The following is a 72,089-nucleotide window of genomic DNA, read 5'->3' as shown; positions in this document are numbered from 1 at the left end:
CTGCATCAAATTACCACAATGGATACCAATCTGTCAAATTGAGATAGGGCGATCAGTTACACTGATTGAGGCTAGGCCTACTACAAGGACCGATTTAGTCCACGTCAAATTTTTATACTTTCTACTTCTAACCTACTTGGTTGGAGGCGTGAAGCCTACAGGCAAGCACTGTACCGCAAGAGACAACCAGCGAAGTGAGTCGTATGGGAAGGTCTGACAGTTAAAAAATTTGTTCAGCGCAAACCGCAAATAAACCTATGCTTCTGTCATGTATAATAGTTAAGTGGCACAAGCGTGCCCTGCCCTGTATTTAACCAAAGACAAATAAAAGTATGTAGCCTACTGCTTTGAGGTAAAAGTGCACATCCGCATTTTGTGAGGTAATGCAATAACTATAGGGGTGTTGTAGGCTATTGCCTTACAATAACTGCATAGTCAAACCAGTATTTTTTGGAGGACTTACCCGCAGGAAATGCAATATTTTGGACAAAAACTAAATTGCACTAGTAGTGCAAAAGGCCTACATTGTACATGGAAAAACGTATTGTATTGCACTGCACTTCAGAAAAGCTGCAGGTTTTTGTTACATGAACTATAGTTCTTTTTTGTAACACCCCAGCATGATTCTCGCACTGGCACGGTCTCTGCTGGTGCCTTTAGGGTGAGTTAGCTTGTTCAGGCCTTACTAGGTCAATCCTCTGCAGACTGGCCTCTAGTGGCTGGAAGCTTCAACTCAGGCCGGCCTAACTACATACCATTTTACAAACCAATAAAAATGAAGGCAATTTAACACAATGACATAGTGTTTACTTGACATTTTTTTCATACAGCATAGTTTATAATGACTTAAAATAACAGAATGCTTTGAATTAGAATGGAGTGTTTGTAGAGTTTCCCTTTGTAGAGTTTAACAATAACAAGAACAAGTTTCAATAAGCATTTTGTGCAATTGAAAGAGGAATGTGAGTAATGTCAATTCTACAGCAAAAACCTTTTTCACACTAGAGGAGTATAATTCATCCAGAATAGTTGTCTTATGAATTACAGTCTTGGGATTGTAGTGTAGTTTCCAACATTTTAAACTTTTAGTTAACATTATATTCCTGAGGAAATAAAAATGGTCAAAAGATAATCATAATTATTAAATCTTGATAATATATCTGAAAAGCAGAGACACTTCAGGTTAGGTGAACTCAAAGATAGAAAAACAAATGATTTTGGTTTCTTTTTCTGTCTGTTTGACCAGATTAACAAGATACAGTGGAGGCAGTAATGATCAATATTGCCACTGAATATTTGTAAAATTGGACACTAGAAGGCCCAGGAGTAAATGTAACAAAGTAAAAATTATCATTCCTGCCTTGAAGAATGATTACACCAATAAAACAACTGCAAAATACAACAATATTGCAGAGGTAGATAAGGGCCTTTCAGAGAAAATCCCTTGCCTGTCTACTTTAAGATTACTTCAACAGTTTCTTGTGGCCCAGAAGCAGACAGTTCCATAAGGCCTGACGTTCCTTGCTCAGTACATACAAACATATAATCAAAAGAAGTCAGGGAAGTTAAACAGGGTGTGTGGCTGTGATACAGAGCAATATAGCAACATTGATTAGATCCAGAAGAAACACCATTCACAGTCAGTTACTTCCTGACAGACATCCATTAAAACTGGATCAGTCAAACATACCTATCTCAAAAATGCCCTCTTGCATTATAAAATACAATTTTTAATTGATGGACAATCAAGTACTGGACCACTAATTACAAAAAAAGTAAAAACTAACAACCAGCCATTAGGTTTCGCAGACAACATATTTTTGAAATGCATGTGAGAGGTTAACCAAATCTTCTTCACTACAGTCTGCAAACACCTGTCAGTCAACTGGCAGCTGTAGGACAAGGAGATCCTTATGCCAGGGCTGTATGTTTCTCTGAAGAATAAGGACTCTTCTGTCTGTCTGGGTTTCTCATGGCTGAAGGGTGTTGTCTCTCCCACCTCACCTAAAAAAATACTAAGACAATATTGTTAAATAGTATCTTTCACAATCACAATGACTAAGTGTTCCTCCTCCACTTTGCCTGAAATCCTGATGGCATTTTTCAGGTATTGCTGAGCAAAGTCACATGGTGGGAAAGCATACAACATGCCCCCACCCTCTCCTTCTTTGGACCCTCCCAACGGCAGGCTGATGACGCCTGCTGCCTGTTTGTTTCTGAGGTATGTCACCAGGTTTCTTAGCAGGCGCTTCTGTAGGCCAGGTTCAGTAGGGGGGAGCTCTCTCTCCATCGGGGCTTGCAGGGCCAGCAGAACAGTATAGCCCTCTGGTCCACCCAGATGAATGCGACGCATTACCTCATCCAGCTTGGGCTGGTCCAACCGCAGACGCTGCGCGATCTTCAATTGGCCAGTACTGGTGGGCTTGCTAGCTGCAGGGTCCCGCAGCAAGGTTAGCGCAAAAATAGAGCTACCCTCCAGCAGGTGCATGTAAGTGGGAAAGCAGCTGTTTTTCAACACCAGTGATCCATGCCAAACCTGACTAAGAGACTGTGCAAGTTCAAACAGTGTGCCTGTAGGTTTCTGGTTCTTTTCTGTCTGCGAATCAGCATCAGTCTCACCATCACACAGCTTCCGTTCAAGCAGTGTGGGGTGTTTTTTGTGTGTGGCTGAAGGCTCATAGCTGTCTTTGCGAATTTGCTGGTTTGGAGAATGGAGTCCCCGTTCAGGTGATTCTTCCTTAGGCTCAGAAGTGGAGTCTGGAAGTCGCGTGCATGTTCGTTCTGGGCTGTCCTCTGGTGACACCTGGCTGCCACTGCCAGATGCTCTGGTTTTAGAACGCTCCCGGTCATCAAAGAGCCTCTCACTGGATTGACTACGGCGTTTACGTCTCTCTTCCCAGCTCTTTCCTCCTCCTCGCTCCATATCCCGGTCCTTTACCCAGCGTTCCCTGCTACGGCTTCTGCTGCGTGCACGGGTGCGACCAAACACCTCCAGTGCTGCCGTCCGCCGTTCCAAGCTTTTGGGGGGACTCCAGTCTGTCTCACCCACCAGGGGACGTTCTCGTTCAGAAAATAGTGGATGAGTGGGAGAGTGCCCTCGTACCCTCAGCTCCCGCTCTAGGCTTCGGTGGTGGCTGTAGCCATCTGCGAGGTGCTCGTAATGGGCTGGGAGGCCTGGCTGGTATTGCTGAGGGTATCCACGGGGAGAATCCTCAGCTTTGGCAAAGTCCACACGAAGCCGTCGGCTGGGCCCACCCAGAGGGAAACCTCTCATTTGTGTACAGGCAGCCTGTGCAGCATCTAGGCTCTCATACTGAACATAGGCAAAGTTATCACCTTTCACATAGTCAATGGTGCGGATGCTGCCAAAGCGGTCAAACTCGCGTGCCAATGCAGCAAGAGAAATGTTAGGTCCAAGACCCCCAACCCACAGACGTGTTGTAGGGTTTGCCTTACCATAGCCAATCTTCACAGCATTACCTCCAATGACGCGTCCCTGCATTGCCACTTTAGCTCGATGTGCCATGTCTAGGTTCTGGAACTTGAGGAAGGCATAGGCTCCTCCCTGGCCACGCGCGGGTCGCTTTATCACCACTTCCTCTATTATGCCATATTTATCAAAACCTTGTCTCAACTCAACCTCTGATACACTGTGTTCCAAATTACCAATGAAGAGGTTTCTGGTAGCCCGCTGGTCATCTTCTGGCTTTAAGTCCTCATCTGGTACTTGATAGGTGTAAGGACGGCCTCGTTCATCCAACACACTGTAGTAATCCAAGACCCGGTCACGCTCCCTACTAAGGCCCAATCCATCAACTGGGTAATGTCGGGGTCTTGTATCTCTAACACCAGCCCCTGGGGAAAGGGACCTTTGTCTGTACTGGTAGACACTATGTAGGGGCACATACCCGACATCAGGCGGCGTGCAGCTGCGTCGCCTCATATACATGGGCTCCACTTTGAGTGGGCGATCATACAGTACTAACCTGGCTTTCATATGCCGTGCCTCTCGTGCGTTCTCTGTGTGTCTGAAGTTCACATAAGCGACACGACCAAGCTCCGGAGTATGCGACAGTTTCACACTGACATCTCCAAACTTTTTAAACTCGTGAAATAAGCCGTCTTCCACATGTTCGTCAGACAACTGAGATCCAAGATTGCTAATCAGTAATGTTTTGTATTCTAGCCCAGCTGCCGTTCGGCCACCTAACAATTCGGCGGATGATTTACCCATCACGGATGCAGTTCGTAGAGGTGGGCGACCGAGTAAACCAATTTCATGATGAGCACGATGCAGCAAATCCCCGACGGCACTCCTCTCCTCACGCAGCCTTGGCTTCTCTCGCTCCCTGCTCCTGCTCCGCGCCTGATGCTTGTGATAACATCTGGTATCCGCAAGCGACACAGCAAGCGACGTGGGTCCATCATCTCTACGGCTCTCTTCTCGATCCCTCTCCCTTATTCTCTTTGGTATTCCTCTGGCAGGACTTGAGTCACGCTCGGCTTGTCTTTTCATTTTTAGGCGATGCTCAACTTTCCCGTGCGAATGTAAAACAATGTTTGCAAGCAATCCCTCCAATGTGACGAGAAGTTCACATCAATTTGGTCTTGTGTGCAAATCGGAAAAAAATGTAGCGGGAGTGCCACCATGAAATGGCCAGTAAGGCGATGTAATCGACACAAACACATTGACAACGTATTAGCATCCTCTAGCTCTTACTCAATCCGCCATCTTGAACAATAGCTAATGTGTGCGCGCGCTCTTTGGTTGAGGAAGGAGATGTGAGCAGACGTCGTCGGAGGGATATGACATCACTTCCTCAGAGGGTAAAATCAGAGCCCGTCTACGGAGAGCCTCCCCACTCTCTATTAATCCCATACAAACCGAATTTGGCTGCAGTTCACCAGAGTTCACCTAGATGGCGATCGCGGGCGAGCCCAAAATACATGGGGTCCTATGGAGCTACATGGCTACATTTATTGTTTTCACCTATTTAACAACTGAAACCCTCAGATTTTATTTTATTTTTCGTAAAATGGATATGGATTATCAATCAAAAGTGAAATAATCCGGGAGTCATGTACTTTCGTTTTCTTACAGAATGGGTCGTTGTTGCCCATAACACGCTAGCATTGATGCTATGCTATGCTATGATCATGCTAATGAATGACATCATTGACACGTTTGAAAGGCTTTTTAGAACAATTAAGTGACTTTAAAAAATATAATACTGAACCAAGTGTATGGTCTTTGCCTCCCCTTTCGAATACAGTATTCAAATTACTTGAAAAAAAATTATATCCAGAGAAAAGTGGATTTTGAGGGGTACAGCTCCATAGACCTCCATTCATTCTGGACTCGCCCGCGAGCGCCCCTAGATGCAGTACCACACCGAAAGCGTTCCGAGAGTGAAGGTTCTCCCCTTATTAGACATTCTCTGGTAAAATACAGATTTTCAATCAAACCCATCACTTTTCCCCTCACATTGTTTCTCCCTTCAAGATCCGAAATTTGAACAATACAGAGTTTATAAATAACCTACGATCTATTTGGAACTTTGTCCCGCAGTATATATTCTCAAAAGTAGGTGGTTTTAAATTTTATTTTAATGTTTAGCCTGGTTACAACAAGATCCCATGTTAACCAATGTCCATAAACAAGTAGCCTAGCTTCTAAGTATACGTTTTTCCCACGTACTTAATGTGGTATAACAAAGGCATTCTGTACAAAAACAAATATCAAAATTGGGTGAACCACAATATTCTGCTGATTTCTCAATTAAAGAATCTGAATGGCTTTCTCCTTATAAATGCAACCTATCTAAATTTAGATGACATTCCCTGGAAAATGATTTGGACTTAGGCTATTTAATATCTTTAAATACATGAAGTAGCCCATAAGCCTAACTTATACAGTGTTTCCTCTACGTTGATTTTGAATTTCCCCTTGGGGATCAATAAAGTATCTATCTATCTATCTATCTTGATTTAGCATGGCGGCCCGCCACGGCAAAATGAATGCCGCCATCTTTCCCCGCTGGCTGCTGCTCACATTGCAATTTTTGACAATAAGTAAAACTAGTCAGAGGTAATTATGGCCCATCCTGTTTCACTTCACATATTACCTATTGTATTGATGTAGCCTAAAAAAGTCTAATTAGTCAAAGAGCCATTGTGTTGTGTGTAAATAGTAAATAGTCAGTGGTGATGAAATGTTTTGAGAGACTGGTAAAAGATTTTATATGTTCCTCAACACCTGGCTCATTAGACCCCCTTCAGTTTGCCTATTGACCGAATAGGAGTACTGATGATGCCATATCCCATGTTCTCCACACCACTCTCTCCCACCTGGACAAAGGGAAGGGGAATTACGCACGCCTGCTGTTCATTGACTATAGCTCAGCCTTCAACACCATTGTGCCAAACATTTTAGTCACCAAGTTCAAACATCTAGGACTTAATACATCTCTCTGCTCCTGGGTTCTCAGCTTTTTGATGGACAGGCCACAGGCGGTGAAGATTGGGAGCTGTATGTCAAATACAGTCACCCTCAACATTGGTGCCCCCCAAGGATGTGTTTTAAGTCCCCTGCTTTATTCCCTATACACCCATGATTGTACAGCCATTTACAACTCCAACTCCATTGTCAAATTTGCGGATGACACAGTAGTGATTGGACTCATCTCCAACAATGATGAGACAGCCTACCTTAATGAAATGAAGATGCTGACATCATGGTGCAATGACAACAGCCTTGTACTAAACATTGCCAAAACCAAGGAATTGGTGGTTGACTTCAAAAGGGACAAGCAGAGGCTACATCACACACCACTGAACATCCATGGTGCCTTGGTGGAGACAGTGAGCCACTTTAAATATCTTGGAGTAGTCATCTTTGAGGACCTTTCATGGACATCACACATCTCCAACCAAGTGAAAAAAGCGTTTATACCATCTTAAAAAGCTGAACAAATTCAAAATATCCAAAGAGCTGCAGAAAACATTCTATTCAGCAACTATAGAGTCTGTTATTTCTGGTAATATCACAACCTGGTACGGAAATAGCAACTCTCAGGATAAGAAGGCCTTGCAACGAGTTATCAGGTGTGCAGACATAATCACCAACACTGCACTTCCTGGACTTCAGGACATTTACACTAGTTGCTGCCTGTCATCAACCTGGCCATAACATCTTTCAATGGTTGCCCTCTGGAAAGAGGCTTCGATCTCAAAAGGCCAGAACAGAAAGACTAAGAAGTTTTCCCCCCCAAACCATACGGACAATGAATGGATAATTCCCCCCTCTTCATAAACTTTTTACATTTTATTTTATTTATTCCCCACCCCCCTTCTGTTTTCTATCTTCTTACTTTTCTATTATTATTGAACTTTGCACAGCTGGGGGTTGCAGTCGCAATCCCCATTTCACTGCTTTTTGTTCCACAAATTATGCATGTGACAAATAAATTTTTGAATCTTGAAAATAGAGGTTAAGAAAGATATTATATTCTAATGAATTCGAAGATATTTAATAGATTAGAAGATATTATATTGTAATGAATTCTTTTTTTTGGGGGGGGGGGGGGTGCAGATGGCCTGCCCCAGTTGCACAGTTTTGAAAACAAATGTTTAGGGTTGTTTTAAGGACATGTTTGTGCATGCCCATAGCCAGCCACTCTGAAGCAGTGAAAGGCGATTCAAAATGAGTCAGAAAGTCGAGACATCCCATGTCGAGACCACCCATCGTCTCGACATCGGACGACCCATCATCAAAATTTCCGTGTCCACCACTCTAGTTCATCCAAAACAAACCAGAAAAGGGACTCAAAGTTCTAAATACCGGAATTATCCTTTAATGACAACCAGTGTTGGTCAAGTTACTTGGAAAAAGTAATTAGTTACTGATTACTGATTATTTATCCAAGAAAGTAATTAGTTACTTTACTATTTACTTTACTTAGTTACTTTACAAAAACACACTAGCTATACACAACCTGAATACGCTTTTTTAAAACTTGGTTTTATTAGTTTCAATCTTAACTTTTTGGTGTGTATACTCCTTCATTCGAATAGATGTAAATAAATGGTGATGGTGCCCAAAGCAGAACTGTTAGTTTAAAATATTTCTCAAGAAATACTACTAATTTGATGCAGTTTAAAGGAACACGCCACCCAAAATCAGTAGTAATATATGTTCTTACCTTAACTTTCACGAGTTGAGTCGTACCTCTCCCGCGTCGGTGCACTCAAACGCTCTGGCGTGCGGCGCGAATGTGTTAGCATGTTGCTATGCTAGCGGGCTCTGCCGTGGCCGTAGAGAGAGTAAGATGGCATTATTCAAACACATCCACATTTTCCCTATTTAAATACAGTTGCACAAGTAGTTGATTAAAAATGTTAGGGCACACAACATGAAACGTGACGATTTTCCAAGCGAATAAACAGGAGAACTATGTCTGGCGCAATAGCACTTGGGAGTACTTCGACCTAGGTAGTAATATTAATTAACACCTAATTGTAGATCCTATCCACCACAGAGTTTAGAATCCATGCTTGATCGACCCCTCAGCCTTCCCCTCCCCTCTGAGCGAGAGAGACGCACTAGAGATGCGCTGATGGGCTATATTATAACATTGCTGTGTTTATAATGTATATGGGATGTTTTTAATGTAGCCTATGGGATGCGGCGCTGCTGACGTGAGGCTAGAAAGCTCTTGCCTGTTCTTTCTAGAAAGACTGATCCAATGCAGCAAATATATTAAAAGGCTAAAGTCCTACATTGGCTATGTTGTAGTCTATATCCCCAGAATATCAGCAGCAAACTCAGTCTCAGTCTTGATTTTGTGAAATAAATGTCTAAATATCACCTGTTTGCTGCAGCTTCGGTCTGCACGTCCTTTTAAAACAGCATCTTTTTCTCTCTCAGGCATTTAATCTGCTGCCGGCTTGTCTCTCCACGTCGTCCAAAATGCTTGATTGCATTGCATTCTCCACATTTTTAGCTAAATTTTCATGTACCACATCAGCGTTTTTGTTCAGTGAATCTTTTGTAAATTGCTTTAGAATTACCGTCGGGCCTAGGCCTATTGCCAGGCTTGCCTCAGCTTCGGTCACGTCTTTTTACAATTTTGTCATTGTAATAAAAAACGCAATTTGGCACATACTTTCAACATGCTGCTGGCCTACTAATTAATGCCTATTGTACTTTATTTTTTGCAAAAAGAAAGAAATCCTTGATAAAATAAGTCATTCACATTACTTTACGCACTGGCATCAGGGTGACACTATGAGAAGCCTGTTCTGAAGACTCCCATTCATTTTGACTGCATGGGAAGAGAGCGCGTCTTTTTCAGACAGACAGCGCAATAGCTTGTAGAAGTCATACGAGTCATATCACTCTCTGTCTCTCTTTTAAATGCCTATTCCCTGAAGGCTACAATTACTATGTGTTTGATATCGAAACAAAATAACCCAGGCAGTCTCATCTAGGATTTACACAGCAATGTTATAATATAGCCCATCAGCGCATCTGTGTGTGCCTCTCTCTCGCTCAGAGGGGAGGGGGAGGCTGAGGGGTCGATCAAGCATGGATTCTAAACTCTGTGGTGGATAGGATCTACAATTAGGTGTTAATTAATATTACTACCTAGGTCGAAGTACTCCCAAGTGCTATTGCGCCAGACATTGTAGTTCTCCTGTTTATTCGCTTGGAAAATCGTCACGTTTCATGTTGTGTGCCCTAACATTTTTAATCAACTACTTGTGCAACTGTATTTAAATAGGGAAAATGTGGATGTGTTTGATTAATGCCATCTTACTCTCTCTACGGCCACGGCAGAGCCCGCTACCATAGCAACATGCTAACACATTCCCGCCGCGAGCCAGAGCGTTTGAGTGCACATACCGACGCGGGAGAGGTACGACTCAACTCGTGAAAGTCAAGGTAAGAACATATATTACTACTGATTTTGGGTGGCGTGTTCCTTTAACTCATTTATAAATGGTGCGCTGTCACTTTAAGAGCATCTATACAACTCTCATAATGATCAGCTCCATTCAAATATAAGCCTATGGCTAGTCCACAAACTCCACATTTGGCACTATATTAGCAATAGTCATGATATTAAGTTGCTAGCTAGACATTTTCTGTTTGCAATTAAAAGTGATAGCCTATATGAGCCTGGTAGCACCTATCTGAGTGGAATGTGTTTCAATAGGCATAGGCTACTGTGCTTCATGTAAATGCTTAGTTTAAGGCAGTGGTTCTCAAACTTTTTCTTTCATTCCCTACTTTGATCAGGGGGGCCTTTTCGAGCCCCACCTGTCCTTCATTGCTCTAAGAAAGTAGGTCAAGCTTAAAATTGTCAAATGTATTGAAATAATGACAAGTTCTAAATATATCCTCTTCAGCAGAGTAAAAATCAGCTGGTGCTGCAGATATAATAATAAATAAATACATAATGTGCCATTGTAAATTAAACACACATATTTCTGTTTTCCAGCAACATATTAGGAAGCATAAGCCAATATTTTACAGCATTGTACAATATATTCAATGAAATACCAACATGCTGCATTAAATGGATCCATAATCCAGTCATACTGAGCACTGCTGGTTGGGAAATATTTTTGAAATAAACTTTGCAGGGATGTGATGTAGGCCTACTGTTTAATACATGGGATCACAAGAGTGGCTCCCGAAGCAGACGTTTCAGCGATTTCACTCAGATTCTCAAAGGCATAGACCTACTGTTGCGATCGAGGCGCCTGTCCCATACCTCAAGTCTTTTGGTGAATGCAGTAGGCTAATCTTATCTGCTAGGTGAGGTAGGTGCTTGTCTTTGCCTTGTAACTGGATATTTAACTCATTGAGCTTTCCAAATATATCGCAAAGATAGGCCAGCTTTAAGAAATGTTCATTAGTGAACGTGCTTGCAGATTCAAACATGCGCTCACGCTGCCTTGACACGAGCGCTTCCCTATGAATAACACAGTGCGTCCATTGCGCATCGGGTGCTACCTGGGCCTAGGCTACAGATAAAAAAAAAAATAAAAAAAAACTCCTGTTTTTCGCGCCCCACCTGGCATGTCTCCGCGAACCAGTAGAGAAACGCTGGTTTAAGGGAAACGAATTATTGAAGACTTCAACACTCACCAGCCCCATTAAGGCAAAGACCACATTATATTTTTTCCCATTTTCCAAATCACAGTGAATGCAGCCAGAATATTATAATGCCCTGGCTTCTGTTATAACGGGCCAGTAGGCTACAGGGAACCCACAACGTCCTCTATTTTCACCTGTTGCTGCAGCCGTCATGTCGGGATCTGGGGGTGTCTCAATTAGTTTCACATTTCTGTGCCGGCTGCTTGCTCAGATTTGAGATGGAATTTTTCGCTGTAGACAACTTGTTTCTTCCCATGAAGAGTGTACAGGGTTAATGTTTTTTTCGTAATGAACACGTCTGAACTGCAATTAATTAAATGCTCCATGTTCGCGCTCTCTCCCGCACTCCATGTCTTGCACACGTGTGTTTGTTTACATCTCGCGCAGCTATAGCCTACATCATTGTCAGGAGTTAGTCTCACAAAATCCATATGGCAAAATCCCAAATTATTTTACTGCCTATGACAAAATCACGGTTTAGCAACGCAGTGACGCAGGCTGCTTGCAGGAAAGTAAAGTAATCTAATTACTATTTTTGCAATTGTAATCCCTTACTTTATACTCATTACTTGAAAAAAGTAATTGGATTACAGTAACTCGTTACTTCTAACGCGTTACTGCCCATCACTGATGACAACTGACAGTTGGAATGGCTGAATAGTTTAATAGTTGGATAGTTTAAATAGTTAAATGATTTAATAGTGAATTACAGTAGTGAGGACTTTTATTTTGAAACAGTTGTGGGCAGAGGAAACAGTTGAAAAGGATCTGTAGTCTTAAGAGAGCCAGATTGCATGCTTAAAGCCTGAGACAGAGTAGTTTAAAAGTTTAATGTAGATAGTGTAATGGATGATAGGCAGATTATAAGTATAAGTATATATATATCCCGTGAGGGAAATTTGGTCTCTGCATTTATCCCAATCCGTGAATTAGTGAAACACACACACACACAGTGAGGTGAAGCACACACTAACCCGGAGCAGTGGGCTGCCTGCTACAGCGGCAGGGAGCAGTGAGGGATTAGGTGCCTTGCTCAAGGGCACTTCAGCCGTGGATGTGGGCATGGGAGAGCAGTTACCAGCCCGAAGTTTCTACTATAAACGGTTGAAACTAAATTGGAAACAGAAATGTTGGTTAGAAGAATAACTAGAAAATCTAATTCCGCGAACCAGTGCATGAAAATGTCCATAGTTACTTAAATGAAAATAAGTCATAGTTGATGACAACTTACAGTTTGAATGGTTGACCAGTTAAACAGTTGGATAGTTTAAATGCTAAATTATTTAATAGGGAATTATTGTAGTGAGGACTTTTATTTTGAAACAATTGTGGGCAGAGGAAACAGTTGGCGGGAGTCATAGTTGATGACAACCAGTGGCGCCGCCAGCCGTAATCCTGTACGCACTGTGCGTACAATTTTTCAACGTTTCATGAAATCATTCAATATCACAACAATAAAAATAGCTTGTGTACTGTCTTAATTGAAACATGCTTCGCGCACAAATGATAGCCTGAATGTTTAGGGCAAAGAGAATGGACATCTCAACATAAGGATACATTAGAAGATGATGATTGGTGTAAACTTTGTCACGACATTCTGGCGCTTAAAAACGCAACGATTCAGTCATAAATCATTCAAGCGTAGTGCTCGTCATGAAAAGAAAACAGCAGCTTAATATTTTGCAGGTGTTTAACAGTAATGGGCGCACTGTTCTTAGCAGTTATGCCGAAGGCAGTGAGATTAGGCATTGCATCCTACAGGTCACTCTGTTTGGAACATCGCAGTTCAGGTTTCAGTTAATGCGTAGAGTAGCCTATGGATCGTCTCAAAGTTTGGGACAACCAAACAGCAGTGTAAGCAAATCCTTATTGTTAGGTTACCATAGCTGTCTTTTCTATAGGCCTAGGCCTATCGCAAATCGCGACATAAGCTCATTGGTTTCTTTTTTCTTTTCTTTCCCTTGTTCGCGTGATGGGTAGTGAAGCGATAATGCATTTAAAGCAATGTTCACGTCATGTGAGACAGAGCCGATATGGCCAGAGCTGCTTGCTCTGTAAAAGTATTTCGCCCTGGACTATGGTGCGTAGCCTATGGAATACAACCCTAGCGGCGCCCCTGATGACAACTGACAGTTGGGATGGCTGAACAGTTCAATAGTTGAGTAGTTTAAATAGATAAATTATTTAATAGTGAATTAATAGATAGGTAAGTAGTTTAATGGATGTTGATAGATAGTTTAATGGATGAAGTGAAGAAAAACAAGTGAAAGAAAGTGGGGAAGAGAAAAGTGAGCTATCCAGTTCAATGGAGAGAGACAAAGAGAAGAGGTTCCATTGAAGTTGCTGCAGTCAGCGAGAGAGCACAGGTGCAGTTTATTGCATTCAAAGTCGTTAATAGCCCTTGGAATGTGCCTTATATCATTGTAGAATATAGAGACACAGAGAGACTTGGCCTAGTTGAGCAGAAAGCAGTTGCCGTAAAAGTCCTTGCAGGAAGCGATTACATCAACGTTTTTTGGTATATCCAGTTTTTAATATTTTTTTTTCAACTTATTAGTTAACACTAAGTGTTTACAACTTAGTGTTAACTAATAATTGTTGCAAACTGGACTACGAACAAAATATTAGTGCATTCCTGGATCTACATCCTCCTTATGCATGCTTCCTGCCAGGACTTTTACGGGCTTTTCCCAAATCACGGAAAAAACATCGACGCAGCGGTATAGTAGCAGATAATCAGGGAAGTCTTATTTAAATAAACTCCTGGTGCACTTACAAACTTTCTAATGCCTCGTTATTGGACTAAAGGTCATAGTTGTACTACTGCAGAAGTTTTGTACCATTCAGGGCGTTATTAGTGGGGTAATTTACGAGATAAAAGTTGGTTCCATCACGACTGCAGAACGTCATTAGTTTCTGACAGCGCTACTCGACCAGGGTTCGACCAAGGGAAAAAAGGTTCTGGGAGGGTGTTTTGCTCGGGGTCATGGTGCAAAGGATCCTAGGGTGAAATTACTCCGAACCACCGCTTTAAGTGTCCTTACCAAGACCTACATTACAACGTTTGAATGTAGATTTTACGTGAAACGGTTGAAGCTGAATTGGATGCAGAAATTTTGGTTAGAAGAATAATTAGAAATTCATGAAAATATTTATAAAATAAAATATTTATAAAATAAAAAATATTTAGTGTATAATACTGTAGTAATTTAGTGTATAATAGTAAAATAATAGTGTTGCTAGGGTACATGTGATGGTTGTTATGCCAAATGAAGTGCTTGCTATGCAGGTTGCTAGGGTAATCATGTTGGTTGCTATGGTGGTTGCTAGGTTGACATTGTGGTGGTTGCTAGGGTACTTTTAGTGGTTGCTATGCAAAAAGCTATTGCTATGGTGGTTGCTAGGTTGACCTTATATTGGTGGTTGCTAGGCTGTTGCTAGGGTAATTAACTCATTGAATGCCAAGCTGTTTTTGGGAGCTTTGTCCTAGAGTGCCAGCAATCTAGACCATTGTTGATGATTTGTGTACAGCCACAGCATATTCTGTGTTATAGCAATGAACACATACAATGGCTCGATTAAAAGGTAAGACTTTAAGCTCTCGGTGGGTGCAAACCGTGTATTTCTACACGCCCCTGTTCCTGAGAAATCCCAAGCTAAACAGTGGCTAGTTTTCATCAAAATCGCTGTTTTTTCTATAAATGGAGATATAACGTCTTTCATGAAATATGAAGTGTTGCCTGTTACTTACTTGTGTAAACTTTCCGGGAAGTGATCAGCGAGACCTGGCGAGACTGCCACCTAGTGATAGACCCACGAAAATGGCCTTGTTTTGACCTGACGTGCATGCGTCACTGATTCGACCCAAAGCGGCAACCGAGTTATGATAAAATGTCCAGATAAAATGTCCAGATTGTGCGTTTTCATGAGTTTTCGATCGTCATATATTTCATTTCCATTCATCACAGAGTTCCCAAAATCACATAAGGTGTGTTAGAGTGTCTAGTTTCGTAATTTAAAAAAAAAGCTAAAAACATAATATTACGTTTTTGGCACTCAACGCATTTGGCACTCAATGAGTTAAGATGGTTGCTAGGGTAGTTGTGGTGGTTGCTTCGCTTGTTTGTTGCTAGGTTAATCATGTTGGTTGCTAGGTTGTCATCATGGAAGTGGTTGTTCGGTTGTTGCTAGGGTACCTGAGGTGGTTGCTAGGCTGTTGCTAGGTTAGTTGTGGTGGTTGCAATGCTGGTTGCTAGGTTAATGTCATTGGTTGCCATATTGGTTGCTAGGTTGTAACTGTGGAAGTGGTTGCTAGGCTGTTGCTAAAAGGTTGGGGTTCCCAACCTTTTTCATTACACAGACAGGGACGTTGATAGTATTTCTGGCGAAATTCTGGCTGTTAAATACACCCATTTAACGCAGTTTGGAAGGGGCATAAAACTTTAACAGAGCAAGCAGGGCCCGTTTTCTGTCTTACTCAGGTGAGGTTAACATTGGCTATAGCCTACTGCATGATAAGGTTATCACTTCACTGCTGCTTGACACTACCCTGCATGGAGACATATTTCACGTTAACAGTGGAGATGTTAGCAAAACTATAGCGTTTCAACGTTTGAATGAAGTTTCTACGTTAAACGGTTCAAGCTGAATTGGACGCAAAAAAAAAGTGGTTGGAAGAATAACTAGAAAAATGTAATACAAATGTAAGTTGTGATGTAAAATATCAGTTAAAATACATAATGCAGAGATGGTTACTAAGGTGATAGGATAGACATGGTGGTTGCAAAGCTTAAAAGTTGATAGTTTAAAAGTAGACAGTTTAAAAGTTGAATGTAGATGAAGTGGTTGATAGACTGATAGTTTAATGCATGTTAGGCAAATAGTTTAATGGATGTTGATAGACAGATAGTTTAATGGCTGTATAGGCAGATGGTTGACGATAACCGACAGTTAGAATGGCTGAACTAATGTTGCTAATTAGTTAACTATGCTAACAGTATGCTAATAGTGTTATGAAAGTTAACTTTGCTAACAGTGTTACATAGCTAACTTATTGCAATATATTATAGTAATGTTTGCTAGTAGTTATGGTAACAATGCTAACCATGTTACTTAGCTAATGTTTGCTAGCAGTTATGCTAACAATGTTAACTAGCTAGTGAGGACATATTTTGAAACAGTTGTGGGCAGAGGAAACAGTTGGCGGGAGTCATAGTTGATAATAACTGACAGTTGGAATGGCTGAGCAGTTAAAAAGTTGAGTAGTTTAAATGGTTAAATTATTTAATAGGGAAATGTTGTAGTGCAGACTTTTATTTTTGTTGTCTGTTGTTTCAGGCGTAATAATCCAGTCACTAACCAATTCGTCTGCTGCAGCTCAACCTTGTTGCTGGAAGTTAGCCTACGGGGACTATTTTCAGGTGCTGCATGATATCATTGTGCTGCTGTGCCCATGGTGTTCCTTGATTATTTCGCTGGGATGAGAGTATAGTTCCATGTGAAATCAGCCTAGATAATCGCAATGTTATATTTTCCGTTGGTCTTATTACAATTTCTAACTTGAGGAGACAAGTTTTAAATAGGAAAATTACCGGAAATCTTAGTCACTTTTAAACGTGATGCTAGCAGGCGAGAAGCTAATGGTCTAATCAGATTCAATGATCTATGCTAGGCTGGCGCTAAAACCGTTATCGCCAGACTCGGCGATGATCTGGAGAAAGGTAAAAATCAATTGTTTAACTCAAGGGGAGGTGGAAAATAAGTGTAATTACCCAAATGGTGGAATATCCCTTTAAGAGCTAAATTCTTGCATCATATTCTTAATGCAATACCATGGGTCTCATTTACGAAAATGTTGCGTAGAAACCTTCATTTGATCTTTCATTTGATCTTAGATAATTTCTGAAAATTTCCAGATGTGCCAATTATAAATCAGAAATGAGGTTGGTTATTGGTTATCCTGGCTCAATTTATCTGTGATCCAGTTGCACAAAAGCGGGATAGGGGGCAGCAGGATATGTTATGTTATTCTGTGGAGCTAGCCTGCTCCAGACCAGGCTAAATTCCAGGATCTATTTAATCTCATCCCTTATCTGTCAGCAGCAGTCACCACAAATTGCCCACATTGTTATCACATATACCCACTGTCATTATTTAAACTTTTTTGATCATTAATTAACTTTTACATACTCGCCATTCCCGACCTGTCATGCGACAATGACGTCACAGGAGGGCCGTAACCATTTCGCGTGTGGTGGTCGCGACACTAATTGCAATATTCTCCTAAACAGAGGTGTTGCTGTTGTGAAAAGGCTATCGCTACCTACTTTACACCGTAGAAGAAGCAATGAAGCCGCTCTAGTTGCCATGGTGAATCTGTGATCGGTGGCGGGGTCTATTTGAGGGAGCCGTGAGCGCGCACTTATCCAGGATAGGTTTCACCTGGCTTGATGAATCCGTGTCTGATCATCCTGGCTTGCTCGTTGTGCAACCAATTAAGCCTGTACGCTCTTGTTTTGGATTCATTGAGCGCAGCTCAGTAACTTATCCCGGCTGTCTTAATTCTGCTTTTGTGCAACGGGCCCCTGATGTTAGCTAGCCTATATGTATGCAGTTCGAATAGCTTAACTAATTATGGTTTTCCAAGCAGCGCTTTCTGGAAAGAGATCTTATGCATCCATGTCCATTGTCCTCTGCTTGCAGTAATGCAGAGAATAAAAATGTAGTACGTTTACTTAGTAGGCTATAGTAGGAAAATAGTAGGCTACCTTATGAAGGAAAGACCTCTACAGCAACAATTTTTTAGGCCTACTTATTTGCAATAAAAAGAAAAATAAATACAGTTACAAAAAAGGGTGGGGGTTACATACATAACATACATAGGCCACATCCAAAACAAAACAAAAAAAGTCATGATCACTGTGACAGCATATAACACTTGTCTGGTCGTTCTACCCTGACTAATCACACTTTCAATGACTAGTCCATTGTAGATTTTTACGGTTTTAATGAAAAATTATAGTACAACTGGGATAAACATATGGTTTGTACAGCATAGATCATGATAAAAATCAAACACGTTTTGCAAAACTTTCAAACTCATTCAAACAGGAGACCATTTCTGGAAAAGATCTGCAAGACTGTCAGACTGTAGGGTTTAAAAAAATCTGTGATGTGATCATCAGGCCACAGTACTTTTCGCTTCTCCCAAAGAATAATGATTTCAACTAAAGAAGTTACATTAAAATTCTGTCCGTGCCTTGGCTGCATTTGGAGCATATTTAGGCATGAGTTCCTGGATTTTGCGGATGAAGTCGGTCTTCTCAACACATCCTTTACATGTCTCATCCCAATGCTCTAGGATTTTCTTCAACTCCTTCACCTTCAGTGTTTTCAGTTCCACCGTGCTTAGGTCCAACTCTTTCTCTGGAGTAGGAAAGGCATACAAAACAAAATTTAGGTGCTCAATACAAAACTAATCTTGAATTAGCTGAATTCTGATAAGATGAAAGGAAGGAGATAATACAAGATAATCAATCTTACTCAATCTGGATGGTTACTTAAAACACAACGCAAAATGCAATGAGCTGAAACAGCACTGTTAGGGGTGTGTCAAGATCTCATGATACTACAATGTCACAACATTTCTCATCAAGGTTAAATCTGTCTCGTGGAGTAGTATCCAGCTGTAGCCAGTATGACCGAAGAGCCTGACAAAATTACCAAAGATGCCCCAGCCTCTTTTACATTTTTTCTGTGTAGCAGCATTTTGGGTATCTGCTGGAAACAATAATATCACTCAATTACACTGTTTCGAAAAAAACACAGTAGCATAACCGCTTCCATGTGCTGCCACTGTGCTGCCAAGATTTATGGATCTGTGTTGAATCAACGCAGCCTAATACCATCACACAAATGGTTCTCAATTGAAACTATAGCTCACCTAACCTATGCCATTGGCACAGACTCGATTGCTAGCGTGTTTCTGTAATTCACCCACCAGAAGTTGAGGGAAAAGTGAACAAAATTCCTTGGAGGGAGTGGTCACATTCTTAATGGAGCCACACCACTTATACAGGGGTCTACTCACAGTCTTAATGTAACTTGTCTGATTCTACTGACTAGGGACAGATAATGTGATGGCAGTGCCAAAATAGTCTTGTTGATAATTTGTTGAAATTCAATTAAATGAAATGTGGCGACATCTCGTTTTGAAATAGCCTGCTATTACATAATTTATGCTATTATTATTTATTTTTAGGCTTAGGCCTATTGTAAAAAAAAAAAAAATGTGTTCCAATTCATTACATTTCTATGCTAGCCTAATAATTCTTTTTGTGGTAGAAATATCAGTATCAGCAAGTAAAGAAATGTAAATACTTAAAAATCTAGATTTCCTAAATATAGTGTTAAAATATTGTCTCGTCTTATTCTCGTGAACCCAATATCGCGTATTGTCTCGTCTTGTGGGTTGAGTGTATTTTCACACCCCTAAGTACTGTGCATTTGATTCATAAAAACAAGTACAAATTTTGGCATTTAAAAGAGTTTGAATACAGGAGCACAAAAATGGACAAAAACAGAAAAGCAAAAAAAACCAACAATCAATACAAAATGTATTGCAAAAAGAGACAACATATTTCGACCAGTCAACCACGTCCCAGTAAACTGTAGAGACACCATGGGCCATATGTATCACTAGCCCCTTCCCGACTGTTGCGCCAAATATGTGCAAATTGGGGCAAGTTAAGGCTAATCCCATTCCCATTATCACTTCCAGGCGTAATCGTGCGGTGTTAAGGTGGAAGGCCGGACCGAGTCAGGTAAGGGGATTCACTAAAAAAAAGGTACATAACTACTGACTGCCAGAGACGGCATTGCTAACAATTGAATTCATTCAATTAATAAAGTGTGAGTGAGAACAGCCAAAACTAGGTCAAAGGAATAATTTAGCTAAGAATAAAAGCTAAGGAATATTTCGATTTGTAACACTGTCTGGGCATTTTAGGTTTGTTCCAGCCACAAAACATGAACATAGGTGTAGGGATGTTACCATGAAATTCAGAGTATATTGAAAAGAGTCACCAATACTACATCAAAAGTGTTTTGAATCTCTGTGCTTGAAGCCCAGCCATTATCACCTGTAACCTCGGATATAGCTTTGGCTTAGCCTGACTCGACAGTTGGTTTTATCGTTGGTAAAAACAACACTTCCCAGATAATCAACTGGACATTGGAAAAAGCACAGTACTGGCATGTATCCAAGCATATAAACAGAAAATACCATGCTACTAGTCTGACAAAATACGATAGAATATTATATTTATAGCACCTGTGTTAAAGGAACCGTATGTAAGATTGTAGCCAAAACTGGTACTGCAATCACTTTCAAATTACTGTAGAGCGGTGTATCCCCTCCCCCCTGACTGGCAGAGCTGGCAACCCGGATGCCGAAACACTACTGACTTTGTGATTAGTAGATAGGTGGCGGGTGGCACAACATCATGACATGACATGACAACATCAACATCAGTTAAGGGCTGCAAGTTCACTTTTTAAATGACAATATCCTGGCCGGACTACTGTTGTCAGTATTTGAAATGAACATGATTTCTTAATGTCTAGTGACATATCAGGGCCATTTTATGATTAATTGAAATACATTTCTTACATACGGTTTCTTTAAGGCTGAAGCCTGCACTACAGTATTTACAAACTTACAAGACTTTACAACTCTTTTGGAAAATCTGCTTTGCAAAATAGAGCTCATACCATATTTAAGCTCACAGATTTGACTGTCTTTCTTCCTGAGCTTATCACAGATCTTCTCAACTGGCACATGGTAACTCATGGGCTTCGAGACCTCGTTGATCATTTTAGTGGCTGCATCACTCGTTGCTCCTATGTAGTAACACTGAGTGTCAAAGTAAAAACAGGACATTGTTAACATCAAGTACATTTAACACATACTTGTCTGAAAGGCATAACTGCAATAGCAGTTTGCAGGGAGGTGATAAATATGGTAGGGAAAATACTTACGAGTCTGTTCTCCTTCCCCTTTGCATCCTTACAGGTTTTCATGAAAGCTTTTTCAATTTCTGCACTGCTGAACTTGACATCATTGTCTTTCAGTGTCTGATAAAATCTTCCCAGGAAACTAACACACACTGCAAGAAAGAAGGTGATGCTAACAATTACAACCACATTTCCAAAAAGGTTGGGATGCTGTTAAATGTAAATTAAAAATAATGTGATTATTTGCTAATCCTGTAATCACATTCATCTTGATTCTATTTCTTCATGTAATTGCAAGTTCTTTGCATTCTGCCAGTTATGGATAATGGTCTTTTTTTGTTCAAACTGTAATGTGGTATTTTGCTTTGTTACTTTAATTTTTAACAAAACACACAACTAGGACTGGGCGATATGGCTTAAAAAAAAAAAAAAAAAAATCTCAGATTTGTTTCACACCAAACCCGATTTAACTACAAATTACATATTAAATACAAAATAAATTGAAATACTAAAGACTACAGTAGGCTATCACACCCTCCCACATCTAAAGACAAAGTCATAGATTTTAAAGTCAGATGATTTTGCAACTATTTCCCCATCATACACCAGATATCAACGGGAACTCGGATTGTATAAACGACCCATATACTGTAGCTAGGGCTGGGCACCAAACATCAATGCTTTTATGGCACCGACCGAAATGCACCAATCCTGCTGTAGTTCTACCAAAAAAATTAAAAATTAGAATGTATGCGAGTGTTAAGGTCTGTGGGCGGCTCTAGAAGGAGCACTGCTGTGCCACTCTGCTCAGCTTCAAGTCATTCGAAAAAGTGATTTTAGCTTCCACATTTTTCCTGAAACGCCAGCCTACGTGCAGTGGCTGCACAAAATTAGTAGAGAAGGATTTTTGTACCATTGTCCCGTGCCACTGGCATACGGTCTCATGCAGTGTCCACACGACACTTTGTTTTGTGGCACTTCCCTACTCACTCTTCAGGTCACACTGTTGATGTGAAGATTTGAAATGTATTCACTTCTGTTATATTCTGCTCCTTTCGTGTTCACTCCGACTCTAAACATCTTGTTTATGCCCAACAGTGAAACTTTATTCGACTTTGATACACACTAAGCCACCCTTTGTTGGCATTACTAATAATTTGTTAAAGATATCTGTTGGATTGTCTCCCATTTGGCCTTAACTCATTGAATGCCAAGCTGTTTTCGGAAGCTTTGTCTTAGAGTGCCAGCAATCTAGACCATTGTTGATGATTTTTGTACAGCCACAGCATATTCTGTGTTATAGCTATGAACACATACAATGGCTCGTTTAAAAGGTGAGACTAAGCTCTCAGTGGGTGCAAACCGTGTATTTCTACACCAGTGTTTCCCCTACAATGTATTCATCAGCGGCGCAGCGCCGCTCCTGGAATTCAAGCGCCACTGCAAAAAAAGTTGCCTAATTAAAAAGAAAAATAGACGCAAGTGAACTTCAGGAACAGCTGCCATTCGTTCAGGTTTCATGTCAACAAATAATAGTAGGCTAACGTTGAAGGCGCAGTCAGGGATTCCACAGGAGATCACGCTTGTTTGTGTTTATTTTTAAGTTTATTAGCAGACGCAATTTTGTGCAAAAAAACATGGTTAACATACTGTAGCCTAAGGAACCAAATTAAACACGCCAGCGAGATAGCTCGCCCCTACCTTCAGTAGCCTATTCCCAGATAAATTCCACGCATTGTTTCGTTTTTGTTTGTGATACAGGCAATGCTTTCAAGCCCTGTGTTGCTAACATACCTAGGCTGTGAAACTAAGGTCTAGCTAGCCTATTGGTGGGTTTAATTTAATTTGAGTAATAGGATACGCAACCATTTACATCTGAGATAGTTTCTAATTCCTGTAGAGCTCACCAAAATTATAGATATGATACAAGGCACTTTGTATATACAAGGCACTTTTGGCACTGCTATAATCCAAGATAGATTATCTTCGAGTTTTTGACCATTTATTTTACCAAATGACATGGGAAACATAATTAATTTCATCCACATATTCTTATGCACCATGCACAACAACGCTACTAAGTTAGCTTAAAACCGTGAGAATCAAGCAAGCGTCACGGGCCGTCACGGCATTAAAGTGAGGCACTCAATTCGACTTGCACAGCACCAATACAGTGTAATGACATGAAAGAGAAGTTTATATAGTTTAAACAGTGCTGTGCAAAAGTTAAGACACCCATGCTGAAATTGACTAAAGGGAGGAACAAAAAAAATATTTTGCCTTTTGTCTTAATGCCTTAATAAAAAAAAAAATAGGACATCAATTATTTTTTAATGTATCATGTATCGTAAATAAATAAATGTTATTATATATAAATGTCTTAACTTATGCACCGCACTGTATATTCTAAATAGTAATAGTTTGTACAGTGGCCTACAGTGTACAGTTGTACAGTGGCTAATACTAATAATGTAAATGAAAAAGGTGAAAGAAAAACATGAATAATCCTGTTCAAGTACTGCAATAATCATGCTTGCTGGTGTTGATCGTTATGTCATAATTTGTAACTCAATCTGTCCATTTCTTTCACAAAATCCACCAGAAGTCACCATTTAAGGAGTCATTTTTTTAAAATTTCTTGGGGGGGGCTTCCTACGATCACCGCTGCTGGAAAAAATTCTAGGGGAAACACTGTACACGCCTCTGTTCCTGAGAAATCCCAAGCTAAACAGTGGCTAGTTTTCATCAAAATCGCTGTTTTTTTTCTAGAAATGGAGATTACGTCTCATTAATTATATTAAGTGTTGCCTGTAAACTTTCCGGGAAGTGATCAGCGAGACCTGGCGAGACTGCCACCTAGTGATAGACCCACGAAAATGGCCTGGTTTTGAGATGACGTGCTTGCGTCACTGATTCGACCCAAAGCGGCAACCGAGTTATGATAAAATGTCCAGATAAAATGTCCAGATTGTGCGTTTTCGATAGTCATATATTTCATTTCCATTCATCACAGAGTTCCCAAAATCACATAAGGTGTGTTAGAGTGTCTAGTTTCGTAATTTAACAAAAAAAAGCTAAAAACGTAATATAACGTTTTTGGCACTCAATGAGTTAATCAAAGATGCATCAGAGTATTGATTGTATTATGACCTGTAGATTCTTAGCGTTTGCCCTTTTGCTTTTCTAATCAGTATTACAGTGTATGAATAATGATGATGATACTCTGTTTTAGTGCTGTAGTAATATTACTCTAATAAATAATTTTGTCTGTCCTATTTCTCTCTCTCACTCATTTAACAGTTCACACCACCAGAAGGTGCAGTGCAACCTTCTGGTCCACCAAGACAAGCTGCAGGACGCATAAATCACTCAAGATAGAATGACAAAATGTCACCCCTAATTGTCAGATGGCACAGTTCATGTCGTAAGTTTCTTCTTCAACTCCCTTTATTTAAGGTCCCCCATACTGCCTCCCTGTGCTTATTTACCCCTCCTTGCACTACTGCAACTGTGGCACAAGATTTTCGCTATACTGCAAAGTATATGTGATAATAAAACTTGAAAACTTGAAGTTCACGGTATGTTTTTTATGTATAATGAAACCCTTAGCAGGAAAAGTTAGTTATTGGAAAATAAGTCCTTATAGGGTGACTTATTTCTCCTATTTTAAAGAACCAGTAAAGTACCACCATTCAAATAATTATCACCATATGTCATCAGAGAGTAAGGAAACACAATGAATTGAAGTAATGGATTATTTGACAACATTACTATAACCCGTATAAACCTGTAAAAAAATGAGTTGCGGGGCGGAATCTCTTGGAATATTCGTTTTGAACGATTTGCTTGAGTAGGAGGGGAAACGTTTTAGTCTAATAGCCTTGCACCAAACCACCAAGATACTCATGACTGTCAGGTAGGTGTGACGATATTTTAACACTATTTTTAGAAATCTCCAGTGATGACATATTACAGCAAAAATAACCTTTTATAGACTATTTCTTTTTACAGTGTACTCATGCAATAGGCAGCCAGCGAAACGTGAGATGTTTGCTTAATGTTATAGTTGTGAAAATGTTTGCATACAATAACATGTATTTTTTTCATGTTACATGAATTAAAATGAAGTGTTATTTATATAAGATTGTAATATATATATATATTAGGGGTGTAACGGTTCATGTATTCGTATTGAACCGAAACGGTACGGGCGTCACGGTTCGGTGCATGAATTTACAAGGAGAATACACGGTATCAAAATACATAAAACTCGTGTGCGGATTAATTAATGTCATGCGCAATTACTGTTAAGGAGCGAGAGTTACGGGAGTTCTTTAGCGACACCTAACGCTAATCTGTAGCCTCGCTTTAGCTCTGAAGCTCTGATTGGCGCCTATGTTCTTTTTTTGTCAGGTTGTCGGTCAAGTCAGTCAGAGATAGCAGCACTAAGCAAGTGGTGGCGACCCACAAGAGTTAGAGGATCCGCTGGTCTCTTTAAGATCGCAAGTTTGAGAACTTCAGTTACAGTAACGTTAGTACAGGCGAAAGAGTGGTGGATAAGATGAAACTGTGTGTCGGCGTTGTTCAGCAGTTGTTGGGTATGTGAGTGGAAAAAATGCTACACATATTAGAAGCCATCACCCAGATGATGTAGTAGGCTAGCTACCAATCACTGAAACGAGGGGTAAAAAACTTCCCCTGCGCTTCAGCAGCCTTTGGATACATACAAATAGGGCCAAAACCTATGGCTTAAATTAAACGATTTCGTAATGACAGAACGCTATGTAAATCGCGTGGTAACTTGTAACTTCTCACATGAGGAGCTGGTAGTGTTAAGTGACAGTAAAGTGACAACGCTAACCAGGCTAATAAACAAACCATGCTACGGTGAGTTAACGTCAAAGGGCAAAGTCACGTGACTTCTAGTTGTAGTCTCTTTATGAAATGAAAGGAGCAATTTCGCCCCAGTGGGTGTTTGTTTTTTAAAAAAAGGCAGAATAGTGTGATATTTTCACAGTTAGTAGGCTAGATTATTACTTTACACACAATGAAAAATATTGAGGCAAATTGTAGACCCTTCCATATACAACTAAACACAGATGTTGAAGGTCTTGCTTAAGTGGATTTTTAAAAATAATTTTTCTATGTAATTTGCACTTTCAGAAATAAGAGATGCTGTAGGCCTATTTTCAGTTTTATAGCTGATTGTTTTATTTTGTTTTCAAGTTACAGATGGAGTCTGGGTACTTATTGTACTGTTTAGCCTACATCGCACACACTTCAGGCTGTTGCAGATAGCTCAGGAAAGAGACTGTAGGACACTAGGTAGTACAGCCTGAGAAATGTACAAAAAAAAATGCTTTCTGCATTTTCGTTTTGCTTTTCCCTCCATTGTACCGAACTCGTACCGAACCGTGATGTCCGAACCGAGGTATGAACCGAACCGTGACTTTTGTGTACCGTTACACCCCTAATATATATATACAGTGTTTCCTCTATGTTGATTTGGTAGTGGCGGCCCGCCACGGTTTAATTTTCTTCCCCCACGGTATCAGAAATGGGACAGACGCACAATAGTCGCAGTTGCCTTTTAAATGATCCTGCCGACATTATGCACCCCCCGTTGGCAGCCGCTAACATTGCAATTTAACAACAAGCAGAACTATTCAGAGGTTTGGGGCTGTCCAGCAGGGCTGTGGGAAGTGAGTTTTGGTTGGGGGTGCTGTAGCGGGGGGGTGGGGGGGGGGGTTTAAAAAAAAAAGTTAATGTATTTTATTTAAACGCCTTTCTCTGTTAATGGACAACAGCATACTGGCATTGCATGACACACAGCACAGGCATACATCACTGTCAAGAACATTATGGCTACACTACAGAAAAAATGCGACAAAATGTCGCAAACCACAGATTGATACTAACGCAAACAAAGTAACCGTCTGCTATCTGACGCTACACTAGTAAGGTAACAAAGTTTCTGTAGCCTTGCACCGAAATCGACGGTGAACACGTGAAATATAAAACTGTTGAACACCAACATTTGACGCTTCTGACATGGGTGTCAAAACAGGCTAAAGACCCTATCGCACAGCATATTAAGACAGAACACATTGACTCAAAACATATGCATAACATAGGCCTACACAACGCAATATTCATAGGCTAGCCTACATTAAATTGATCCACATATCACAAATATAGCCTACAACAAATGCTGACATCATAAATGCACAGTGTAGCCTTTAACTTACACTTTCAAAAAGAAGAGAAAGAACGCTCTGAGGAGGCCACTGAAACAGGCACGCAAAGACACAGATGAATAAGTTCATCTACCTCGCTGAAGAGAGCTCTTGTTTGTGGATGGAGCTTACTCAATATCCATGCCACCTTTCACCGTGGTGCACCGAGACTCCCCGATAACACTATGCATCATTTTAAGCTGAAGATTGAGGCGGCCCGTGTTCAGCTCCTTGGGAAACTCACGGTAATATTCAGCTAATTAATATGGCATATTGTCGTACCATAAAGCTAGCGTCATAGGATCTCCCTCAGGTTTGTTTTGTTAATTGGGGGCCAAGCAGCGAAGCTGCGAAGGCACCCATTGTGTTTCTATTTGTTCTTATTGGGGGCCAAGCAGCGAAGCTGCGAAGGCACCCATTGTGTTTCTAGCTTTTCCTATTATTATTGGGGGCCAAGCAGCGAAGCTGCGAAGGCACCCATTGTGTTTCTATTTGTTCTTATTGGGGGCCAAGCAGCGAAGCTGCGAAGGCACCCATTGTGTTTCTATGATTTCTTATTAGGGGTCCGAGCAGCGTAGCTGCAGGAACCCTATTGTTTCTGTACCGTTCATTTTTTGGCCAAAATTCTGTAAAAGTCATACTGCAGCCTAAACCGTAACTCCAAAACTCTTGAAATTTTCAGGTATGGTTACCAGTACCCCCCTCTACCCATAACCCAAAATTTGGGGTACTGCACCCAAAGGTGGCGCTATTGAAAAAAAAAGTTAATTATGCTTATTTCTCCTTACCAGATTCACCTAGACTCAAAATTCTTTCAGAATATTAATCTCTAAACTCAGATGCATCTTTTTGGCCCTGGTCTTATGGTCTACAAATGTTTACTTTTTCCACAATTTCATGGAAAAGCCAAACATTATAAAAAGTTTCACACTCTTCAAAAATAATCGAATCTTCACCAACATTCTTACAGACAATGTTTAGACCAAGCCTCACAAAAGTTATCGCTCAGAATTTTGATATTTTGTTCCATTTCAGAGATATAGGCCAATAAAGTTAGACCACTTAGGCCTTTTTTCCTAGATCACCTATATTCCTATAAACCGTAAGTCCTAGAAACTTGACATTTTCAAGTATTGTTACCAGTACCCCCCACTACCCATAACCCAAATTTGGGGTACTGCACCCAAAGGTGGCGCTCTTGTCAAAAACGCTTATTTCTCCTTACCAGATTCACCTAGACTCAAAATTATTTCATCATATTAATCTCTACATTCAGATGCATCTTTTTCACCCTGGTCTTATGCTCTAAAAATGTTTACTTTTGCCACAATTTCAGAGAAAAGCCAAACATCAAAAAAAGTTTCACAGGCTTAAAAAATTATCAAATCTTCACCAAAATTCTCATAGACAATGTTTAGACAAAGCCTCACAAAAGTTATCAAAAGAATTTGGATACGTTGTTCCATTTCAGAGATATAGGCCAATAAAGTTCGACCACTCAGCCCATTTCTCCTATATCACCTATATTCCTATATGAGTAATTTTTTTTTCTTGGATAACAACCATACAACCATCATTAGGTGGATACCATTAACAGTGCACATTTTCAGATATGTACTCTTTTTTATAAAGCCCTTAATTCTATTGTCAAATGTATGCTAGGAATTTTCTTGATGTTGTGTGTTTGCCAACACACATTTTCACCATTTGAATGTCACTGCTCAATGTGTATGATTGTCAGTGGCTGAGTGGGATAATGCCTAGTGCTGGTGTTTGTTAGGTTGAGAGTTCGAATCCTGCTAGAGCTTTAGGCTCAAGATGCACATGCTATTGGTTATTGAAGATTCACACTATTGAACAGCACCTGAATGACATCAGACAATTAACATTCACACTCATTAGTTGCCAAGAATCAGAATGCCGACACACTCTATGACATATAGGGGAACTTCTTTGTTTACTATTTTTCCTTCATCATTAAGTCTATCATATTTATATTTCATCCATTACTGTTCTTCTCTATAAATGTCTAATTGCCCCAGAATATCCAAAAGTTTTCAGGTGTATTTTTTCAGGAAAGCCCTTCATTTTATTGTCAAATATATACTTGGAGTTTTTCTTGTGTGTTTACCAACACACATTTTCACCATGTGAATGTGACTACCCAATATGTAGGATTGTCAGTGGCTCAGTGGGATAATGCCTAGTGCTGGTGTTTGTTAGGTTGAGGGTTCGAATCCCCGGTAGTGCTTTAGGCTCTAGCTCGAATACTATTGGTTATTGAAGATTCACACCATTGAACAGCACCTGAATGACATCAGGCAATCAACATTCACACTCATTAGTTGCCAAGAATCAGAATGCCGACACACTCTATGACATATAGGGGAACTTATTTGTTTACTATTTTTCCTTCATCATTAAGTCTATCATATTTATATTTAATCTATTAGTTTTCATCTCTACAAATGTCTAATCGCCCCTCCATGCTTGGAGTTTTTCTTGTGTGTTTACCAATACACATTTTCACCATGTGAATGTGACTGGCCAACATGTAGGATTGACAGTGGCTCAGTGGGATAATGCCTTGTACTGGTGATCCTTAGGTTGAGAGTTCAAATCCCACTTGAAGCATTAGTGGGTTGTGGATGTTAGCATACTACAATAGAATGCTGTTGGGTTGTGGAGGATAACACACTATAACATTACAGCTACTTGTCAATATGGACTTGTAGTGCAAGGCAAGTATTACTGTATAATTATAAGCTGTAGCCTATAATTATTTGTTATTCTTATAATATTTGTCATTTCTTATACATATTTAGTCGGCTCTTCCAGTTGACAGAACAACTCTATATCGGTTAAGGATGTCACGCATGAAACAATGCTGCAGAAACATGAAAATACGACTTTGAGTTTAGTAGGCTATAATTTTCAGTTCCTGTTTATCTATTGCACAATGGGTAATAATTTGAAGGAATCATGTTGCAGTCTTGTAAATAGTGACCCTGCAAGATCCCTAGTCATTGCAAAATCATAGTCTGTGACTTAAAACTCTACTACTTGTCTTTAGATGTGAGAGGGTCTGAGACTGTAGTCTTTCAAAAATCTTTTCCAAATCTTTGCAAATCTTTCCAAAGTTTACCCGCTGGGAAACCCTGTAGCTCCGGAGCAGGGGCTCAGACCAGGATAAATTGTTTGCTCGCCCTCAGTTCGCTCTTTTGTTCATCTCAACCCAGCACTCCAGTGTGTCCTGCTCTGTGTGCGTCTTTGAGTTAACGTAAGTCATCACTTTAATCACCCTCACTATGACTTTTGTGATGTTTATCAGTTTGTTGGTTTGGTGTGTTGGAGTCCCATGTGAGAGATGATTAGGTGATGTTGGTTGACTTGGGATGTCAAGTATTGTTTAGTTGTACCTTATATAGCCATATGATTTCAGTTTATTGTTCAAATGTCAATTGGTTTGTTTGTGAGTTGGGATCTGTACTGATTTACCCCATTTCACTGATTACTCCATTTTCTGTTTGTTTCCTCTTTGATGCAGCACACATACAAGTAAAGAACAAAAGAACAGATGAATTGAAACTCAAATAAAGTTAACTTGTGTTGCACCGAAACCTGCCATCTCCGTGTCATCACTCCATACCATTGAGCCTTCTGAGTCACACCATTGAACAGCACCTGAATGACATCAGGCAATTAACATTCACACTCATTACACGCTGCTGGTGTTTGTTAGGTTGAGAGTTCGAATCCTGCTAGAGCTTGAAGCTCAAGATGCACATGCTATTGGTTATTGAAGATTGACACCATTGAACAGCACCTGAATGACATCAGGCAATTAACATTCACACTCATTAGTTGCCAAGAATCAGAATGCCGACACACTCTATGACATATAGGGGAACTTTGTTTACTATTTTTCCTTCATCATTAAGTCTATCATATTTATATTTCATCCATTACTGTTCTTCTCTATAAATGTCTAATTGCCCCAGAATATCCAAAAGTTTTCAGGTGTACTCTTTCAGGAAAGCCCTTCATTTTATTGTCAAATGTATACTTGGGAGTTTTTCTTGTGTGTTTACCAACACACATTTTCACCATGTGAATGTGACTGCCTAATATGTCGGATTGTTAGTGGCTCAGAGGGATAATGCCTAGTGCTGGTGTTTGTTAGGTTGAGAGTTCGAATCCTGCTAGAGCTTTAGGCTCAAGATGCACATGCTATTGGTTATTGAAGATTCACACCATTGAACAGCACCTGAATGACATCAGGCAATCAACATTCACACTCATTAGTTGCCAAGAATCAGAATGCCGACACACTCTGACATATAGGGGAACTTCTTTGTTTACTATTTTTCCTTCATCATTAAGTCTATCATATTTATATTTCATCCATTACTGTTCTTCTCTACAAATGTCTAATTGTCCCAGAATTTCCAAACGTTTTCAGGTGTTCTCTTTTAGGAAAGCCCTTCATTTTATTGTCAAATGTATACTTGGAGTTTTTCTTGTGTGTTTACCAATACACATTTTCACCACGTGAATGTGACTGGCAAAGATGTAGGATTGACAGTGGCTTAGTGGGATAATGCCTTGTACTGGTCATCCTTATGTTGAGTGTTCAAATCCCACCTGAAGCATTAGTGTTAAAATACTGTTGGGTTGTGGAGGTTAGCATACTAGAATAGAATGCTGTTGGGTTGTGGAGGTTAGCACACTATAACATTACAGCATTACAGCTACTTGTCAATATGGACTTGTAGTGCAAGGCAAGTATAACTGTATAATTATACGCTGTTTATCTTATTGACTCCGACACAGAACCCACCACCACAAATACAACAATGGGAAACACTGCCTTCCATTATCAAACCCTTCATCTTATCCACAACAAATAAATAGTCCTGTAGAATCAAGTATTGTTAGAATACTGTTGGGTTGTGGAGGTTAGCACACTATAATGTTACAGCACAGGGTAATCCTTATTTTATGCATCAAATTTATTCCAATCCAACTCAAAAGTTTTGAACGACACAAAGTGAAGGTTTTATCCAGATCAAAACCAAGAATAGATTATGTGATCTAATCCAATTTCAGGATCCTTGTTTCCCTTTGAACAACCCATTTTCAAGATTTGATCCAATCCGATAGCTGAAATCCGGTAACTGAAATCCGATAACCGAAATCCGATCACGTTTCTTTTGAACAATTGTGCCCAAACAATCAAAGCATATGTAAAACTAAAAAGCTATGCCATCATGTTCGTTTTGCTCGGACCCCGTAAATCACCGCTTGCGGTTATATTTGGGGGCCAAGCAGCGAAGCTGCGAAGGCACCCATTGTGTTTCTTAGTTTTCTTATTATTATAAATCCTCTGCCATTGAAGTCTATGGCAGCCCATAGAACCGTCTGGTGAAAAGTTGTGAAATTTGGCACACTAATTAGGCAGTACTCCTTGATTAATTTCACCAAGTTTCAAGTCCGCACCCCGAGCGCTCTAGCGCCACCAACAGGCCAAAGTTGGACATGCTTTCATGCACGCAACTTCTGACCCGTTGCCTCGATTTTGAAAAATGACCTATCCTTGGAATCCTTGGACCAAGCCGAGTTCAACGCACCCTATGACGTCATTTTCCGCCATGATGGATTTTCCGCCATATTGGATTTTAGTGAAAGTGAAACTAATCTTTCACAGGTCACAAATTTTGTCCGATCGTCACCAAACTTGACACACATGATCTTCAGGCTATGCCCCATTAATGCATTGCTTTTTGTCTTCGGAACTAAAACCGTTCGCGCGTAACAGCCAATCGAAAATTGCGGCGAAGCCGCCAAACAGGAAGTGAGCTCATATCTCAGCAACCCATAAATCTATCATAACCAAACTTAGTACAAGGACTCAGGACCCAATCAGGGGGACGCTCAAGAAATCTGGTGACCTTTGACCTCTAGGGGGCGCTGTAATTAAAAAACATGCCTTTTGGCCTGTAGCTGCAGTTGTGCTTAGAATTAAAACGCACTAGTGGTATCTGGTAATGCTGTTGGAGGCCTTTAGGCCGACCCAAGCCAACTTGTGATGTCATCGTAATTGATTCGGCCGCCATATTGGATTTAATCAAAAACACGTACAAGTTTTCGCAGGTCACAAATTTCAACGGATCCTCACCAAAACTGGCAGAGACCATCTTGAGACCATGCCTTATCAGTGCATTGCTTTCTGGAGCAATTGACAGAAGCATTCGGCTGTAACAGCCAATCGAAATTTGCGGCGAAGCCGCCAAACAGGAAGTGATTTCATATCTCAGCAACGCTTTCATGTATCAAAACCAAATTTAGTACATGTACCTCAGACCCCATCAGGAGGACGCTCAAGAAATTTGGTGACATTTGACCTCTAGGGGGCACCGTAATTGACAAAAATGCATTTTGGCCAGTAGTTGATGATGCGCATTATTTTGCAATGGAAGTCAATGGCAGCCCATAGAACCGTCTGGTAAAAAGTTATACAATTTTGCACACTAATTGGGGACAGTCCAATGATTCATGTCACCAAGTTTCATGTCGGCACCTCCCGCGCTCTAGCGCCACCATCAGGCCAAAGTTGGAGTTGCGTTCACGCACGTAACTTCTGACCCGTTGACCCAATTGTCAAAAATGAGGTATCGTTGGAATCCTTGGACCAAGGCGAGTTCAACGCACCCTATGACGTCATTTTCCGCCATGATGGATTTTCCGCCATATTGGATTTTAATGAAAGTGAAACTAAAACTTCACAGGTCACAAATTTTGTCCGATCGTCACCAAACTTGACATACATGATCTTCAGACCAAGCCTAACAAAAGTTGTGGTGTTTTGTCTTCGGAACTATAACCGTTCACCCGTAATATCCAATCGAAATTTGCGGCGAAGCCGCCAAACAGGAAGTGAGCTCATATCTCAGCAACCCATTCATCCATCATAACCAAACTTAGTCCATGGACTCAGGACCCCATCAGGGGGAAGCTCAAGAATTTTGGTGACCTTTGACCTCTAGGGGGCGCTTTAATTAAGAAACATGCCTTTTGGCCTGTAGATGCTGTTGTGCTTAGAATTAAAACGCACTAGTGGTGTCTGATAATACTGTTGGAGTTCCTTAGGCCGACACAAGCCAACTTGTGATGTCATCGTAATTTATTCGGCCGCCATATTGGATTTAATCAAAAACATCAAAAAGTTTTCGCAGGTCACACATTTCAGCGGATCGATCCTCACCAAAATTGGCGGAGACCATCTTCAGACCATGCCTTATCAGTGCCTTGCTTTTTGTAACAATTGACAAAAGCATTCACCCGTAACAGCCAATCGAAATTGGTGGCGAAGCCGCCAAACAGGAAGTGAGCTCATATCTCAGCAACCCTTTCATGTATCATAACCAAACTTACTACATATATTCATGACCCCAATAGGAGGACGCTCAAAAAAATTGGTGACCTTTGACCTGTAGGGGGTGCTGCAATTAGCAATATTGCATTTTGATGTGTAGTTGTGCTTTATCAATCTTTTATTTTTTGATGTGAAACTGATGACAACATGTTCCATCCAGTTAATTCTAATGCGTGCGTGCAAGAGCAGGGAAGGGCAGGACGGGGTGGGACGGGCTGGGGTGATTAGGTGGGGGGGGCTGGCTGGCGGAGGCGGTGGCAAAACTCAGCCCTGTTTCAGCCCTACAAAGTCAGTTATGTTTTGATGTGAAAGTTGTTGAAAGTGTTAATCGCGGATGCCTGCTGAGTTCTATCTTGTCGCCGTAGCTACTCCGGCCTATTCTGCTTGGCCCCCTCATTGCTGCTTGCAGCTATATTTATTATTTAACATCTTTCTTCCCGAATGGGAGTCTATGGCAGCCCATAGAACCGTCTGGTAAAAAGTTGTGAAATTTGGCACACCGATTGGGGACAGTCCCATGTTTAAGTTCACCAAGTTTCATGTCAGCAGCTTGAGCACTCTAGCGCCACCAACAGGCCAAAGTTAGACATGCGTTCACGCACGTAACTTTTGACCCGTATGCCCGATTGTCAAAAATGAGGTATCGTTGGAATCCTTGGACCAAGCCGAGTTCAACGCACCCTATGACGTCATTTTCCGCCATGATGGATTTTCCGCCATATTGGATTTTAGTGAAAGTGAAACTAATCTTTCACAGGTCACAAATTTTGTCCGATCGTCACCAAACTAGACACACATGATCTTCAGGCCATGCCTCATTAACGCATTGCTTTTTGTCTTCGGAACTAAAACCGTTCGCGCGTACCAGCCAATCAAAATTTGCGGCAAAGCCGCCAAACAGGAAGTGAGCTCATATCTCAGCAACCCATAAATCTATCATAACCAAACTTAGTACATGGACTCAGTACCCAATTAGGGGGACGCTCAAGAAATCTGGTGACCTTTGACCTCTAGGGGGCGCTGTAATTAAGAAACATGCCTTTTGGCCTGTAGCTGCTGTTGTAGTTAGAATTAAAATGCACTAGTGGTGTCTGGCAATACTGTTGGAGGTCCTTAGGTTGACCCAAGCCAACTTGTGATGTCATCATAATTGATTCGGCCGCCATATTGGATTTAATCAAAAACACGTACAAGTTTTCACAGGTCACAAATTTCAGTGGATCCTCACCAAAATTGATGGAGACCATCATCAGACCATAACCTATCAATATATTGCTTTCTGGAACAATTGACAAAAGCATTCGCCCGTAACAGCCAATCGAAATTGGTGGCGAAGCCGCCAAACAGGAAGTGAGTTCATATCTCAGCAACCCTTGCATGTATCAAAGCCAAACTTGGTGCATGGACTCAGGATCTGATCTGGGGGACACTCAAGAAATCTGGTGACCTTTGACCTCTAGGGGGCACTGTAATTTAGAAACATGCCTTTTGGCCTGTAGCTGCTGTTGTGCTTAGAATTAAAACACACTAGTGGTGTCTGGTAATACTGTTGGAGGTCCTTAGGCCAACCCAAGCCAACTTGTGATGTCATCGTGATTGATTCAGCCGCCATATTGGATTTAATCAAAAACACGTACAAGTTCTCGCAGGTCACAAATTTAAGTGGATCCTCACCAAAATTGATGGAGACCATCATCAGACCATAACCTATCAATATTTTGCTTTCTGGAACAATTGACAAAAGCATTCGCCCGTAACAGCCAATCAAAATTTGCGGCGAAGCCGCCAAACAGGAAGTGAGCTCATATCTCAGCAACCCTGCCATGTATCATAACCAAACTTACTACATAGATTCATGACCCCATTAGGAGGACGCACAAAACATTTGGTGACCTTTGACCTGTAGAGGTTGCTGCAATTTGCAATTTTGCATTTTGATCTGTAGTTGCTGATGTGTTTCATCGATCCTTTATTTTTTGATGTGAAACTGATGACAACATGTTCCATCCAGTTCATTCTAATGCGTGCGTGCAAGGGCGGGGAGGGGCAGGACGGGGTGGGATGGGCAGGGGTGATTAGATGGGGGGCTGGCTGGCGGAGGCGGTGGCAATTCTCAGCCCTGTTTCAGCCCTACAAAATCAGTTATGTTTTGATGTGACACTAGTTGAAAGTGTTGATCGCGGATGTCTGCTGAGTTCTATCTTGTCGCCGTGGCTACTCCAGCCTATTCTGCTTGGCCCCCTCATTGCTGCTTGCAGCTATATTTGGGGGCCAAGCAGCGAAGCTGCGAAGGCACCCATTGTGTTTCTATTTGTTCTTATTATTATTATTATTATTCCGCCATTGAAGTCAATGGCAGCCCATAGAACCGTCTGGTGAAAAGTTGTGAAATTTGGCACACTGATTAGGGACAGTCCCATGATTAATGTCACCAAGTTTCATGATGGCACCTAGAGCACTCTAGCGCCACCAACAGGCCAAAGTTGGACGTGCGTTCACGCACGTAACTTTTGACCCGTATTGCCGATTGTCAAAAATGAGGTATCGTTGGAATCCTTGGACCAAGCCGAGTTCAACGCACCCTATGACGTCAATTTCCGCCATGATGGATTTTCCGCTATATTGGATTTCATCAAAAACACTAGAAAGTCCTCTCAGGTCACATATTTTGTCCGATCGACACCAAACTTCACAGATATCATTTACAGACCATGCCTCATTAATGCATTGCTTTTTGTCTTCGGAACTAAAACCGTTCGCGCGTAACAGCCAATCGAAGTTTGCGGCGAAGTCGCCAAACAGGAAGTGAGCTCATATCTCAGCAACCCATTCACCTATCATAACCAAACTTAGAACATGGACTCAGGACCCAATCAGGGGGAAGCCCAAGAAATCTGGTGACCTTTGACCTGTAGGGGGCGCTGTAATTAAGAAACATGCCTTTTGGCCTGTAGCTGCAGTTGTGCTTAGAATTAAAACGCACTAGTGGTGTCTGGTAATACTGTTGGAGGTCCTTAGGCCGACCCAAGTCAACTTGTGATGTCATCGTAATTAATTCGGCCGCTATATTGGATTTAATCAAAAACACGTACAAATTTTTGCATGTCACAAATTTCAGCGGATCCTCACCAAAATTGGCAGATACCATCTTCATACCATGCCTTATCAGTGCCTTGCTTTTTGGAACAATTGACAGTAGCATTCGGCTATAACAGCCAATCGAAACTTGCGGCAAAGCCGCCAAACAGGAAGTGAGCTCATATCTCAGCAACCCTTGCATGTATCAAAGCCAAACTTGGTGCATGGACTCAGGACCCAATCAGGGGGACGCTCAAGAAATCTGGTGACCTTTGACCTCTAGGGGGCGCTGTAATTAAGAAACATGCCTTTTGCCCTGTAGCTGCTGTTGTGTTTGGAATTAAAATGTACTAGTGGTGTCTGGTAATACTGTTGGAGGTCCTTAGGCCGACCCAGGCCAACTTTTGATGTCATCGTAATTGATTCGGCCGCCATGTTAGATTTAATCACAAACATCAAAAAGTTATCACAGGTCGCAAATTTCATCTGATCTTCACCAACATTGACACAGACCATCTTCAGACCATAACCTATCAATATATTGCTCTCTGGAACAATTGACAAAAGCATTCGCCCATATCAGCCAATCGAAATTGGTGGCGAAGCCGCCAAACAGGAAGTGAGCTCATATCTCAGCAACCCTGCCATGTATCATAACCAAACTTACAACATAGATTCATGACCCCATTAGGAGGACGCTCAAAAAATTTGGTGACCTTTGACCTGTAGGGGGTGCTGCAATTAGCAATATTGCATTTTGATCTGTATTTGCTGATGTGTTTTATCAATCTTTTGTTTTTTGATGTGAAACTGATGACAACATGTTCCTTCCAGTTCATTCTAATGCGTGCATGCAAGGGCGGGGAGGGGTGGGACGGGCAGGGGTGATTAGGTGGGGGGCTGGCTGGCGGAGGCGGTGGCAATTCTCAGCCCTGTTTCAGCCCTACAAAATCAGTTATGTTTTGATGTGACACTAGTTGAAAGTGTTGATCGCGGATGTCTGCTGAGTTCTATCTTGTCGCCATGGCTACTCCAGCCTATTCTGCTTGGCCCCCTCATTGCTGCTTGCAGCTATATTTATTACAGTGCATGAAAATGCACTGTACTGTTCTTCCTAGGCATTTTATTACAGTGCATGAAAATGCACTGTACTGTTCTTCCTAGGCTTCTTATTACAGTGCATGAAAATGCACTGTACTGTTATTCCAAGGCATTTTATTATTATTACAGTGCATGAAAATGCACTGTACTGTTATTCCAAGGCATTTTATTATTATTACAGTGCATGAAAATGCACTGTACTGTTATTCCAAGGCATTTTATTATTATTACAGTGCATGAAAATGCACTGTACTGTTATTCCAAGGCATTTTATTATTATTACAGTGCATGAAAATGCACTGTACTGTTATTCCAAGGCTTTTTCTTCTTATTCTTCTGATTATTCTTCTTCTTCTAACGCAGTTAATGCAGCTTCAACCGTTTAACGTAGAAACTTCATTCAAACATTGCCGCGTAGGTCTTAATTAGGACATGTGGGCTTTGTATTTTTCATCTTTGTAACTTTTATACTTTTTAAACTATTAATTAAAAACTATCAAAATTTCCCCATTGACTTAACATTAGATTATGACATCACAATACGGCTGTTAAGCAATTAGAATCCTATGGCAGGTGTTCGGGCCACCTGCATCAACTGCCATTCTCAGGCTTTAAGCATACAAACTGGCCCTATTAAGACTACACATCCTGTTCAACTGCTTCCTCTGCCGAAAACTGTTTCAAAATAAAAGTCCTCACTACAATATTTCACTGTTAAACAATTTAACCCTTTAAACTACTGAACTTTTTAACTGTTCAGCCATTGTAACTGTTACTTGTCATCAACTATGACTCCTACCCACTGTAGCTAGTTAGCATGGTTAGCATGTTAGCATGCTAGCACGCTAGCATGTTAGCATGCTAATTAGCATTTTTAGCAAAACTGCTAAAAATGATTAGCTAAGTTAGCTAAGTCACATGGTTAGCATAGTTAGCATGCTAGCATGCTAATTAGCATTTTTAGCAAAACTGCTAAAAATGATTAGCTAAGTTAGCTAAGTCACATGGTTAGCATAGTTAGCATGCTAGCATGTTAGCATGCTAGTTAGCATTTTTTGCAAAACTGCTAAAAATGATTAGCTAAGTTAGCTAAGTCACATGGTTAGCATAGTTAACATGCTAGCATGTTAGCATGCTAGTTAGCATTTTTTGCAAAACTGCTAAAAATGATTAGCTAAGTTAGCTAAGTCACATGGTTAACATAGTTAGCATGCTAACATGCTAGTTAGCATTTTTAATAAAACTGCTAAAAATGATTAGCTAAGTTAACTAAGTCACATGGTTAACATAGTTAGCATGTTAGCATTGCTAACATGCTAGTTAGCATAACTACTAAAAATGAAAACATTAGCTAAGTTAACTAAGTTAAGTATTATCCACCTATTTAACCGTTCAATCATTTCAACTATATTAAACCTTACCTACCAAGCAAATCATTTAACCATATAAACTATCCACCTATTTAACTGTTCAGTCACTCCAACTATATTAAACCTCATCTACCTAGCAACCAATATAGTTTGTTTTTACTCTGTATGATATTTTACATCATATTTTTTGCATTTTCATGCACTGTATTTCCTTCAGGAAATGCTTTTCTAGTTATTATTATTATTATTATTCTTCTTCTAACGCACTTAATGCAGCTTCAACCGTTTAACGTAGAAACTTCATTCAAACTATGTTACGTAGGTCTTAATTAGGACATGTGAGCTTTGTATTTTTCAACTTTGTAACTTTTATACTTTTTAAACTATTAATTAAAAACTAATCAAAATTTCCCCATTGACTTAACATTATGATTATGACATCACAATACGGCCGTTAAGCAATTAGAATCCTCTGGCAGGTGTTCGGGCCACCTGTTTCAACTGCCAGTCTCAGGCTTTAAGCATACAAACTGGCCCTATTAAGACTACACATCCTGTTCAACTGCTTCCTCTGCCAAAAACTGTTTCAAAATAAAAGTCCTCACTACAATATTTCACTGTTAAACAATTTAACCCTTTAAACTACTGAACTTTTTAACTGTTCAGCCATTGTAACTGTTACTTGTCATCAACTATGACTCCTACCCACTGTAGCTAGTTAGCATGGTTAGCATAGTTAGCATGCTAGCATGTTAGCATGCTAGCATGTTAGCATGCTAGTTAGCATTTTTTACAAAACTGCTAAAAATGATTAGCTAAGTTAGCTAAGTCACATGGTTAGCATAGTTAGCATGCTAACATGTTAGCATGCTAGTTAGCATTTTTTACAAAACTGCTAAAAATGATTAGCTAAGTTAGCTAAGTCACATGGTTAGCATAGTTAGTATGCTAGCATGTTAGCATGCTAGTTAGCATTTTTTATAAAACTGCTAAAAATGATTAGCTAAGTCACATGGTTAGCATAGTTAGCATGCTAGCATGTTAGCATGCTAGTTAGCATTTTTTATAAAACTGCTAAAAATGATTAGCTAAGTCACATGGTTAGCATAGTTAGCATGCTAACATGTTAGCATGCTAGTTAGCATTTTTTATAAAACTGCTAAAAATGATTAGCTAAGTTAGCTAAGTCACATGGTTAGCATAGTTAGCATGCTAGCATGTTAGCATGCTAATTAGCATAGTTAGCAAAACTGCTAAAAATGATTAGCTAGATTAGCTAAGTCACATGGTTAACATAGTTAGCATGTTAGCATTGCTAACTACTAAAAATGCATTAGCTAAGTTAACTAAGTTAAGTATTGTCCACCTATTTAACCGTTCAATCATTCCAACTATATTAAACCTTATCTTCCAAGCAAATCATTTAACCATATAAACTATCCACCTATTTAACTGTTCAGTCACTCCAACTATATTAAACCTCATCTACCTAGCAACTAATATAGTTTGTTTTTACTCTGTATGATATTTTACATCATATTTTTTGCATTTTCATGCACTGTATTTCCTTCAGGAAATGCTTTTCTAGTTATTATTATTATTCTTCTTCTAACGCACTTAATGCAGCTTCAACCGTTTAACGTAGAAACTTCATTCAAACTATGTTACGTAGGTCTTACTTAGGACATGTGAGCTTTGTATTTTTCAACTTTGTAACTTTTATACTTTTTAAACTATTAATTAAAAACTAATCAAAATTTCCCCATTGACTTAACATTATGATTATGACATCACAATACGGCCGTTAAGCAATTAGAATCCTATGGCAGGTGTTCGGGCCACCTGTTTCAACTGCCAGTCTCAGGCTTTAAGCATACAAACTGGCCCTATTAAGACTACACATCCTGTTCAACTGCTTCCTCTGCCAAAAACTGTTTCAAAATAAAAGTCCTCACTACAATATTTCACTGTTAAACAATTTAACCCTTTAAACTACTGAACTTTTTAACTGTTCAGCCATTGTAACTGTTACTTGTCATCAACTATGACTCCTACCCACTGTAGCTAGTTAGCATGGTTAGCATAGTTAGCATGCTAGCATGTTAGCATGCTAGTTAGCATTTTTTACAAAACTGCTAAAAATGATTAGCTAAGTTAGCTAAGTCACATGGTTAGCATAGTTAGCATGCTAACATGTTAGCATGCTAGTTAGCATTTTTTACAAAACTGCTAAAAATGATTAGCTAAGTTAGCTAAGTCACATGGTTAGCATAGTTAGCATGCTAACATGTTAGCATGCTAGTTAGCATTTTTTACAAAACTGCTAAAAATGATTAGCTAAGTTAGCTAAGTCATATGGTTAGCATAGTTAGCATGCTAGCATGTTAGCATGCTAGTTAGCATTTTTTACAAAACTGCTAAAAATGATTAGCTAAGTTAGCTAAGTCACATGGTTAGCATAGTTAGCATGCTAACATGTTAGCATGCTAGTTAGCATTTTTTACAAAACTGCTAAAAATGATTAGCTAAGTTAGCTAAGTCACATGGTTAGCATAGTTAGCATGCTAGCATAGTTAGCATGCTAACATGTTAGCATGCTAGTTAGCATAGTTAGCAAAACTGCTAAAAATGATTAGCTAGATTAGCTAAGTCACATGGTTAACATAGTTAGCATGTTAGCATTGCTAACTACTAAAAATGCATTAGCTAAGTTAACTAAGTTAAGTATTGTCCACCTATTTAACCGTTCAATCATTCCAACTTTATTAAACCTTATCTTCCAAGCAAATCATTTAACCATATAAACTATCCACCTATTTAACTGTTCAGTCACTCCAACTATATTAAACCTCATCTACCTAGCAACCAATATAGTTTGTTTTTACTCTGTATGATATTTTACATCATATTTTTTGCATTTTCATGCACTGTATTTCCTTCAGGAAATGCTTTTCTAGTTATTATTATTCTTCTTCTAATGCAGCTAATGCAGCTTCAACCGTTTAACGTAGAAACTTCATTCAAACTATGTTACGTAGGTCTTACTTAGGACATGTGAGCTTTGTATTTTTCAACTTTGTAACTTTTATACTTTTTAAACTATTAATTAAAAACGAATCAAAATTTCCCCATTGACTTAACATTATGATTATGACATCACAATACGGCCGTTAAGCAATTAGAATCCTATGGCAGGTGTTCGGGCCAGCTGCATCAACTGCCAGTCTCAGGCTTTAAGCATACAAACTGGCCCTATTAAGACTACACATCCTGTTCAACTGCTTCCTCTGCCAAAAACTGTTTCAAAATAAAAGTCCTCACTACAAAATTTCACTGTTAAACAATTTAACCCTTTAAACTACTGAACTTTTTAACTGTTCAGCCATTGTAACTGTTACTTGTCATCAACTATGACTCCTACCCACTGTAGCTAGTTAGCATGGTTACCATAGTTAGCATGTTAGCATGCTAGTTAACATTTTTAACAAAACTGCTAAAAATGATTAGCTAAGTTAGCTAAGTCACATGGTTAGCATAGTTAGCATGCTAGCATGTTAGCATGCTAGTTAGCATTTTTTATAAAACTGTTAAAAATGATTAGCTAAGTTAGCTAAGTCACATGGTTAGCATAGTTAGCATGTTAACATGTTAACATGCTAGTTAGCATAGTTAGCAAAACTGCTAAAAATGATTAGCTAGATTAGCTAAGTCACATGGTTAACATAGTTAGCATGTTAGCATTGCTAACTACTAAAAATGCATTAGCTAAGTTAACTAAGTTAAGTATTGTCCACCTATTTAACCGTTCAATCATTCCAACTTTATTAAACCTTATCTTCCAAGCAAATCATTTAACCATATAAACTATCCACCTATTTAACTGTTCAGTCACTCCAACTATATTAAACCTCATCTACCTAGCAACCAATATAGTTTGTTTTTACTCTGTATGATATTTTACATCATATTTTTTGCATTTTCATGCACTGTATTTCCTTCAGGAAATGCTTTTCTAGTTCTTATTCTTCTTCTTCTTCTAACGCGCTTAATACAGCTTCAACCGTTTAACGTAGAAACTTCATTCAAACTGCGTTGCGTAGGTCTTACTTATGACATGGGTGCTATGTATTTTTCATCTTTGTAACTTTTATACTTTTTAAACTATTAATTAAAAACTAATCAAAATTTCCCCATTGACTTAACATTATGATTATGACATCACAATACAGCCGTTAAGCAATTAGAATCCTATGGCAGGTGTTCGGGCCACCTGGATCAACTGCCAGTTTCAGGCTTTAAGCATACAAACTGGCCCTATTAAGACTACACATCCTGTTCAACTGCTTCCTCTGCCAAAAACTGTTTCAAAATAAAAGTCCTCACTACAATATTTCACTGTTAAACAATTTAACCCTTTAAACTACAGAACTTTTTAACTGTTCAGCCATTGTAACTGTTACTTGTCATCAACTATGACTCCTACCCACTGTAGCTAGTTAGCATGGTTAGCATAGTTAGCATGTTAGCATGCTAGCATGTTAGCATGCTAGTTAGCATTTTTAGCAAAACTGCTAAAAATGATTAGCTAAGTTAGCTAAGTCACATGGTTAGCATAGTTAGCATGCTAGCATGTTAGCATGCTAGTTAGCATTTTTTGCAAAACTGCTAAAAATGATTAGCTAAGTTAGCTAAGTCACATGGTTAGCATAGTTAGCATGCTAACATATTAGCATGCTAGTTAGCATTTTTTATAAAACTGCTAAAAATGATTAGCTAAGTTAGCTAAGTCACATGGTTAGCATAGTTAGCATGCTAGCATGTTAGCATGCTAGTTAGCATTTTTTGCAAAACTGCTAAAAATGATTAGCTAAGTTAGCTAAGTCACATGGTTAGCATAGTTAGCATGCTAACATATTAGCATGCTAGTTAGCATTTTTTATAAAACTGCTAAAAATGATTAGCTAAGTTAGCTAAGTCACATGGTTAACATAGTTAGCATGCTAACATGTTAGCATGCTAGTTAGCATTTTTTATAAAACTGCTAAAAATGATTAGCTAAGTTAGCTAAGTCACATGGTTAGCATAGTTAGCATGCTAGCATGTTAGCATACTAGTTAGCATTTTTTGCAAAACTGCTAAAAATGATTAGCTAAGTTAGCTAAGTCACATGGTTAACATAGTTAGCATGCTAACATGTTAGCATGCTAGTTAGCATTTTTTATAAAACTGCTAAAAATGATTAGCTAAGTTAGCTAAGTCACATGGTTAGCATAGTTAGCATGCTAGCATGTTAGCATACTAGTTAGCATTTTTTGCAAAACTGCTAAAAATGATTAGCGAAGTTAGCTAAGTCACATGGTTAATATAATTAACATGTTAGCATGCTAATTAACATAGTTATCATAACTAATACAAATTATTAGCTAGGTTAGCTAAGTCATATGGTTAGCATAGTTAACATTTTAACATTGTTAACATGCTAGTTAGCATAGTAACTTGGTTAACATTATTATCTTTATTAACATAGTTAGCATAACTACTAGCAAACATTGGAGCCATTCTAACTGTTAGTTATCGTCAACTATCTGCCTAAATAATTTAACCATTTCAATTATTAACCTATTTAACTGTTCAGTCATTCCAACTATATTAAACCTTATCTACCAAGCAAATAATTTAACCATATGAACTCATCATATTTTTGCATTTTCATGCACTGTATTTCCTTCAGGAAATGCTTTTCTAGTTATTATTATTATTCCGCCATTGAAGTCAATGGCAGCCCATAGAACCGTCTGGTGAAAAGTTGTGAAATTTGGCACACTGATTAGGGACAGTCCCATGATTAATGTCACCAAGTTTCATGATGGCACCTAGAGCACTCTAGCGCCACCAACAGGCCAAAGTTGGACGTGCGTTCACGCATGTAACTTTTGACCCGTATTGCCGATTGTCAAAAATGAGGTATCGTTGGAATCCTTGGACCAAGCCGAGTTCAACGCACCCTATGACGTAAATTTCCGCCATGATGGATTTTCCGCCATATTGGATTTCATCAAAAACACTAAAAAGTCCTCTCAGGTCACATATTTTGTCCGATCGACCCCAAACTTCACAGATATCATTTACAGACCATGCCTCATTAATGCATTGCTTTTTGTCTTCGGAACTAAAACCGTTCGCGCGTAACAGCCAATCGAAGTTTGCGGCGAAGCCGCCAAACAGGAAGTGAGCTCATATCTCAGCAACCCATTCACCTATCATAACCAAACTTAGTACATGGACTCAGGACCCAATCAGGGGGACGCCCAAGAAATCTGGTGACCTTTGACCTGTAGGGGGCGCTGTAATTAAGAAACATGTGTCTGGTAATACTGTTGGAGGTCCTTAGGCCGACCCAAGTCAACTTGTGATGTCATCATAATTAATTCGGCCGCTATATTGGATTTAATCAAAAACAGTTACAAATTTTCGCAGGTCACAAATTTCAGCGGATCCTCACCAAAATTGGCAGAGACCATCTTCAGACCATGCCTTATCAGTGCGTTGCTTTTTGGAACAATTGACAGTAGCATTCGGCTATAACAGCCAATCGAAACTTGCAGCAAAGCAGCCAAACAGGAAGTGAGCTCATATCTCAGCAACCCTTGCATGTATCAAAGCCAAACTTGGTGCATGGACTCAGGACCCAATCAGGGGGACGCTCAAGAAATCTGGTGACCTGTGACCTCTATGGGGCGCTGTAATTAAGAAATATGCCTTTTGGCCTGTAGCTGCTGTTGTGCTTAGAATTAAAACGCACTAGTGGTGTCTGACAATACTGTGGAAGGTCCTTAGGCCGACCCACGCCAACTTGTGATGTCATCGTAATTGATTTGGTCGCCATATTGGATTTAATCAAAAACATGAATAAGTATTCGCAAGTCACAAATTTCAGCTGATCCTCACCAAAATTGGCAGAGACCATCTTCAGACCATGCCTTATCAGTGTATTTTTTTCTGGAACAATTGACAGAAGCGTTCGCCTGTAACAGCCAATCGAAATTTGCGGCGAAGCCGCCAAACAGGAAGTGAGCTCATATCTCAGCAACGCTTTCATGTATCAAAACCAAACTTAGTACATGGTCCTCAGGATCCACCAGGAGGACGCTCAATAAATTTGGTGACCTTTGACCTCTAGGGGGCTCTGTAATTGGCAAAAATGTATTTTGGCCTGTAGTTGCTGCATTATTCTGCAATGGAGGTCAATGGCAGCCCATAGAACCGTCTGGTTCATCCTGATGATGCACAAATAATTTGGTGACCTTTGACCTCTATTGGGGCATTGAAATCACAGCAAGCATGATCATATCTCAATCGATCTTTTATTTTTGATGTGAAACTGTTGACAGCGAGTTCCATCCAGTTAATTCTAATGCGTGCGTGCGTGCAAGGGTGGGGCGGGGTGGGACGGGCAGGGGCGATTGCGGCGGTGGTTTGGCTGGGTGAGGGGGCGGCGACACTCAGCCCTGGTTCAGCCACACAAAATCAGTTATGTTTTGATGTGAAACTTGACCTTGTAACTCAGCCAATCTTGGGTTGTTTGACATGGAACTTGTTGTGACTGCTTAATGCTATATGCCTGATGCCACGGCATTGAGTTGCATGGCAAATCTGGACTTCTGGACTGCTGAACTGCCTGCTTGGCCCCCTCATTGCTGCTTGCAGCTATATTTGGGGGCCAAGCAGCGAAGCTGCGAAGGCACCCATTGTGTTTCTACCTTTTCTTATTATTATTACGCTTCCGCCAATGTAAGTCAATGGCAGCCCATAGAACCGTCTGGTGAAAAGTTGTGAAATTTGGCACACTGATTAGGGACAGTCCCATGATTAATTTCACCAAGTTTCATGTCGGCACCTCCAGGGCTCTAGCGCCACCAACAGGCCAAAGTTGGACGTGCGTTCACGCACGTAACTTTTGACCCGTATGGCCGATTATCAAAAATGAAGTATCGTTGGAATCCTTGGACCAAGCCTAGTTCAACGCACCCTATGACGTCATTTTCCGCCATGATGGATTTTCCGCCATATTGGATTTTAGTGAAAGTGAAACTAATTTTTCACAGGTCACAAATTTTGTCCGATCGTCACCAAACTTGACATACATGATCTTCAGACCAAGCCTCACAAAAGTTGTGGTGTTTTGTCTTCGGAACTTAAACCGTTCACCCGTAATATCCAATCAAAATTTGCGGCGAAGCCGCCAAACAGGAAGTGAGCTCATATCTCAGCAACCCATTCATCTATCATAATCATACTTAGTATATGGACTCATGACCCCATCAGGGGGAAGCTCAAGAAATTTGGTGACCTTTGACCTCTAGGGGGCGCTGTAATTAAGAAACATGCCTTTTGGCCTGTAGCTGCGGTTGTGCATAGAATTAGAACGCACTAGTGGTGTCTGATAATACTGTTGGAGGTCCTTAGGTCGACCCAAGCCAACTTGTGATGTCATCGTAATTGATTCGGCCGCCATATTGGATTTAATCAAAAACACGTACTAGTTTTCGCAGGTCACAAATTTCAGCGGATCCTCACCAAAATTGGCACAAACCATCTTCAGACCATAACCTATCAATATATTGCTCTCTATAACAATTGACGAAAGCATTCGCCCATAACAGCCAATCGTAATTGGTGGCGAAGCCGCCAAACAGGAAGTGAGCTCATATCTCAGCAACCCTGCCATGTATCATAACAAAAGTTACTACATATATTCATGACCCCATTAGGAGGACGCTCAAAACATTTGGTGACATTTGACCTGTAGGGGGTGCTGCCATTAGCAATATTGCATTTTGATGTGTAGTTGCTGATGTGTTTTATCAATCTTTTATTTTTTGATGTGAAACTGATGACAACATGTTCCATCCAGTTAATTCTAATGCGTGCGTGCAAGGGCAGGGCAGGGCAGGGCAGGACGGGGTGGGACGGGCTGGGGTGATTAGGTGGGGGGGGGGGGGGGCTGGCTGGCGGAGGCATTGGCAATACTCAGCCCTGTTGATCCCGGGTTTCTGCTGAGTTCTATCTTGTCGCCGTGGCTACTCCGGCCTATTCTGCTTGGCCCCCTCATTGCTGCTTGCAGCTATATTTTGTTTAGTTTTTGTTTAGATCTCCCAGGTCTAATGTAACATTTTTTAGTGCATAATAGAATAATAGACAGGGGGACAAAGAGCTTCTTTTTTTTCTGATCGTGAGTGGTATGACATATAAATACGTGTGCTTTCCTGCAGGGGGTGCTGCCGCACCCCCAGCACCCCCACTTCCCACGGCTATGCTGTCCAGTTTACCTCCACATAGTGTGTGGATGTGCTTATTGTCCAAACGTTTGCTTTCTTCTGAGTGACTCACTATTAAACAACACCTCCACCAAAAACGTCACCGCGGTGGGTCCGTTTTAATAAGACAACGTTCAACTTGTCAGTTCTGACAGCTCACGTCCTGATATCAAACATCTGGAAACATTAAAACGATAAGTGAGTCACTAATATAATACAAATTGGAAATAGTCTATAGATGTAGTAATAGATGTAATGATGTTAAAATAAATAGTTGTGTTGTATGACACGGAAAAGTTTATTTTTTAATAATTTGGGCTACACAGACGCACAAAGGCCGCACGACCTAAACGTTTGTTACCCTTGTTGCTAAATGTGAAAATTAGCAAAAAGAAGTGCAACCATTTTTTTTAATTTTCTAACGAATTAGGCTACAGAATGCTTAGCCTAGGCCAGGGGTGGGCAAACTGCCTATATGCCTATTTCAATGCTGTCACGTTTCTCTCGAGCCACAAGGGACATTAACAGACTACTCATTGTTATTGTTTTGTGCTACATGTAGCCTCTTTAGCATACCGGCTGGAAAACAAATCGTTACATTGTATTGCACGCACAGCAAGACCGTGCAATGCATGAATTGGTGGCCAGAATGAAGCAGCAATGTAATCTAGTGTGTAAGAGCATTGCATCGACATTAAAATTACCAACACAGTTTATGCAAAGAAAATACATGTCATCTCATCTCAACTATGGGCGCAGCCATGTTTGTCGTAAGGTCGTACGGTCCACTCGGGGTACCCTCAAGATCTCCGAGTTAAAGGGGGCGTGCCTCCGTGAAAAGCCACAAGAAAGCTGGGTAATTTATGGTACGTTCCAGTGCCCATCCAAACCAGTGGGACGTGGGACTTATCCTACCTCCAACTAAGAAAAGTGCACTGGGATGCCTGTCGAAGTGGAACCTCCTACCGGTGAACTCGAGGGAGCTCGTCCAACCCCGACCTCACCAAAATAAGTCGGCGGCGCCCATGGAGTCACACTTCGTGAGAAGTAAAACTTCACGGAATAGGCTATAAACTTTACTTCTCTGCGTGTGGGGTTGTTTTACATCAGTGGTGTCCAAACTTTTAGACTCAAGGGCCACATTGGGTTTTGAAAATTGGCCGGTGGGCCACACAACAAAAAATAATGTGTGTATATATCAGTGGCGGACCGTGCGTTCAGTGTAGGCCTTCAATGATGACTATTTTTTGACAAAAATAATAATAGGGGGGCGTTATGGTGGAGATTTTTTTGTTTTTTTTTTACATTTCAGCGTTAAATGTGTGCAATTTCCCAGCATTTCATGGTGGGGGGAATAATTTTCTCTCTCTTACGCAAGTCTGTGTAGCACTAGAATCTTTGTTACACAAACAATTAATGCTCTGATTGCTTATTGGTTAACAGATCATCCTCAGCAGGGAAGTAGGCTGCTAGGCTATTTAATTACCACCCATATTCACAAGTACATTATAAACTGCTGCCTGCTGCTGTCCAGTAAAGATGTGCAATTTAGTCCATGTCATATTGAAAGTGAACACCAAGTGTACTCAAGTATGGGTTTGTGCAGACTACTTTGAAATATTTAGGCTATCGGTTGCCTACTTTATGTTCATGACTCGCACGCACATATAGCACTGCCACCGGTCTACAATGATGTGTCCAAACCATTTAGTAGTTTAATCTGACATCAGCAAACTTGCTTCAGACTGTGGCTCTCCTATTTAGCTGTAGCTCTAACGTTAATGTTACAGTGCAACTGTTCTAGGTGCTATCCTACAGTGTTTGCCAAACATAGGCTATTTTGCGGTAGGCCTACACTATGAGAAAATGTCTCAACAGAAAATTATTTTTAAAAAAATGTCACAGCACACCACCAAGCTATTAAACATAAAAGTCACCAGATGTATTTATTGCCGTATATCTATGTGTATTGCCCTAATGCTGCTACTGCTTGTTGGCTATTTTAGAATGTCTGATAGCCTGGTCTGATTTCACCAATAATTATGACCGCCGCGCAGCGAAGCGGAGGTCATATAGGTTTAGTCAGATTTTTTTTTTTCTTTTTCGCATGCCCAAATTTCTGTCAATGATTCCCGGGTCACTGAAAGACCGGGGTACACGAAACTTGGTGGGCATGTAACCCCACATGGATAGCATGGAACCATCATTTTTCGTTTTGATCTGTAGCCCCCCCGCTGGACTGGACCCCCCGAAAGGAGGGTAGGGCAGACACAGTTTTCTGTGAATATCTCGAAAACCGTAGGGTTTAGGAGGAAAATTTTTTTTTTGTATGTTGATCTCAAGGGGCCATGTCAACCCATTCCATAACCACTCATTTCATGTATAGCGCCACCTAGTTAAACACAAAAAAGTAAAAATGAGGTGTTGTAATTGAAGGTATCTGTGACCTAACAAAGTCAAAACTGTACAAAATTGGAAGTGTAGGATCATTATGACACCCTCTGTATGCACGCCAAGTTTCGTGGAATTCCGTTCATGGGGGGCCACACAATAAATTAATTTATGTTACTATACACCAACTGGCCTGTAGGTGGCCGGAGACAGTTTTCTGTGAATATCTCGAGAACCGTAGGGCCTAGGAGGTCCACCTTTTTTATGTATGTTGGTCTTAAGGGGGCATGTCAACCCATCCCATTACCACTTATTTTATGTATAGCGCCACCTAGTTAAAAATGAAAAAGCAAAAAATTAGGTGTTTTCATCACAATATCTCTGGCTGACAAGGTCAAAACTGCACGAAATTAAAAGTGTAGGATCATTATGACACCCTCCGAATGCATGCCAAGTTTTGTGTACTTGTGTACTGACATCGTTCATGGGGGGCCTTACAATAAAATAATTTATGTGTACATTTAGTGACGTACACCAACAAGGATTCCCGGGACACTGAAAGACCGGGGTACACAAAACTTGGTGGGCATGTACCCCCACATGGATAGCATGGAACCGTAATTTTTCGTTTTGATCTGTAGCCCCCCCGCTGGACTGGACCCCCCGAAAGAAGGGTAGGGCAGACACAGTTCTCTGTGAATATCTTGAGAACTTTAGGGCCTAGGATGACCATTTTTTTCCGTATTTGCCTCCAGGGGTCATGTTAACCCATTTCATGTGCACACATGTGCACAAACAGATACACACACACACATACATTCACAGTAATCATACGTATGACACATACTCACACAGTAGACATATGTACGCTTGCATGCACAGGCACATACGCAGGCACACACACAAGCACGCACACACACACACGCATAACATAAACATGTACATGCACACAATTCAAGAATTTCTCAGAATTATGAACAGGCAAGATGGAGGTGGGGTTGTATAAAATTCATTTTACATGTGAAATCTATGAACTAATCATGTTTTGGTACTTGTTGTCTAGCAGATATCAGTGAGAATTGAGTGTGGATAATGCAATTTAGTGAGACAGTTAGAATCATATAGGCCTTTCAGCGTGATTTATTTTTGTGGAAAAAATGTGCTGGACTGGGCAGCGGTCATATTTTGTACCGCTCTGCGGTACATCTAGTTTTCACAAAATTCAGAGAGATAAAAAGTCGGACTAAACTAGCAGGGCAGGGAACCAAAGACAAATGACAGTTTTCACATAGATGCCGATCCAGACATATTCACCAAAGCCACCAACTCCCAACACAACTTCAAGCTAGCATAAAGTAGAGTAACCAAGAAGACACTGCAGTCTGCAAACAGCACAAAAACTGTTTTTTTTATATAGAAAAGGGCCAGATAACAAGCATCTATAGTACTACTGTACTACAAGTCTATGTTATCAAATAAACATGAAACAAAACTTCCCAATTCCTGCATAGGTTACCAGCTACGTGCAGAGCTAGCTGACGTTATGTGCATCTTGCTAACATGTAGTCCAGCTGACACTGTAACGTTACATTAGCCTATATTATTTTGCTTAATGAAGGCGTATCAATATATTTTTTTTAAACAAAAACGGTCAATTTACTGTTCATAACTATAACCATAGTCATGCCAGTTGGACATGTACTTTTCCAGTGAATGTCTGTCTGTCTGACTGACAGAAGTTGCTCACGAAGTTCATCACGTAAAACAGACAGCGTCAAAATTTGTGATGAATGGTTCCGGGTATTCTATTCGAACATTGCAGGCCCAACTGCAGTCAGACCTGCCTACCTCGCCATAACAGGTCGATTTGATTGGCTAATCAGTCAGATGTAGCCATCAATCAAGCCGAATCCAAACATATGATTTCTAATGGTTGTTTAGTACCGAAAATGCAGTGATTCCTTGTGAAGGCCTGATGCGGGACTTAACAAGAGAAGACGTGCGATTGGATAAAAATGTATCACACCCCCTCACTATTTGTTCACACAATCTGCCAATCAAATCACATATCAGGCAGCGGTGGGATATCAGTAGTCAAGAACGATCGGGGAAGGAGAAGCAGAAGCAAATAATAAATGCTAAAGTACAATGTTATTAAAGACACTATTAATTTCTTAAGAAATACCGTTCATTTGATGTTGTTTAATTGACCGATCCCAAACCCCTCCTCCCATTATCAGTCCCATAGTTACTGTTGCTAAGTCGGACAAGTTAGCAGGAAAGTGTGCGAGAACGCGTGTTGAACATGGGGACGCAGCACCCCCATTTAGCCAAGTGCAACAGTGTATGCAGGATTTCTGGGCGTCAAGTAATATTGATATATTCAAAAAACAGAGGTCAGAAAGGCCTTCAGTATGCAGAAGGACACATTCACAATGTCCGCTGTCATCAACGAGGTGGAACACCACAAATTGAGGACAAACAAATCCGGTGTCGTGGATCTTAATGGGATGCATGTTAACTGGATAAACAATTAGCACGTTATCCCGAGCAGGTAGTTTACCTTATTTGCTGCAGATGTGACTCTGATTCAATAAACAGGTCTGTGCGAACATATGGTGTTGACGTGTCCATAACAAAATCTAACCATATTTCGAAGATTAATAGAAGACGGGACCAAGTGCTGCAGATCCAATTGGTTCCCACGCAACTTGGGAGAGTGACTAGCTTGTTAAGCAGCTCATGTTGGGGAGGTGGAGAGATAGCTTCTCTTCGGTCGGCCGATAGCCTACTTATTATTTTGAATGGCTGCTTTAGAAGGAGTTCAAATAAACATGATAGAAGTGTATTGAAAAGAAACCATTCCGAGTTCAAACCCATACCACGCATGACATATCTGCAGTTTGCAGACGTGATTCGTCTTGCACTAGACTTCATCAGTGCCCGCTTATGCTATAATTAATTTAAATGTGGGCAATGCAGTAGCCTAGGTCTAGGCTAATATTGGAGATTTTGAGACTGCATTGCATAGTTTTGAATCTGCACATGATTCGATCTGTAGAAGACATTGGCTATCTCTCGTTCAGCCATCAATAATGCATCGCAGTAGGCTTGCGTTTGTTCAAAAACTGATCATTAGCTTAATTCTGTGAACAGTCTTCTATCCAAGTTAAACATGGCAAGGTAGCAAAGCTGAAAGTATTCTTGTTGTGTGTAAGGCGATACGTGATTAAAGGTGTAGCCTTTTTCGTGTCTTCCAATCGTATGAAGTTCAGTTCCTGCAAGGTTTATGTTTAATGTTTTGCGTAGGCTTATGTTGACGTTTCAACAGTGGAAACCAGATTTAGTTATGTTTTTGTGTGTAGTTATGAATACAAATAAGGGGAACATTTTCATACACACTCAGATTTCTTTACTGAAAAGTAGCAGCCTATCCAAAGTTATGTAAAGTTAGGCCTATGTGTGTGTTAACGTTTCACACGGTCAGGATATCGGATGTCACTTCTACAAGTATCCCAGGCTTATCTTTTAACCTTTTTGAGCTCTTTAGTTATTTAGTTACTTAGGCTACTCGCAAAAGAAGCATTATAGCATTCGCATAGCCGGCGTATTGTCATACAGAATGGACACTAGAAAATTCAAAATTGACCGAGGTCCTCCGAAGTCCTCATTGTGACATAGTAAAAGGGGGCGGGGCTTGGGATCGGTCAATTCATTTATAAATGGTGCACTTTCACTTCTTTTTGCCAGCTCCACTCAAATATAACCTATGGCTAGTGCTGTGCCTATGGCTCGTGCCGTCTCACAGTTTATAAGTGGTCAGTAGTGGGAACTACTGTTGCCATCGCGATTTCCTTTTAAAAGTTTCTTATTTAAAAAGTAGATATCAATTATCAACAATGACAAGCCAGCTGGAACCTACCTCGCTCTCTCCCTGTCGTGCATGCACGCTCAAATGCATTCCCAATTAAATGGAGTAGCATAACGTACTTAGATCTACTGCAAAGGAGATACTATGTATCTCGATGTAACAAGCCGTTTTGACATTGACATCGCTCTCTAAGAAGAGTGTAAAGCAGTTTGCAGTAGCCTAAAGTTACTCACAACGTCGTCTATCGCTGGAAAAAAACAGCGAGCAGCCTATGATAACCTAATTAAATGCTCGGCAGGCCGGATTAAAGTGCGTGGCGGGCCGGATCTATGATAAACTAATAAATGCTCGACGGGCCGGATTAAAGTGTGTGGCGGGCCGCAGATGGCCCGCGGGCCGTAGTTTGGACACCCCTGTTTTAGACACTGCCATTTTAACACAACTTGTTTTTCATATTATGGTGCGAAATTATGTCGTTATTATCTGTTTGCATGAAGATATAGCCTACGGTCAAAGTACCCAGTTATCTTACATAGCGAAATGCAGCGCTTTTACATACGGCTCCAGAACAGACAAAAAAAAAAAAAAAAAGAAGAGTATCAGCTTAGCGCGGCGGTCGACCATGTTTTCTGTTTACATTCCACTACAATTGCCTGGAACGCTTTGAAGTAGGAGCTATACTTCACTTAGGATACCATTGGTTTGGATGGGCACTGAAACGCAGCATTACACTTTCCAACTCGGGCGGGGGACTTACGAGACAAATGGAAAGACGCATAATACTGGTAATCACGCAAGCGTAGAACCGATCATGTACTGTCGTAAACCATCGTAAAACATGTTGAGCATAGTGTAGTCAAAGATTGTTAAGGCGGAGCAAGATACTTCGTCGTAGTTCATGTCTATGGGCGCGAAATGGGGATCGAATCCTGTCTGCATAAAGAGGCGTGTCGATGACGTATTGATGAGTGTATGTTGCAACCGGCCTACAGCAACGGCATAAATAACCGGCGCACACCTGATAAGGTCGATTTTCTCCGGACTGGAATGTTCAAAAATACTAAAAATGTACTTGAAATGTTCAGAAGAATTTGAGAATCATGAAAACGTGCACGAAATTCACATTCCTAACTCTATAGAACCAAGACCTTAGCATATGTGGTGAAATTCTGAGCTATGCCCATATACTTCAATGGAGCAGTCGCTGCCTCTGCTCTGCATAGAGTGTGCCAGTGACGCCACTTCCACTTGCCTCCATGGGACCCATCTTTCAAAAAAATTTAAACGCCAGTCTATGGCGAAAAATAAATTATCTTCTGGTCCCGGTTGACTTGTGCCTTGAATTACCCATATGATGTTTGTCAATTTTAAAGACAATTTTTCATGTAAAGACATTTGCAGTTTGTTTCGTAACTATTGAATTACAACATTGTGAAAGATCGTAATTCCAACGACTACAAACCCATCAGTCGCGCTAGTGACGTTAGCTCATTCACAGCCACACTAGATTGTACAAGCATACCAGCAACAGGTCTTAATTGGGCTTTCCTTGCCGATGAAAATACCATGAGTCAGAGGATTAAACACATCAGGTAAGTTGTATTCGTCCATAGACTGTACCTTAGATACTGTTAAGTGACATAGCAGGCAGCAAGATGCAACGTTAACTAGCATAACAGCTATCAGCTAGCTTCTAATCTTATCGTTTCATTACGTTGGTGACGTACATCGTTCGAGACGAGAGATGTAGTCCACTGAGCTGATTCGTACAAAACCAACATAACTTTTGAAGTCTATCGAACAACAGTACTTTCTTGACGTGAAAAATTATCTTTTAAATTCACACACATCATATGTGAAATTCGTGGCACAATTCAAATGGGACCAAAAAATAATTGTTATCTCTCCATTGACCTCTCCAGAATAAGTCCCGCCTCCGTAACTTCCGTATCCATCCAACTTCCGGGCGTGGATTGTCTATGAGAAATAACATGGCGTTTCGAAATATCATACCGGTAAAACATCTGTAGGTAGCGAAGTTGAAAAAGCTGGTGGGCAGATTAGCCTACACACTTCTGCCATATAGTTTCCACTGGATTTTTTGATTGTCGGTGCCGTTTAAGTAGTATACTATAGACTATACTACTTAAACGGCACCGAAAATCAAAAAATCCAGTGGAAACTAGATGGCAGAAGTGTGTAGGTCAATCTGCCCAGCAGCTTTTTCTACTTTGTCACCTACAGAGTTTGACAGGTACGATCTTTCAAAACGCCATGTTATTTCCCATAGACAATCCACGCCCGGAAGTTGGATGGATACGGAAGTTAGGAGGCGGGATATATTCTGGAGAAGTATATAAACTCCCGTTCATATTTTTTTGAAAGACAGGTCCCTTGTAGCGGAAGTAAAACGGAAGTCACTGGCACACTCTATAAAGGGGGATATTGACCCCCCCTCGTGCGATCCGGGTTCCCGGAAGTGGCTCCTGATGAAATATCTTGCTCCGCCTTAACAATCTTTGGTGTAGTGACAGGGTCCCATGTTGTCCACCTGAAGAGGCAGGACTCTTTTTCAACTTGCATTCCAGCGCTTCCGACTTGGACCTCGAAGTTTTCTTAACTCCGAAATGCAGTAGGCTAGTTCACGTTTAAGCTTATGTTGACGCTAACGTTAGCAGCTACATAGAGAACATTCAAGAGTGACGTTTATTCATATAACGTAGGCCTAGCTGCTACATATTATTTTACACACACCCCCAAGCATTGAAATGACAATATCCTTGACAGAGAGACGGAAAACTGTGAATATCTGAATACCGTGCCGTTTAGTCAGGGTGGTTACAGTACATGCATGCACATTATGCTTAGCCTTCGCTAAATTATGTTCACATTAAGTTCAACACGATCGCGCTTTCGAACATTAATTTAACTGGTTAAATCTAGCACTAACGTTAACTTCACCTAAGCCATCTGTGTAACGTTAACGATTAACGTTAGCACACTATAATTCACGTAAACCATACCGGCTGGCTTGAACGTTACAGCTAACGTTAATGATTGGTAACTTAGCATCATTAACCTAACGTTAAAGTAAAACCGTGAACCTAAAGTAGGCCGAATCTAAATCTAAAGGATCTAAAGAGGCTGTTTCCAGACCACGTTAACGTTACCCTACAAACCTAACCTTATTCTGCAGGTTAACGTTAACGGTGAAGAAAGATATCAGGCTACTCACCTTCACAATCTCCGTCTTTTAAAGCATTAACGTTAATACTGGGTACCAAAGCAAGAGTTACTGCCACATATAGACCGCTTAAATAAAACATCGTGAGTCCTTCACTAGGTCTATCGTTAAGTTTTGCTACATCCAGTAACACAATACCTCTTTGCCGGTTCGTGAGCAAGAGACGCACTAATTCAAAGCTTCCTACTCAAATGGGCCCGCCCCAGTAGAGTCCATTGGTGATCTCACCACGGTTCAGGAAGTAATTGGTCGAAATACTAGTCCGTTCCACGAACAGTTTACTGATAGGTTTACATGGATTCATTAGAGTCCAGTTGTCGCCCTTCGATTGGCTAACAGGAAAAGGCTTCTTTCCATAAATTGGGGCAAGTTCAAAATCAAAAGGTTTTGCACCAATTTGCTACGCTTTTCTGATTGACTGATCGCAATTATGGGTGGATTCGGGTAATCTGGGATATTATTAATTAGATATTTCACCCAATTAGGCTACCTTTAAGAGTCCCATGCACTAAAAATAAATAAATAAAAGTAAGCAATAAGCAAAGGTGGAAGAAGTAGCCTACTAAAATATTGTAGGCTACTCAAGTAAAAGTACCAATACTTTGATTAAATATTACTCAAGTACAAGTTAAATTCAAGTTAAATTCTCATACCAACAGTAGTGACTGAGAAACAGAGATCTATGTGAAATATCGCCTGAGCTCTCCTTTAAGTTTGAGCAGCAGTTGATTTTCAAATTAGTTGCTATCATCTTTGCTCGTTTTGCAGTGAACAGAAATCCAGCACAACTGAAAAGCTGCTCACAGGCAGCTGAGGCAGTTGAGTTTCAGAACAGTTGGAAAGCAGAACAAGGGCGTCGGACGTACTGGGGGAAAAGTGGGATTGATTACTAGGGTGCCAATGGAGGAGAGGGCCCTTGAAAAGTCTGGAATATATTATATTTTACCTGAATATTTCTATTTATAAATTAAATGTTAAAATGAAAATTTTGACTGACTGAATTTTGTATACAAAAAATAGTGAAGACTGTCTAAGGCAGGGGTGTCAAACAAGGCCCCCCAGATGTTTTGGGTAGGAAGGGAAAATTAGAAAAAAAGATATTCACATCCAGTTGTCTTCAATAATGTGTAATAAGCAATATCTCTATGATATGATAAATTGATTAAACTTAGCACTACAAACCATCATTAGGAAGGAAAAAGCAGAAAAACTAACATGGAAGTAGGGCATTTCAAGAGAGAAAGAGCAGTATATGACAAAGTACATTATTTGTACTTGTTTGCTCATACGTGATATCATCTAACAACACTGATACCCATGCAGAAAAATGACAATGACATTGACGGCACCCCACGAGGTCTCATTCCAACAAATCCGGCCCACTACCGAATAGGAGTTTGACACCCCTAGTCTAAGGTCACTCTCACTCTCCCTTACTAAAGTGCAAAATGGTTTAGTCCACCTGCACAGCGCCGCATTCAAAGTCTTAAGAGACGTCAATTACTGATGATGCGGCACATCACCTCGTTAGGTTATAATGAACAGACACGCAAATTGCAGAGAATATCGGGCATCGGGAATATCGAAGACGTCGGGCTTTGAACGATTTCCGGTGCACAAGCTCGAAGACCGTGGACTGAGGAGAGAGGCTGTAAGCAAATAGAGGTTTGAGAATAGGCCCATGACTACTGACTAGACAGAAGCCTACTAGGAAGTGTCTGTGGTAGTTTGAGGACAAGAAACAGTGCATCAAAGGGTTAAAATAGTAACAGCCAAAGAGGATCGTTGATAACAGAAGAAGTGACGGTGTAAAATAAAAAATCTTTTGGCGGCATGCGATTAATGTGATTTTAAAAATAAATGACGCATTATGCTTGGTCCTTAATCACATCGCGAGTAACGCGTTAATGCTGAAAGCCCTAGTTTGTACAAAAAAAAACAAGATTAAATGCATTTCATGATAAATTGTATTTATTTTTTTAATTATTCATTTGATTAAATTTCAATTCATTAATTGGCTGATTCATGGCTGGTGGCCGGCGTTTTTTCCGCCCCTTCCCTATCCCCAGTCCAGTAGCACCATTGTTTGATGGCCTGAGCAATATCTGCGTCTGTGGCAGCAGAGTAGACAGGGTTTCTTCTGACAGCATCTAAGAAAAAAAGACAGGCAAACACATAATAATTACTAAATGTAATAGAAAATTATAATAGAGCTATTCGGAATGAGAGAAGGTTCCTCTTATCTAAGGTAATTGCTGAAAATAGTGGAATCTCATGTTGTTCTCCACCATTGATAGGCTATTGCATCAAACACCTTTTGACACTCTCAGTCAGACATCCTCTCTAAGATGCGAATAATTTGCAGACTTCTTCTGTGCTGTTTGAGCCTGTCACTCTTCACACTTACATTTCGGTCAAAGGACTTATAGTTTTATATAGTATAGTTTTTCTGTTCACAAAATCATCTTTCTACTGCTGTCGGGCTCCATAATTCTTCCTCCTCTTCGTCAGTAACGTCTGTGTCACTATCACCGACATATTTGGGTTAGATGCAAGTGCCTAAATCGCGTATATATCGTTTTCGGATTTGTATTTATTATTTTTATTTATTATGTTGGCTCGCCATGGCCACATTGTTTACCTTCGTGACCAGCTGATAGCGCTCTCCAAACCACCATTAGACCTAGGCCTACTGCCAGTAACGAAAAAACAAATCCCTGAGGATTGGAGGAGGAGACGCCGAGGGTGCCGGGCTGGTGTGTTAAGGAAAGCAAGGAGAAGGAGATTCAAACCTTATATTCCATCGATCGTCATGGGGAATGTGAGGTCATTGGCAAACAAGATGGATGAGCTTGGAGCGTTTATAAGATCACAGCGGGAATATCGTGAATGCAGTACAATGTGTTTCACTGAGACATGGATGCAGGAGCATATTCCGGACTCTAACATCACTGTCCATGGATTTCTGATTGTGCGGGCTGATAGAGATTGCAGGCTGAGCGGTAAGACAGGAGGGGGGCTTGTTGTGCTTGTGAATAACAGATCAATCAATCAAAACACGTCCAAGATGCAAAGGCATATAGGGCAGGACTTAGACCACAAGAAAAGGTGCGATATTTCGAGAAATTACGGTTTATTGGCAGCGCAGATCCATACGAGTTGGGTGAGGGAGACCACAAGCGCCCCCCAAGTCCAACCACAAGCGCCCCCCTTCCTCTGATAACTTCTGGCATTAAGTATAAGTATATATACTCTTTTGGTCCTGTGAGGGAAATTATTATTCTCCTTTCTCCCTGGTTTTTTAATAACTTTTGGAAGTCGATACCTACTCCAGATGTTTTTCTCGGTCTGACCTATGGTACAACCTAAAACACAGCAATAATTAACCATTTTCCTTGACGACGTTAGGGATTTATTTCAGTGCTTAATGCTTTGTTATGATACAAGTATCTCCAACGTCCCAATCTGATGACACGCCGTGCAAACCCCTAATAATTCCACAGCTCTACCCCCACTTGGCAGATCAGACCACAACCTGGTTCTCCTCACACCCACTTACACACCCATTGTTCAGCAGCAGCCAGTGACTACAAGGACAGTAAGGAGATGGTCACTGGAAGCTAATGAGCTTCTGCAGGAGTGCTTTGAAGTCACAGACTGCAACCTGCCATCATGGTTTTGCGTAGATATACACGCCACTTCAAAAATAGCCAACTGCTGTGTTTGAGCTATCAGCGTGTATGTCAACGCTGTGTAAACATACACGCCACTTATTGTCTCACTTCCGCGTGTAAATCAACATCAAGTATATGGTGCCCTCTAGGGTTAGGTTTATGGTTAGGTTATGGCGTTGATAAACACGCCAAAATGCTGTTATGCGTTAGATAACACGCTAGTGGTCATTGGCGTGCCATACATACACAGTTTCATGAGATCAGTCTGCAGACTGGGATGTGCTCTGTGAACCCCATGGTAATGACATTGACTTAATGACGGACTGTATAACAGAATACATCACCTTTTGTGCTGACAATGTCATACCAACTAGGAAAGTAAAATGCTTTGCCAATAACAAGCCCTGGATCACCAGAGATCTAAAGGAGTTATTACATAAGAAAAAGAAAGCCTTTAGGGATGGTGACAGAGAGATGCAGAGGAGCGTGCAGAGGGAGCTGAAAGCGAGGCTGAGAGAGAATGAAGAATGAAGCTGGAGAGCAAGCTCCAGAGTAACAATGTGAGAGATGTGTGGATGGGTATGAAAACCATAACAGTTTTTAAGGTGAAGGGGAATCAGGCTGAGGGGAGTCTGAATAGGGCCAGTGAGGTGAACACATTTTTCAACAGATTCAGTACAGGACCCTCTGCTACCTCCCCCAGCCACTCAGACCTTTCATCTTCCTCCCTCATACTAGGACATCCTGTGCAAGCCTCCTCAGTGATCAAGGCAAAGGACCACTGTCCCCAGCCATACCCTTCAACCCCTAACATGGACACCACCTGCCAGGTGCGGACTGGGACCAAAAATCGGCCCTGGCATATTTGGCCCAAGCGGCCCTCAAATCGGTCGGGCACACCTAATTAAATACATAATCTTTGCATTACCCTTAAATATGCATGTATTTTCAACTGTCATGGAGCACTGAAAGTGATAGGCCTCATTGGCTATCACTCTGTCTGATCAGAGGTAGCCATGGCAGGGCTCCAGACTAACTTTTTGCACTGGTTGCACTGGTGCGCCTAACTTTTTTTCTTAGGTGCACCAGCACAAAAGTTAGGCGCACCCAAATTTTCAACCACATTGCATTTAACACCACAGCAGGTTCACTTTTTTTCCTTAATTACTGTCCTATATAGGTTGTCCTATGACTTATGATTTACAATTCTACAAGAAAAGTAACTTAATGAAGTGTTGGTGCTTAAAGTGCTTCACTGAGCTGAAATTTAAACTTAAAACATCTCAAGATGTATTAAATAAAAATAACAGTGAGTAAATTAACAGTGCACATCTTTTAAGGGCTTCAAACTGCACATCTCATGGCTCAATGTTTTACATACTATCCTTCATGATCTTTAGGCCTTGGCTAAACCAGCTCGCCATGCTAGCATCTTCCATAGAAATGTATTTGAGCACAATTTAAAGAGATGTTCCAAGTAGCCTGGGGGATTTTTATGTGATTTTGCAATGATGATTGCAATAATCATTTGACAGCGCCACAATGCAATTTACTTTTTAATTTTAGTATTTTTAAATTTTCAATAAGAACATGGTTAATGCAGTAACGAAATGGTAGGCCTATAGGCTATTGCAATGACTTGCCATGCTCGATCTAAATGTGTCCATTCAATTCACCGTACACAATGACCACTGTATACATGCAGGGAATATTCGGGCTTTAAATGTAGCAGCGATGTTTGGTTTGCTGCAAATACCGGATTAAATTGATTGATGCCATCAGAATGAGTTTACACAACTCGCGCGCAAAACGAATATTGCTGTTGAAAACCGGGTTACTCCCTGCATGTAACTGCGGTCAATGACACACTCCTTTTCGGCGATATCTGTATCTCTGTCGTTCGCGAAGGCCTTGTATGCATTGTTCACAATTTTAAGACGTCTTTTCATCTGCAATGACTCCTATAAATTTGGCGCAAGTGGCATTCCTGTACGTCGGCTTTACGTTCAAACTATTTTTCTGGTGAATAATTATTTCGGACTGAACTTGGTGAAGGGAAGTTTCACTAGGCCTATCGTAGGCAACGATAAACTTGATCATCATCTCGGGCTCGTCTGATCGGTTTGCTGCTGCCAGCCGCTGAAAGGCAGTGGGGAGAGGGGACATTTATCTCGGCCTATGTGACCACACTGTATGCAACTACATCCACTCTGTTTATCTGACGGGTCTCTGACCTCCCTCTCTCTCTCTGCAGCACACACATTTTTAAATTTACACACAGGCACTGCCACCGCCAATCAGAGGGGAGGTCCCGCCCTTCACTATCTGTGATTTGTTTAACCCTTAGAACCCTAAGCTGTTTTTAGGGCATTTTCACTACCTTTATTCATAAGGATTTATTCTGGTCATTGTAAGTGCCACACACATATATTATATATTGTTTTCTTCAGGAGAGTCTAGGCTATTCAGATCTGCCATCATTTCATGTATTAATACTAGCATTGATTTTATTTTGATTTTTAAAGAATTAAAATATAAAAAGTGTATTATAAAAATTCTTATATTTTGACATGTATCTCACCATAGCAAGCTCACAGCTCTACATGCATTTCATGTGGTTGTAGGGCAGACTGTCCTGAATCGGGCAATATAATTGCCATGTTGGAGGGATACTCTGGGGCTGAGCAATTTACAGAAATATTTGCTGTGTGATTTACGGAAATAAATGCCATTTTTATAGTGACCTTTCTGAGCTCCATATCTGTGACACGAACTGATCTGACCTGACTTGACCTGAGGTTATGTGTTAGCCTGCGTGCCTGTGTGTATGCTGTCATAATAATTCTCAACTTTTTACTGCATTGCCATGAACAAAGTAAAGGCAAAAAAGGTGTTTATTTGTTGAACAAATTGGGATGCAATGTGAGCCTTGAATTGGATGCCATGCAGGAATTTGCTAGGATCTCAAAACCGGAATATAAACATGCTTTGCCTTAGAGAAACACATGATAGCATTGGATTATAAACATGCTTTGCCACAAGAACAGACAAAAACGTGGGGTAAGTCCAGCTATATGAAGTTATTATTTTGCTGTCACTTCGTCTGTTTTATAACCCAGAAGGATGTACTTGGTATCAAATGATAGCTCTGAGTCTCCTCTTTCATCTGACATGCGTGGCATATCTATGCGATCACGGGTCCGCGAGTAATTCAAACGAGAGTAATGAGTGTGCAGCGTTGGTTTGTGTACATGACGTTATTATTTTGCAGTCACTTCGTCTGGTTTTATAAGCCCGAAGGATCGATAAACATGGTACCAATGGATAGCCCTGTGCCTCCTCTTTCATCTGATATGCTTGCCATATCGATGCGATCACGGGTTCGCGAGTAATTCAAACTAGAGTAATGTGTGTGCAGGTGAACGCAGAGAAGTATAGACTGTAAATATGATGCAATTTGATTTAATTTCATGATTTTTTTTTATTTTCATACTTGATCGTACAGACAAGTGTATAGTCTCGTTGGAAAGCCCCACTTCTGCTCTGTCGTGCAATAAAGGTTTCATCTCGCTGCGATGAACCGTTCCGGAGCAATATAACAGAGAAGAAGGGGTGTGTTTTTTGACGCACTTTGCGTCAATCGGGTTCTAAGGGTTAAACCACGATATTGGCCAAATATGTGTCTGTTATTGAAGCAAAGGTAGAGTTTCAATGCGGACACTTTTTCCTCTCTCGAATAGCTGGTCGCACCGGTGCGACCTCCGATTTTTTTTAGTCGCACTTCTGAAAAATTAGGTCGCATATGCGACCAAATTGGTCGCACTCTGGAGCCCTGCATGGAGTACATGATCTCCATATTCAAGTAGCCTAGGCTATACAAGCAATTATTAAAGAAGAGTTTCTGCTTGAATTCAAAGTATCATTTCAAATTATTTAATAGGCTACATTTAAACTATACAATGCTCAACTGACAGCAGCACCAAACAGTTTCTGAATTTGCCTATGTGTAAAAAGCTAAATTACCTAGATTGTACACTGTAAAACCCGACAAGTTAATTGAACTCAAAAAAATTGGTGAAACCGATTACACAAAAAAATTTAAGTAATAGTAACTCGGTTTTGCTAAGTCAAAGAAACTTACCTTTTTTAATTAGTCTTCACTAGCAAATTTTGAGTGTGTTCAACAAGGTTTTTTTAAGTTAAAGAAACATCAACTACATGAGTTCACGGTAATTAATAAAATTAAGCTTAGATAGCTTAATTGGATTTATTGATGTCAGCCTGAAATATTTCATTTTGCTTCAACCAATTCTTTAAATTAAATGTAAAACTTAAGTTTTAATTTCCAGAAAGTTGAACAAACTTGTCAATTTTGATTAGTTTCAACTAAGGACTTGAAAGAAAATTATTAAAAAGGTTGACAAAGGCCAGTGAAATTCTTCTTAATCTTTTATTTTCATGTAAACCATGGAAACAAATACAGGTTGGAGTTCAGAACAGGGCTGTAGTGGAGGCTAAATTCAAATAAACACAGTTTAGATCAAGGGCATAAAGACTAGATAGATAGATAGATAGATAGATAGATCGATAGACAGATAGATAGATAGATAGATAGATACTTTATGACAAATGCCTGACCAATGCTAGGAAATTCAACAATCATTTCAATCCAAAACAACAGGAGTCTTCTTTGGGCAGAGGGATGCATTTGCACTGTTCGTGCTGATCAGAATGAGTTCAACAGTAAGGTCCTCAATATCTGGGAACTCCGATTGAGAGACCTGAAGAAATGAACAAAGAACAATTGTGTGTTAATTGAATATCTAATAGGCATTACATGTCAAGTGATACCATGTCATATTAAGTTTAACATTTTATCTTCAAACTTTTCCAGGGCAGTTGCATTATTGAAATAATTACTTGAAATAATACTAAGTAACTTCCCTGGAGTTTCTTGGTGAAAAAACAAACAGAAAAACAAAAGCTTGAAATGTAACTCCAGCGTTATTCGACACATAGCCCTGTTGTTCGAGGTCACGGCTGTTCGTAAGAATAAAATTAAAAGAATTTAAAAAATTGGTGCAACATAGACTGAGTAGTGGCCCAGCAGCTATTGATAACCTACCAGGGAATTTGGCTTTAGTTTCAGTTCAGTTCAAATGCCTTGTTAGGTTAGTTTAAAGGGGTGGTTCAGGATTTTGGACATAGGACCTCATTTCCAAGTTACCAAGTGTGATATTACATTAATACACAGGATTAGGTGTTATAATCCCTTGTGCCAAGATCCAAGATAAAAACACAAGTTGGAAACCGTTTTCAACACGTTTCATCCAGTCCTTCTAGTTGCAGAGTTCGCAGGTGCTAGGCTGGCGCGAGTCAACAGTATGTGTAAGCCTGCCACTAAAAACAGTCTTACCCACTCCATAGTACACCGAGGCAAATAAATATAACGCCTGAATAGACGAGGACTGGGTGAAACGTGTTAAAAACGGTCTCCACTGATAAATAACACACTTGCTAACTTGGAAATTAGGTCCTATGTCCAAAATCCTGAACCACCCATTTAAGCTGCTGGACCAGTATTTGCTTTATGTTGTACTCAATTTTCTCATTGTTTTTCATTCTAATAGCATGCGTTGACCTCGAAACAACAGGCCATGGGTCGCTTAATGCCACAGTTACGCTTTAACTGTCATGTCAATAGAAAACATACTTACTTACATCCCATGTCTTTAGAAAAGTGGCATCATCCTCATGGAGGTAGAAAGGAAGGCCACGGAGCGTCACAGCACGTCGGATATTTACATCTGAGGATCCCTGCATGAGAAAACATGGAGTCAAGCCAGTTAATAACTACAAAATGCAATTCAATAGGATTACCTTTCTTTGATAGTACAGCTTCTGAAACCAAAGCATTCTTTTTATCTTAAGTCCATGGAGGAGTTGTAATCTACAAGACCTCTGCTTTCAAAGGGGGTCAAGCACTCTTAGTATGTGGAAACAGGGCCATTGTTAGTAGGCGGTGTGCAATTTCGAGCAAAAACTCAAAATAGGGGGGTAAGTGTAAAGATTTAAAACACATTTGGTCAGAACCACACATGAAATGAATCTATTCCAAGTATTTGTACAAAAGAAATGCTTACCTGGGATTCCAACATGATTGCAGGCCACCACCGAACCAATAGGCTATGTCTGCGGGGAAGGACGTCTGATATGATCTCCTTCCTTCTCAATGCCAATGTTGTTTGCATCAACTTCTGAATCTGTGAATTGAAGGACGAATACACATTTGAACATACTGACAATCTCTATTAGGACAATCCACCATCTCATGATGTCGCTTTAAATGCCACTTTAAATGCATCCTTAAATGGCCGAGAACAGTTTGCACATTAAATGGTTGTTTTCAACTACACAGCTGACATGCGAATAATACACATTCTGACTGAGCATGAACTGTGTGTGACCGTGTCAAATGAATTTAGGCTACTGACTTAAATGTGCAGACAGTCAGTAACATGACAGTGGACTAACGTTAATGGAGGAAACATTGCTAACATGCTGTAAACGATAATGTTGCAGGACCTGTGCCCTGTTATCAAGCAGTGCACCACAAAGCTTGCACTTCCAAGCTATTGTGTTAAATAGTGCTAACTGGGGTTAATTAGTTCATATTTTTAGTACTCACATTGGCAAATTGAGTTAGATCGCTGGCTGATCCAGCAAGTGCTGGCATACAGCAGCCAAATTCTTAGCTGCTAGTGCTAGCTAGTTCTAACCGGATAAAGTTACGTCACGTAGCCTAAGACAATATTTTCAAACATTCGGGTTTTTAAACAATATGATTTTTATGGTCAACATGCACCTCACTTTTCCACTTACGTTTAATTGCGGTTTTTCTCTCTTCTCGTCGTCTCCTCTCTCGTTGTCTATTTTCACTGCTCTTGTTCTCGTCTCTTGTCATCTGGTGGTCGACCGTTGCCGGCGTCGCTTGTCACTCGGCGTTGGTGCTGTACACAAGGTCCACGTATGGCAGAAGATCCGCCTACAAATTTGCTACAATTTGCGAAGTTTCCCACGCTTTCTATTTTTTCAAATTACTTAAAGCGGATGAGTGCTGTCAACTTAAAAGTTCAAATTTGTTCAAGTAACACAGACGATTAGAGTACTATTAACTTTTTTTCATTTTTGAGTGTTTACAAATCAAAAACATTGTTTTACTTGTACTGTTCGGTTTTACAGTGTAGTAGACCTTTATTACTGTAGGACAACTGAAACAAGACAAAATAAATAGGGCTGTTGCTATAATACACAAGGCTTTGAATGTTTCCGTCTGTGCACTGGGGGTGTCTGTAGATTGGTGTGCAACGCATTCATTCCTGCAGGCCTGTGGCCATGCATGCGCCCTTAAAATAGCATCTGAATTTGCGCCACAGACTTTAGACCAGGGAGTTCCTGGTCTGTGGCGGAATTGTTTTCTGAAACTGCAAAATATCAACAGGGAACGTTTGCGCCGGAACACGCCCCGTCTTTTCGCTGAACCGCCCCCGTGGACGTAATTGAATTCCCTAATTTACAGACATGTACCTGTGGAGGGAAAATTCCAATATGCGCTGACTGCAAAATAGGACAAAAGCGCGAGTATACAAAGTCAATTGCGCTGGAGTGCAAGATAGAGCCCTTAGTGTTGCTTTAAGTCCAAGGTCTATAATTTGGGTTTTAGAAAGCAGCATGTACAAATTAATACAGCCCTCTACTGATGCCGATGAATTGGCTTGTACACCTGATACCACAAGTCAAATTTCTAATGTAGTTATGGGGGGCATGCACATAAACCGTTTAGAATATGATATGCATAGAAATGTCTGTCTAATCTAGTCTTGTTTGCTCTTTTGTTCTTAGCAAAGTACTTAGTGAAGAAAGTGGAAGACTACGAGGATGACATGGATGAGCTACCCCTATCATCTACAAACATCAGTGATTCAGACAGTGATGTTATGCCACAGAGGTTACACCGGCATCGCCAGTCACACCAGGGAGATAAAGCTCTGTCTGGGCGAGGACACGTCCGAGATAAAAATAACTATCAAACATAACCAGTTAGTGGACAAAACCACATAGCAGTATTTGATCAATACATTAAGTGTTGTGGGTTGAAAAGGAATGAGACTTGGAATTAAATTTGATATACAATCTCTTCCAAAAGTACTGGAACAGAAAGGCCAATTCCTTTGTTTTCGTTCACTGAAGAAATTTGGGTTTCAAATCAAAAAGATGACTATGACAAAATCTTATGTTGATCCAGAACTTGAGCTTTTATTTCTGTATTTTTACTGTGTCCGCATATGTTTGCTTTTACAGCATTATGTACTCAGTCTACAGTATGTTGTCAGATTTTCTCATTCCTTTTGTAACTGACAAACCTTGATGACGAACAAGGATAAATATAAAAAACTCATTCAACAAATTTAAATCATTAAAGGAACCGTATGTAGGATTTTGGCCAAAACTGGTACTACACTTTCAAAATACTGTAGAGCGGTGTACACCGCAGATGTGGTAACTAGAACAGAGCTGGCAACCCAGATGCCGAAACACTACTGATTTTGTGATTACTAGATAGGTGGAGGGTGGCGGATCAGGCTAAAATACAAATATGTAAACATCAACATCAGTTGAGGGCTGCAACTTCACTTTTTTAAATGACGATATCCTGGCTGGACTACTGTTGTCAGTGATATAAGTATTTGAAATTAGCATGCTTTCCTAATGTCTATTGACAAATCAGGGCCATTTTATGATTAATTGAATTACATTTCTTACATACGGTTCCTTTAGGTATGATGTCAGCTAAATATCAGTAATAATAATATAATAATAATAATAATAATAATAATAATGATAGTATCAGTACTATCATTAGCCTAGCCTACTAGAGTAAATACGGTAATGGTATTGGCTACTCTCGCCTGGAGCATATCTTTATCAGAACTGAACCACTCCACTTGTCTTAACGGGTATGTGGTCACTAAAACTACAGGTATCTGGAAATAAAGGGATCAGTCCCTTGCAGAACTTTCAGGTCTCTTTTGGTTTGACCAGGGATGGTGTCCACTATACAAGATTCTGTCATCCAAGAGTCTTGGATATAATAGGTGCACTCGAGGCTTGCATGTTGGCTATGGCAAGCGGCA

The 72,089-nt window shown here is 40.4% G+C and overlaps 2 protein-coding genes and 1 long non-coding RNA gene across 3 annotated transcripts; 1 reads left to right on the top strand and 2 right to left on the bottom strand.

Annotated features, from left to right (window-relative positions):
- Positions 1-785: 785 nt before the first annotated feature.
- On the bottom strand, positions 786-4,763 carry rbm15b (RNA binding motif protein 15B). The gene has a single exon (XM_076268039.1). The coding sequence runs from the start codon at positions 4,514-4,516 to the stop codon at positions 2,030-2,032; it is 2,487 nt and encodes an 828-aa protein (XP_076124154.1). The 5' UTR covers positions 4,517-4,763; the 3' UTR covers positions 786-2,029.
- A 13,387-nt stretch (positions 4,764-18,150) lies between these two features.
- Positions 18,151-59,407, bottom strand: manf (mesencephalic astrocyte-derived neurotrophic factor). Its single transcript, XM_076268091.1, has 4 exons — positions 59,213-59,407; positions 21,203-21,330; positions 20,936-21,077; positions 18,151-18,589 (listed from the first exon to the last, which is right to left on the bottom strand). Exons 1-4 carry the CDS (start codon positions 59,301-59,303, stop codon positions 18,405-18,407), a joined length of 546 nt encoding a protein of 181 aa, XP_076124206.1. The 5' UTR covers positions 59,304-59,407; the 3' UTR covers positions 18,151-18,404.
- On the top strand, positions 21,292-30,637 carry LOC143104138 (uncharacterized). Its single transcript, XR_012983009.1, has 3 exons — positions 21,292-21,379; positions 24,479-24,602; positions 30,555-30,637. It is a non-coding gene; the product is annotated as an uncharacterized LOC143104138 (long non-coding RNA).
- Positions 59,408-72,089: the final 12,682 nt, after the last annotated feature.

The sequence above is a fragment of the Alosa pseudoharengus genome, unplaced genomic scaffold (genome assembly GCF_046254945.1).
Source record: "Alosa pseudoharengus isolate Yale_2024_CS ecotype anadromous, Long Island Sound unplaced genomic scaffold, YU_APseudo_1.1 YU_APseudo_1.1_scf_5, whole genome shotgun sequence".
Taxonomy (NCBI): Eukaryota; Metazoa; Chordata; class Actinopteri; order Clupeiformes; family Clupeidae; genus Alosa; species Alosa pseudoharengus.
The sequence above is the reverse complement of the archived record's forward strand: the minus strand, read 5'-3'. Positions and strand labels throughout refer to the sequence as shown.

Bases quoted from the DNA above. Each gene is read 5' to 3' on its own strand.
- rbm15b (XM_076268039.1), bottom strand. From the start codon at position 4,516: ATGAAAAGACAAGCCGAGCGTGACTCAAGTCCTGCCAGAGGAATACCA.
- manf (XM_076268091.1), bottom strand. From the start codon at position 59,303: ATGTTTTATTTAAGCGGTCTATATGTGGCAGTAACTCTTGCTTTGGTA. The intron at 21,331-59,212 runs GTGAGTAGCCTG...TCTTTCTTGCAG, and splicing joins AAAAGACGGAGATTGTGAAG to TGTGTGTTAGTTTCCTGGGA. The intron at 21,078-21,202 runs GTAAGTATTTTC...TTTGACACTCAG, and splicing joins AGGGGAAGGAGAACAGACTC to TGTTACTACATAGGAGCAAC.